Genomic DNA, 72089 nt, shown 5'->3' on the forward strand with positions numbered 1-72089 from the left:
TGAGCATAAACATGAACATTATCATTAACATTTTCACTAGGTTCATGTTCATCACCTGATTGTGTTTCAACATCAGAAATAGAGATATCATTTGGATTCTCAGGTGGTTCAGCAATAGGTTCACTAGAAGTTTGCAAAGTCCTATCATTTTTCTTTTTCTTCCTCTTAGAAGAACTAGGTACATCGATATTATTCCTCTGAGAATCTTGCTCGATTCTCTTAGGGTGGCCTTCAGGATACAAAGGTTCCTGAGTCATTCTACCAGTTCTAGTAGCCAGTCTAACAGCATAATCATTTTTCTTACTATTCATTTCATCAAGAACTTCTTTCTGAGCTTTAAGTACTTGTTCTACTTGGGTGGTAACCATAGAAGCATGTTTGCTAACAAGTTTAAGTTCACCTCTAATATCAGCCATATAATCACCCAAGCATTTAATCATAAAGGTATTCTGTTTTAATTGTCTACCAAAATAAGCATTAAAGTCATCTTGCTTAAACATAAAGTCATCAAACTCATCGAAGCACTGACTAGCAATTTTAGTAGGAGGAACTTCAGCTTTATCATATCTATAGAGAGAATTTACCTTTACTACCTGTGTCGGGATATCGGGAGGTTCTTCAGTAAATAAGTAGTTGAGATCATATACTTCTTCAACAGGCGGTAAATTAAGACCATGTATTTCTTCAATAGGAGGTAAATTCTTAACATCTTCAGCTTTAATACCTTTTTCTTTCATAGATTTCTTTGCCTCTTGCATATCTTCGAGACTGAGAAATAGAACACCTCTCTTCTTCGGAGTTGGTTTAGGAATAGGCTCAGTAATTGGCTCTGGAACTGGCTCAGGAGGTGGCTCAGGAGGTTCCCAATTATTTTCATTTGTCAACATATTATTCAATAGAATTTCAGCTTCATCCGGTGTTCTTTCCTTGAAAAGAGAACCAGCACAACTATCCAGGTAATCTCTGGAAGCATTACTTAGTCCATTATAAAAGATATCAAGTATTTCAGGTTTCTTAAGAGGATGATTAGGCAAAGCATTAAGTAACTTGAGAAGCCTCCCCCAAGCTTGTGGGAGACTCTATTCTTCAATTTGCACGAAGTTGTATATTTCCCTCAAGGCAGCTTGTTTCTTATGAGCAGGGAAATACTTAGCAAAGAAGTAATAAATCATATCCTGGGGACTTTGCACACAACCAGGATCAAGAGAATTAAACCATATCTTAGCATCACCTTTAATGAGAACGGAAATATTTTGAGTAAATAAAGGTAGCACGATCTCTCATCATTAGTAAACAGGGCAGCTATATCATTTAACTTAGTAAGATGTGCCACAACAGTTTCAGATTCATAGCCATATAAAGGATCAGATTCAACCAAAGTAATTATATCTGGATCAACAGAAAAATCATAATAATCCTTATCGGGAACACGGATAGGTGAAGTAGCAAAAGCAGGGTTGGGTCTCATTCTATCTCTAAGAGATTCTTTACTCCATTTAACTAGCAACCTCTTAAGTTCATATCTATCCTGGCAAGCAAAAATAGCTGCAGAAGATTCCTCATCAAAAAGATAACCCTCAGGAATAGCAGGCATATTGTCATCATCACTATCATCATGGTATTCAGGTTCAATAATTTCTCTTTCTCTAGACCTAGCAATTTGCTCATCAAGAAATTTACCAAGGGGCACAGTAGTATCAAGCATAGAAGTAGTTTCATCACAAGTATCATGCATAGCAGAAGTGGCATCATCAATAACATGCGACATATTAGAATTCATAGCAGTAGCAGGTTTAGGTGTCGCAAGCTTACTTATAACAGAAGGAGAATCTAGTGCAGAGCTAGATGGAAGTTCCTTACCTCCCCTCGTAGTTGAGGGCAAAATAGTAGTTCAATCGTCTTTCAAGTTCTTCATAGTGTCCAGCAGATATAAATCCCAAGTGACTCAAAGAATAGAGCAATGCTCCACGGCAACGGTGCCAGAAAAAGGTCTTGATAACCTACAAGTATAGGGGATCACAACAGTTTTCGAGGGTAGAGTATTCAACCCAAATTTATTGATTCAACACAAGGGGAGCCAAAGAATATTCTCAAGTATTAGCAGCTGAGTTGTCAATTCAACCACACCTGGAAACTTAGTATCTGCAGCAAGGTATTTAGTACAAAGTAATATGATTGTGGTGGTAACGGTAATAAAAGTAAAGACAGCAAAAGTAATGTTTTTGGTATTTTGTAGTGATTGTAACAGTAGCAACGGAAAAGTAAATAAGCGAGAACCAGTATATGGAAAACTCGTAGGCACCAGATTAGCGATGGATAATTATGCCGGATGCGGTTCGTCATGTAACAGTCATAACATAGGTGTAAGTGCATCTAGTGCCACCCCTAGTTGGTTTTGGAGTATTGACGACAAAGTTGGTTGAGGACTAATGCGTTTGTGAGAATTGCAGGATAAAGCAGGAAGTGTCCCTCATTGATTCGGTTTACCTACCGGAGATGTCCCCTAAAAATGTATGAAGACATTGAAGACAATGGTGGTGTGTGAAGATATTCACACTGAAGACTATGACATGAGAAGACATTGAGTGAAGACTATGGAGCGCGAAGACTGAGTTGTTTCGTTGTTTCCTTTTCTTCTTTGTTGAGTCATAGGAACCACCGTACTGTTAAGTGGGGTCCAAGTGAACAAAGTCAGAGTGACTGAAGTGATGCTCAACCAAATCCTATGTCTTCGAGCGAAGACAATGAGTGCAAATCTTATCCAGAGCTGGATGAGTCAGCTTTGCTTGTAGCCCAAGTAAAGTTGCCGTGTGTGTTTGAAATCTGACCGTTGGAACACGTGTCAGTTCCTTAGTGACCCAGGGTCATTTCGGACATATCAGGTCGGGTTGCCTTGTGGCTATAAATATCCCACCCCCTACACCATAAATTGGTGGCTGCTCAGAGTTAGTTTACGGCTTTTGTCGTTTTGAGAGCAACCCACCTTGAAGCCTTTGAGAGAGAAATCCTTGCGAGGACAAAGCCCAAACACCCAGAGCCAAAGAGTGTTAGGCATCACTGAAGTCTTTCTGTCTGTGTGACCTGAAGACTTATTACACTTGAGGACTGTGTATCCTCCAGCCAGTTAGGCGTCTCGTTCTGAGCATCCAAGAGTCATTGTGGATTGCCGGTGAACGAAGTCTGTGAAGGTTCGGAAGTCTACCTTGAAGACTTACCAGAGTGATTGGGCGAGGACTGTGTGTCCTTAGCTCAAGGGGAATAAGGTGAAGACGCGGTCTTCTGAGTTGAATCTCAGCCTCCCTAACCAGACGTACAGTTGTCACAGCAACTGGAACTGGTCCAACAAATCCTGTGTCTTCAAAAATTGACTGGTTCTATCCGTTCCCTGCTTTACTTTGAGTTTGTCTTCGTGAAGTCATTGCTTATTTGTCTTATCTGTTTGACTTCATTGCTTGACTACTATCGTTGATTGGCTTCATACTATCTTCCATCCTGATCCTTACTACCTTGCTGCTATTAGTCTTTGTACGTTCACATTATTGCATACTTGACTATGGCTTGCTTGTTGTAGTTTATCTTCCGCTGCATATCAATTAGGTCATTTCTATTGTTTGTCTTCGAAACTTCCAAGTTTTGAAGACTTTGATAAAAATCGCCTATTCACCCCCCCTCTAGTCGATAACTAGCACTTTCAATTGGTATCAGAGCAAGGTACTCCCTTCTTCTGTGTGGTTTGATTTAACCACCTGGAGTTTAGCTATGTCGACTGCATGGATAATCAAAGTCTCCGCTGCTTGCCCCGTGTTCGATGGAACTGAATATCCCTACTGGAAGAATAAGATGCGCATGCATCTTGAAGCCATTGATGTCGACCTCTAGTATGTCGTCAAAAATGGCGTTCCAAAAACTGATGAAGGTGTCACCCCTGTTGATGTCAAGAAGTTCATTCAACTAGACTCGACTGCAAAGAACATCATATGTGGTCATCTGACCAAAGGACAGTATGGTCGTGTGAGTGCTCTGGAAATGTCAACGCTAGTCTGGGACTGGCTGTCCAAGGTCAACGAAGGCGTCTCAACTCAGAGAGATCAAAGGATCAGTGTTCTTCGCAACCTCTTCAACCGCTTCAGGAGAAACGACAATGAAAATGTCCAGCTCACATTTGATCGCCTCACCGACATCACAAATGAGCTTCAGGCTCTCGGCGCCACTGAGATCACAAAGCATGAAATCATCAAGATGCTGCTGAGATCTCTTGACAGCTCCTTTGACACCCTTGCCCTCATGATACAAGAACGTCCTGACTTCAAGACTCTCGATCTGTCTGATATACTTGAGAGGCTCAACACACATGAGTTCCAGCTTTCTGAGAAAAGAGATATCTATGGCCCCAACTATGGCCGAACTCGTGCTTTGAAGGCAAAAGTTGTTTCCTCATCTGAAGAAGAAGAATCTGACTGCGGTTCTGATGATCCTGAAGACATTGGAAGGGAACTTGCTATGCTTGTGAAGAAGTTCCAGAAATTCACCAAGAAGAAGGGCTTCAGAAAGTCTTCACGATCGAGTTCAAGAAATGATGAAGCTTCCACTCAAGACAACAAGAGGAGAACATGTCACAAGTGTAAGAAGCCTGGGCACTACATCTCTGAGTGTCCTCAGTGGGACAACGAGAAGAAGAAGAAGAAGAGCAAGGAATATGACTCTGATGACAAGAAGAAGAAGAAATCAAAGTCTTCTTCCAAGTCCTCATCAAAGTCTTCATCTCATAAGAAGAGCTCATCTGGCAAGGCTCGTGTTGTTGTTGGCAAGGAAATGGATTCAGAGGAGGAGTCTGCTTCTGAGGAGGCGGAGGTGGAATCTGAAGCTGAGTCTGACTCTGGTGTTGCAAGTATGGCTCTAGCCACAGCCTACGTTGCCAAGTCCATCTTCAACACTGAAGACAATGACTCCCACACCAACACTGATGATGACAAGGACGATCCTGCTCCCACCTACTGCTTCATGGCACACGGTGCCAAGGTAAAATCACGCGATGCTTACTTTCAAACATCAAGTGAAGATGACTCTGATTGTGAATCTAAACCCAGCTACAAAACACTTGCTAAAATTGCTACTGAACAACAAAGGGCTATGGAACATACTCAAAAACTGTTAGACAAAAGCGATGACCTGTTGGACGCGGAAATGACACGTTCACAGTCCTTAGTTGAAGACATAAAAAATCTTCATGCTAAGTATCAAGAACTTGAAAGTCTTCATGAGACGCTCTCAACCACTTATGAAAAGCTCTCATATGATTATCTTCAAAGGAAGCAAGAGCTTGAGAAATTGAAAGTGACTCATGAAGATCTTCAAAAAGAGAATGAGTCATTTCGCGCTCAACAGATTAGTTCCGCTCAGGATGGATTTGAACCACCATGTTTAAAATGCATTGAGCGTAATAACGCTACCTCTGTTGCTGAATGTTCCAATGCTGCTACTATTGCTCTGTCTTCAACTACTGATGTGATAACTAACCCCTCTGCTGAGGATACCACTACTATTGCTGATGAAAATGCTAGGTTGAAGACATTGCTTGAAACTGGGATGTATAAAAGTCTGAAAGGACATCAGACACTTTGTGATGTCCTCAAAAAGCAGATTCTGAACCGAAACCCTAGGAAAGAGGGTGTTGGGTTCGAGAGGAAAATGAATGCTGATGGTTCCTACTGGAAGCCTGAGCAGAATCCCAAAACCACATGGGTTGCTGCAAAGGAACCTTCAGTGGATCCATCCACTTTATCTGGCTTTACCTGCTAATCCTATTATCATTGATGAATCCTTTGATGCAAACTATAAACTGTTCAAAAATCAAAATGGTGAAGTGTTTGCCAGGTATATTGGTACTAACTACAGGAATGGGCCACCTATGAAGAAGATCTGGGTTCCCAAAAGCTGTCTTGAGAATCTTCCAGTGAATGTCATCATGACACCACCTGGGAAGAAGACAAACCCCAGACCAAAGGCATCATATGGTCCAACGGCTTCATACGAATACAGGACTCACTTGAGTCACCCTAATGCCAATGTTTTGCAGGGAAATCGTACTCAAACCTATGAATATGAACGTGTGTCCTCAAACCGCCATGTTCATAGGACTAAGAACTTTTCTGCTTATTCATATGAGTATCATTCATCTCCTGCAAGGCTATTTGCTAGGGCTTCAAAGCCGAAATTCTCAGATGCTGCACTTAGACTCATTGCGTCTAAGCCACCCCTGAAGATGTGGGTGGTGAAGAAGAATTAACTCTCTTTTGCAGAACATGGTCTACAGCCAGCAATCAAAGGCGTCCGATATTATTGTTGGGGACCTAAAACACAAAGGGACGCATGATAAAATGACTTACTATGTATTCCACATATGAATCGCTTACCTGTCATACTATGTGTTCTAACTTTCATCTAAGCTGTGGTAATTCTAGTGTGTGTCAAATGCTTATGCTTCACAACATACCTTGTGAAGCCTATCCTCCTAACTGCACTGTAGGGTATGACACCTCGTGCTTCAGAATGGATTATGGACAGCGGATACACTAATCATATGACTGGTGATCGAAGTCTTCTCATGGACTCAACCTTACGTCCATCCGACAAGAGTCAAATCACATTTGCTGACACTGGTAAACGCAAGGTATTGGGTCTAGGCAGAGTTGCAATCTCAAAGGATCAACACATGGATAAAGTGATGCTTGTTGAATCCCTTGGATTCAACTTAATGTCTGTCTCAATGCTTTGTGACTTAAACATGATTGTGATATTTGGAAAATATCGTTGCCTTGTACTAATGGAATCTGACAAGTCTCTAGTCTTTGAAGGGTAAAGGAAAGGTGATCTATACATGGTAGATTTCTTAGCAGGTCCACAGCTTGTCGTATGTGTTCTTGCAAAAGCTTTAGAATGCTGGCTCTGGCATCGAAGGCTGGGGCATGCTGGCATGAGGAGCTTACACACACTCGTCAAGAAGAAGCATGTCATAGGCATCGAAGGTGTCAAGTTCAAAAAGGATCATTTGTGTGGTGCATGTGAAGCTGGAAAGATGACGAGGGCCAAACACCCCTCGAAGACAATCATGACGACATCTCAACCCTTCGAGCTGTTGCACATGGACTTATTTGGCCCTACTCACTACTCTACCCTCACAACAACAGCGTGTCTCTATGGCTTCGTCATTGTTGATGACTACTCAAGATATACATGGGTGCACATAGTTCTCTACAAGACTGAAGTACAAGATGTCTTCAGACGATTCGCCAATCGAGCAATGAACAATTATGGCATCAAGATCAAGCATATCAGAAGTGATAACGGCACTGAATTCAAGAACATCGGGCTTGATCTCTATCTGGATACAATGGGAATCACTCATGAGTTTTCTGCTCCATATACACCTCAGCAAAATGGCATTGCCGAGCGGAAGAAAAGAACCCTCATTGAGATGGCTCGAACAATGCTCGATGAGTACAAGACACCAAGAATGTTCTGGCCTGAAGCTATTGATACAGCATGTCACATCATCAACCGTGTTTACATCCACAAGCTTCTGGGCAAAACATCCTATGAGCTCCTTACTGGCAAGAAGCCAAATGTCAGCTACTTCAGAGTCTTTGGTGCTAGGTGCTGGATCAAGGATCCCCATCACAAGTCAAAATTTGAACCCAAAGCTCACGAAGGCTTCATGCTCGGTTATGGAAAGGACTCGCACTCTTACAGGGTCTTCAACCTCTTCCACTACAAGATCGTTGAAACTGTGGACGTGCGATTTGATGAAACCAATGGTTCACAACGAGAGCTCCTGCCAAGCACATTAGATGAAGCTCCTCCCAGCGAATCTATCAAGCTGATGGGAACTTGTGAAATCATGCCCTCTGAAGCACAGCCTAAAGAGGAACTTATCATTTCTGCACCAAACCAACCTGAAGACAATGCTCAGACTGAAGACAATCCTCCCAATGATGACAATGATCAGCATGAGCAAGGGCTTCGTCCAGTTCATCCTCGTGTTGCAAATGAAGTACAAATTGAGAAGATAATTGATAGCATCAATGCACCTGGTCCACTTACTCGCTCAAGAGCAACACAGTTAGCAAATTTCTGTGGGCATTTTTCATTTGTATCAATATCTGAACCCAAGAAAGTTGCTGAAGCCTTTATGGAACCTGAATGGATTCAAGCCATGCAAGAAGAACTTCAACAGTTCAAGCTGAATAATGTTTGGGAACTTGTCAAGCGCCCTGACCCTCGCAAACATAACATTATTGGCACTAAATGGATATATCGAAACAAGCAAGATGAGCATGGTCAAGTCATCAGAAACAAAGCACGTCTTGTGGCTCAAGGATATACTCAAGTTGAAGGAATTGACTTCGATGAAACATTTGCTCCTGTGGCTAGGCTTGAAGCTATTCGCATACTGCTAGCCTATGCTAATCACCACAACATCTTGCTATATCAAATGGATGTGAAGAGTGCTTTCCTCAATGGCAAGATTGAAGAAGAAGTGTATGTTGCTCAACCACCTGGCTTTGAAGATCCAAAACATCCTGATATGGTGTACAAACTAAACAAAGCACTGTATGGCCTCAAACAAGCTCCTCGCGCTTGGTATGATACAATCAAAGACTTCCTGAAGAGCAAAGGCTTCAAACCAAGATCCCTAGATCCCACACTCTTCACGAAGACATATGATGGTGAACTGTTTGTATGCCAAATATATGTGGATGACATAATCTTCGGCTGCACCAACCAGAAGTATAGTGATGAGTTTGGATACATGATGCAAGAGCAATATCAGATGTCCATGATGGGTGAGCTGAAGTTCTTCCTTGGTCTTCAAATTCGTCAGCAAAGGAATGGCATCTTCATATCTCAAGAAAAATATCTCAAAGACTATCTGAAGAAGTTTGGAATGCAAGATTGCAAAGGTTACACGACGCCAATGCCAGCCAAACATCATCTTGGTCCCGACGACAATGGTAAAGAGTTCGATCAAAAGGTATACCGCTCCATGATTGGTTCTTTACTTTACCTATGTGCATCTAGGCCAGATATTATGCTTAGTGTTTGCATGTGTGCTCGATTCCAAGCGGCACCAAAGGAATCGCATCACTTAGCTGTGAAGCGAATTCTTAGATATTTGGCTTACACCCCAACACTCGGATTATGGTATCCAAAGGGCTCAAGATTTGATCTGGTTGGATTCTCGGATGTTGATTATGCTGGTGACAAGGTGGATCGCAAGTCTACATCAAGAACATGTCACTTTCTGGGACGATCACTTGTCGGTTGGTCTTCAAAGAAGCAAAACTGTGTATCACTCTCAACTGCTGAATCTGAATACATTGCTGCTGGATCTTGTTGTGCTCAGCTTCTATGGATGAAGCAAACTCTCAAGGACTATGGCGTCAATCTGAAACAAGTACCTCTCTTCTGCGACAACGAAAGCGCCATCAAGATTGCCAACAATCCAGTTCAGCACTCGAAGACAAAGCACACTGAAATTCGTCATCACTTTCTTAGAGATCATGTCATGAAGAAAGATATTGACATCATTCACATCAACACTGAAGAGCAACTGGCAGATATCTTCACAAAGCCCCTGGATGAGAAAAGGTTTTGCAAGTTATGGTGTGAGCTAAATATCTTGGAATCCTCAAATGTCATGTGATCAAGCACACATCCTAACACTTATGCATGTTGATGACTTAGATGTGCAACACCCGAAGTAAAGTATATCGTCAATCAATGAAGACTTACATTCTAAGTGTGAATACATTAACGTGAAATTTGACTTTGGAGCGCCACGATAATTGTGCGCCTTGTCTGGGTCTAATACTTCCTATACGGTGGGTAACGCCACCACCAAATTTCTTTGTTTGAAGTGTTTCACTCATGGCGTTATTGTTGAATATCTTCGCATTTGATTTGACTTCAAAATTTCAACTAATCTTCATGATTTACTTCACTAGGTTGATTTGATTGCTTTTTCATATATATATATACATATATATATATATATACTAGTATTATGTCCTCTACAGCATTCACTTATAGCTATGTCTTCATTGTTGAATCTTTTGAACTAAGTGAATGTGATCGGACCCTTATCTCTCTATGCTTACTATCTCAAACTCTATCTGTCCAAATCATATGCATTCTATTGAAACTGTCGAATGTCTTCTCTGCATCCTTGTCAGCAGAAGACACAGAGACAAACATTGAGTCTGTTAAATGATTCATCCTTATTGACTGAAATACGGAGAAGCCGGAACGACCATCCGAAAAACTTGGCGGGCGTGGGAACGTGGGACAACTCTGAGTATGTTGCATGCTTGCCACGTGTCCCTCAGATGTGAACAGGCAGAGGCACCTGCGTAATTGCGCTGTGCCGCACACCTTCTTATAAATATGTGCCCCCTGCGGTCAAGAAAACCTTCTTCCACCTCTCCACCTCGTCAAAACCCTAGCGCCACCGCTAGCTCTCGACGACGCCGGCGACGAAGCGCTTAGCTGCCGCGACTTCTCCGACGCCGTCCTCACGCCGGCCGCGGGCATCGTCCTCTCCGCCGCCGCCGTAGGTGTCCTCCGTCGCCAAGTTAGGGCACGGTGGATTGAACTGCTCGGTCTCCTATTCATCCCATCTAGCAGTTCATCGTGTGGTAAATATAACTCTATTTTTACCATCTTTTTGATCCTCAATGATTCATCCAATTTACCAAAATTGGTTTCTATCTATACAAAGTTAGATCTATTCTGTCTGCATCTCATACTGCCTAGTATATTCACTTAAGCTTCATATCTAGTTAGATTCCTCACTTGTACTTATTCATGGATTCGTACAAATCTGGAACCAACTCTCAACATATAAGTGAAAGTCTTCGCAACATGAGGTCAATGTCTTCAAACTGATTTATCTTCAAAATCTTCAGAGAATGCATATGACCTCTTCCCCTTCCCTCGCATCCCTAATGCTATCACAGGTACATGTCTGTGGGAGAATCCCTAGGTCTCATAGTCTGCATTCGTTTGCAGAATTCTTACAGCAACACATTGGATCTCCTGAAGCCAGTTCCTGTCTGACCAGCAAGCGAAAGCCTTTGAAGCCTTTGAACATATTGAAACCATTCAGTTTGAAGTTCATGGCTACGGAGAAATCTGTAAGGAAGGGTGGCAGACAGCGTCAAGGGGGAACATCAAAGGATCTGCCTGATGATCTTGCAGAACTTTACAAGGCAGATCCTGAAGAGGATTATAATCAGCGCAAGACACGAATCCAATGGATTCGACGCTATTGGGCTGAACAATGGTTCAAGTACAAGTTCGTGACCCAGGAGTACGCTGAGAAGAATGCTATCAAGAATCCTTGGGGTGATATTCTGTATCGAGGCCTTCCCCCCAAGAACAAAGCTGAAGCCATTGCACAAGAATTCTATCCTTGTATGGTCCGTGGACCACAGCCTGAGAATGCCGATCCATCATCATTGCTCTAGTGTCGTGACGATAATCTCTTCAAGCGCAACTTCCAGTATGCAAAGGCATCGGCAAAGGAAAACAAGAAGTCATGGGGATTAGACTTCAATCCTGGTCCCTCTGCTCCCCGTGATGATGGCACACGTGAAGCGGAAGAAAATAAAATCGGCCCCTTTTCAAACCTTGATGGCCTCATCTCTTATATCTTGGTACAAGGTGCCAAAGTGGATCATTCTGATAATGATGTTGATTCTGATGAAGCCCCGGCTCCTCCTCCAAGGCCGCGGAAGCCAAAGAAAATTAAGGCTTCCACATCAGCTGCACCTCCAAAAGCTTCTCGTGTGAAGCCACTGGCCACTGCACCTCCTGAAGACAGTGTGCAGTCTGAAGATCTTTCACGCATCTCCAAGAAGACGAAGAAGAAAAAGAAAATCATCAAGAGTACTAATCAGACATTGACTCCTGCTGCTATTCTGCATGAAGAGCACATTGATCTGTCCAGCGATGACGATCTTGCAGATGATGCTCTTGAGAAACTGATCAAGAGCAAGGAAGAAGCAGAGATCTTCAATAATTTGCCTCTCTTTGATGTGGCAGTCATCCATAACTTGATGAATGGTTTGACACACCAAATCTCAGCTTTGATGATCTGCAACTTCCAATTGGCCTCAGTGTCGCCTTCAATGGCGCCATTTCTTCTGAGCTAGCTATTGCTCAGCGCATCGTCGAACTGAAGCACAAGATTGACTATGAAAAGGCTCAGTTCAAGAAGCATGTGGCCACGCTCAACATGCAAGATGTCAAGAACTTCAAGATCATGCTGCACGAGCTCAAAGAAGCCTTTCACAAGAAGCGTGAAGAAGCTCGAGGCTCTAGAGAGCGCATGAAGAATCTGGCTGACAAGTGTGTGCTTGCCTACAATGAGGCTGAGAAGCGCAAGGCTCTTGGTCGTCCTGGCATCGACCACAGGATGGCTGCAAAGAAGAAGAAGCTACCAACTGTCCAACCTGCACCTTCAAGGCAAGATGAACCTCGCATTGTCTTCCCAAGCAGCATGACTGGCTCGAAGCCAAAAGTCACGTCAACCGCTTCAGAACAGAAGAAGACGAGGGCTGCAGAGGCTGAAGCCAGAAAAAAGAAAACCTCAGAAGCCTCTGATGCTGCTCCCTCCAAGAAGAAGCGCAAGACCAAGAAAAATCGGGCTGCTCCCACAGAGCCCCTTGTTGTTGAACCCATCTTAGTGGTTCATCCTACATCTGCAACCCAAGAACTATGAATGACTGTTCATGAGCCTGCTTCCACAGAGGCTCCTGAAGCTGAAGAGGTTCCAGCAGTTGATCTCATCACTTCTGAAGACATTGGTCACCATGAGAATGTTGAAGATGATGAAGTTCTTCCTTAAATTGAATACAATGTGGTATCATCGCATGTTCTTACGAATAGCGAAATCATCAGCATTCGTCGTCCTCTGACGCCAATTGCTCAGGATGCTTCATGGGCTGATCGCCCGCAACACCAAGACTCCCCCAGTACTCCCCAACACCACCAAGTCACACTATCCGTGCAAGTTGAAGAGGATGAGGACCTGCCTACTCCATCTCCCAAGTCGTCGCCTGTCCTACAAAGGCTTCGCAAAGGACCAAGGCCTCAAGTCCCTCTTCCGAGCGTTCCAGAAGGAGAAGTGCACCACCAACCTGTTGCACGTCAAGTGTTTTCAGAAGCCACTCCAACTGTGAATGCCTCCGTGTCTGAAGCACCAGCTGCTGAAGACAATCCGGCTGCATCAGCCGATGACGAACATCAAGAAGAACGTGTCCCTACTCCCCCTATTCCTGAAGAAGTTGTTCATGAAGTGAACGTGTCTGTGCCTGACCCTCCAGCTCATCAAGTGGAGGTTGAAAACCTTGAGGCTGCCACCACCAACACCAATGAAGCCAATGACACAGTCATGGTTGAAGCTAATGTGGAGCTTGTCCCAAGCACCGTACCAGAAGTCAATGCTGAAAATGCTCCCGAAGCCACTGTTGCTGCCACTGCTCCTGTTCCGCCACCAAGGCCCTATACAATTGAGCAAGCATACAACCATGGCGAGCTAATCACAGTAAGATGGCCCGTTCTGGTCCCTCCGCCTAATGTCTCTGGTCCTCAGTTTGGCTATCACATTGAGCATAGGCCTCAGGTCCAGAAGCCAAAGCCAAGACTGCTAAGGTTTCCAGGTACTTCCACATCTGTCGGTTCCTTCAATGCAAATGGCTTCAAAAGCCACAACACATTCTTTGACAGCTCAAAGAACCCCTACACAAGGCCAAGAATATCATCAGATCGTTTCTGGAGTCATCGGCAATGAAGCTATTACTCATGTGTTTTGTATGATCAAGGGCGCATTTTCCCTCATATGCGCCTCGATACTGAAGCCATTGCTGGACTGCCATGCTTAGAAGAAGCACTTGACTGCTTTCGTGATGCTAGTCTGCTCAGCTTTGTGACAGACAAAGAACATTGGAATGAAGAACTATTGCTTCAATTCTATGCTACCCTCCACATTCGCGGCTACAACAGAGATACAAAGACATGGGTTCTCGAGTGGATGACAGGAAATGTTCATCATGAAGCCAAAGCTCTTGACATCATTGAGCTTACAGGCCTATCCACTCCCGAAGAGCTGTATGAACCTGGTTGTCAAAACCACCGCAATGCACTGGAGAGCATCTTCCATAAGCCAGAACCAAACATGAGCCAGATGTTGAGCATGATGAAGCCATTACCACATGACGCTGAAAACCCAAAGGAGTTCTTTGTTGATGACCTTGAGTATCTGCCGCGCACCATATATCACATCATCAGGCAGACTCTATGGCCTATCAAAGGACATTCATCAGCTGCAAAACTTGAAGGAGCCATGAAGACATTGGTCTTTTACATCCTCAATGGCATCAGCTTCAATGCACAAGATTTCTTCATCAGGCAACTGGCTGCATCTGGATCTGACCTTTTTAGCCTGAAATTCTATGCTCCATGGGTCATGCGCCTCATCAAGCAATACTCTGCTGTCAACTATCAGCCCTCTGCTCGCAATCATGTGATCTTTCTACCAAAGGTTGATATGTCAGTTGAGGCCATATACCCTGAGCCTGCGAAGAAGCCTCTTTGTCTTCAAAATGCTGAACATCAAAGCTTCATTCAGCCTATGGAAGGAGTCCAAGCTGTCACGCGTGTCTATCCGATGGCTGGAAACACTCGTCCACTTCATCGTGCGCCAACTGAAGCTACTGAGAGCACAATTGCTCAAGGGCCAAAGAAGCGCTCTCGGGTCCTCAATGACCGACAATTTCTTGTGGCTCTACATCGGAAATAGGATAAGCATCATTTTTAGCTCAAGCGTCAGATGCAAAGTCTCTTGGTGGATGTAAATCGCATTCGCAATCTTGCCACCAAGAATGCATTTGTCACTCACGAAACTTGTCGGCAATCATGGAAGAGTTTGACCCTGCTCAGTGCTAAAGCAGATCTTCAAGACGATGGCTTCACTGAAAGATTTAAGTTTGACTCCACTCCTCCACGGAATGTTGTCCTACGAAGAACTCCATCTCTTGAAGACTCTGACTATTCTTCCTCCCCGGCAACTGTGCATGCCAATATGATCGATGATGAAGATGATGCTACCTCGCCACCCCCTACTTCTGCACGCATCGACACTGCACCAAGTTCGTCTGCACCGCCAAACAACAACGACAACCCTACTGCTTCACCTACTCCTCATGAGGACGAGTAGATGCTCTATGTCTTCAAACCTTTTTGGTCATTACTGACAAAAGGGGGAGAAGCATATGAGTTGATAGTCTTCAAGCGGGTTCATAAGGGCGTTTGCTTTACATTTTTGCCTAGTGCTTACAACTCTTGCTTTTGGTACACTTTGTTCTTTGAGTTGTAACACTTAAACTTGATGGTCGTCTGCTACTTATTTGCTCTTTCATGTGCGATGATAACTTCCGCACTTAGATCATTCGGCAGACGTCCATTTTCCATTATGCATGTCATTCTTTAAGTTATATCATTTCATGCATGATGAATTATCTTCATAAGTTGAAGAGGATCTCCACAAGTACAACCTGCCATGTGCATTTGCATTCCAAAAGCAAATTATTTATATGCACATCTTCAGGGGGAGCCCTTGTCACTTATGAAGACAATACGCTATCCTTTACAATTTCACATACTTCTTTCCCGTTGAAAACTTCAACCAGTTTGTCATCAATCACCAAAAAGGGGGAGATTATAAGTGCATCTAGTGCCACCCTAGTTGGTTTTGGAGTATTGACGACAAAGTTGGTTGAGGGACTAATCCGTTTGTGAGAATTGCAGGATAACGCAGGAAGTGTCCCTCATTGATTCGGTTTACCTACCGGAGATGACCCCTAAAAATGTATGAAGACATTGAAGACAATGGTGGTGTGTGAAGATATTCACACTGAATACTATGACATGAGAAGACATTGAGTGAAGACTATGGAGCGCGAAGACTGAGTTGTTTCGTTGTTTCCTTTTCTTCTTTGTTGAGTCATAGGAACCACCGTACTATTAAGTGGGGTCCAAGTGAACAAAGTCAGAGTGACTGAAGTGATGCTCAACCAAATCCTATGTCTTCGAGTGAAGACAATGAGTGCAAATCTTATCCAGAGCTGGATGAGTCAGCTTTGCTTGTAGCCCAAGTAAAGTTGCCGTGTGTGTTTGAAATCTGACCGTTGGAACACGTAGCAGTTCCTTAGTGATCCAGGGTCATTTTGGACATATCAGGTAGGGCTGCCTTGTGGCTATAAATAGCCCACCCCCTACACCATAAATTGGTGGCTGCTCAGAGTTAGTTTACGGATTTTGTCGTTTTGAGAGCAACCCACCTCGAAGCCTTTGAGAGAGAAATCCTTGCGAGGACAAAGCCCAAACACCCAGAGCCAAAGAGTGTTAGGCATCACTGAAGTCTTTCTGTCTGTTTGACCTGAAGACTTATTACACTTGAGGACTGTGTATCCTCCAGCCGGTTAGGCGTCGCGTTCTGAGCATCCAAGAGTCATTGTGGATTGCCGGTGAACGAAGTCTGTGAAGGTTCAGAAGTCTACCTTGAAGACTTACTAGAGTGATTGGGCGAGGACTGTGTGTCCTTAGCTTAAGGGGAATAAGGTGAAGACGTGGTCTTCTGAGTTGAATCTCAGCCTCCCTAACCAGACGTACAATTGTCACAGCAACTGGAACTGGTCCAAAAAATCCTGTGTCTTCAACAATTGACTGGTTCTATCCCTTCCCTCCTTTACTTTGAGTTTGTCTTCGTGAAGTCATTGCTTATTTGTCTTATCTGTTTGACTTCATTGCTTGACTACTATCGTTGATTGGCTTCATACTATCTTCCATCCTTATCCTTACTACCTTGCTGCTATTAGTCTTTGTACATTCACATTATTTCATACTTGACTATGGCTTGCTTGTTGTAGTTTATCTTCCGCTGCATATCAATTAGGTCATTTCTATTGTTTGTCTTTGAAACTTCCAAGTTTTGAAGACTTTGATAAAAATCGCCTATTCACCCCCCCCCCTCTAGTCGATAACTAGCACTTTCAATAGGGTGACACAGAACTAGCTCCAGTTCATCAATGTGATGTAGGCATGTATTCCGTATATAGTCATACGTGCTTATGGAAAAGAACTTGCATGACATCTTTTGTCCTACCCTCCCGTGGCAGCGGGTCCTATTGGAAACTAAGGGATATTAAGGCCTCCTTTTAATAGAGAATCGGAACAAAGCATTAGCACATAGTGAATACATGAACTCCTCAAACTATGGTCATCACCGGGAGTGGTCCCGATTATTATCACTTCGGGGTTGCCGGATCATAACAAATAGTAGGTGACTATAGACTTGCAAGATAGGATCAAGAACACACATATATTCATAAAAACATAATAGGTTCAGATCTGAAACCATGGCAATCGGGCCCTAGTGACAAGCATTAAGCATAGCAAAGTCATAGCAACATCAATCTCAAAACATAATGGATACTAGGGATCAAACCCTAACAAAACTAACTCGATTACATGATAAATCTCATCCAACCCATCACCGTCCAGCAAGCCTACGATGGAATTACTCACGCACGGCGGTGAGCATCATGAAATTGGTGATGGAGGATGGTTGATGATGACGACGGCGACGAATCCCCCTCTCTGGAGCCCCGAACGGACTCCAGATCAGCCCTCCCGAGAGAGATTAGGGCTTGGCGGTGGCTCTATATCGTAAAACGTGATGATTTCTTCTCTCTGATTTTTTTCTCCCCGAAAGCCAATATATAGAGTTGGAGTTGGTGTCGGAGGGCCACCAGGGGGCCCACGAGGTAGGGGGCGCGCCCAGGGGGGCCACCCTCGTGGACAGGGTGTGTGCCCCCTGGTCTTCATCTTTGGCGAGGATTTTTTATTGTTTTTTCTAAGGTGTTCCGTGGAGTTTCAGGTCATTCCGAGAACTTTTATTTTCTGCACATAAAACAACACCATGGTAATTCTGCTGAAAATAGCGTCAGTCCGGGTTAGTTCCATTCAAATCATACAAGTTAGAGTCCAAAACAAGGGCAAAAGTGTTTGGAAAAGTAGATACGACGGAGACGTATCAGTGGTGAAGGCCAAAGAATCAAACATTATATCTCAGGTAATCCCATAAATGTTGAAACCAATATTATTGACACAGTAACCCCGGAGGAGTACATAAGGGACACTTTCTAGAACGTTTCAGACTCCGAAAAGGAATAGGTATGTGGCACGGTAAGTAAACCGACTCCAAAACTGCTCAAATAGCAATTTTTATCCATTCTGGAATAATTAAAAAATTAGGAAAATTAAAAGTAGTCCGAAAGAGACACGAGGCGTCCACGAGGGTGGAGGGCACGCCCTACCCCTTGGGTGCACCCCCTGCCTCGTGGCCACCTCGTGGGCCCTCCGGACTCCGTTTTCTTGCATGATACTTATTTTGGTTAGTAAAAATTCATTATATAATCTCCCGAAGGTTTTGACCACCGTACCACGACGAAATCCTCTGTTTTTGTTTTGAGTTGTTTTTGTCACATATTTAGAGCAACATGTCTTCTCAAGAGTCAGTCGGGGAGAGTTGGGTATCTCATCCGACACCAGGGCCAAGAGCAAACAACGATGGTGACCACTTTGGGACATCAATGGAGGAAGAGATGGAGGACGATTTGAAAAGGGTAGATGCCATGGAGGAGGATCAAGAATTTACCTCTCGTCTCCAAGCCAGATTCATGATGGAGGAACTTTAGAGCTCAATAATTCCAAATTCGGTCATTCCTCCCAATGCTAGATTTCTTTCTTATGAAAATATGAAAAAGGGTGTTACTTGTTCTCCCGTAGCTATGCAACATCCACGGGTGAAAGGAGCTTTAGCCGTCATGGGTAAACTCCATAAGGAAATAATAGATCTTAAGCAGAAAGTCAATAAGCTCGAGGAAGAGAATCATATCCTAAGGGGCATCATCGCTAAGAATATCACATCACCATTCCCGAAGAAAGAGACATAAATACATGGGTATGGGCACTCCCCTTGGCAACTGCCAAGCTTGGGGGAGGTGCCCCGGTATAGTATCACCATCACACTTCTATCTTTACCGTTTTCTTAGTTCGAGCCTTTTGGTTATATCTTGATCTAGTAGAATAAAGTTAGTATGATTTAGTTTTGAGTTTTTTTATCCCTATCTATGTAATCGAGTCCGTGAGCTATATATAATAAAGATTAGTTTTAAGTTGAGGGCTTTGCTATCTTGTTATGATCTTGGGGGAATAAAAGAAAGAATAAAAAGAAATAAAGAGATCATATTGATCTTATGGAGAGTAATGACTTCACATATAAAGAGTATGATGAATAAAAGCTGTTGAGAGTTGACAAACATAGTTTTGGTCATCGTTGCAATTAATAGGAAGTAATAAAGAAAGAGAGGTTTTCACATATAAATATACTATCTTGGACATCTTTTATGATTGTGAGCACTCATTAAAATATGACATGCTAAAAAGTTGATGTTGGACAAGGAAGACAACATAATGGGTTATGTTTTCTTATATCCGAATAAAGTATATTGTCATGGATCATCCAACATGTTGAGCTTGCCTTTCCCCCTCATGCTAGCCAAATTCTTTGCACCAAGTATAGGTACTACGTGTGCTTCCAAACATCCCTAAAACCCAGTTTTGCCATGAGAGTCCACCATACCTACCTATGGATTGAGTAAGATCCTTCAAGTAAGTTGTCATCGACGCAAGCAATAAAAATTGCTCTCTAAATAGGTATGATATATTAGTGTGAAGAAAATAAGATTTATACGAGCTTGTAATATGGAAGAAATAAAAGCGACGGACTACATAATAAAGGTCCCTATCACAAGTGGCAATATAAAGTAAAGTTCTTTTGCATTAAGATTTTGTGCATCCAACCATAAAAGCGCATGACAACCTCTGCTTCCCTCTGCGAAGGGCCTATCTTTTATTTTTAGGTTATACCCTTATACAAGAGTCATGGTGATCTTCACCTTTACTTTTCACACTTTATCCTTTGGAAAGCACTATGTGTTGGAAAGATCCTGATATATATATATATCCACTCAGATTTAGGTTTTTATAAAGTATTATTGTTGACATTACCCTTGAGGTAAAAGGTTGGGAGGCGAACTGTAACCCCTATCTTTCTCTGTGTCCGATTGAAACTTCATACCCATAAGTATTGCATGAGTGTTAGCAATTGTGAAAGACTAAATGATAGTTGAGTATGTGGACTTGCTGGAAAGCTCCTATATTGACTCTTTCCGATGTAATGATAAATTGCAATTGCTTCAATGACTGAGATTATAGTTTGCTAGTTTCCAATGAAGTTTCTGATTCATACTTTACATTGTGAATAGATTGTTACTTTAGCATAAGAAGTCGTATGAAAATATATATGTTGCTATTATAAGAATGATCATGATGCCCTCATGTCCGTATTTTATTTTATCGACACCTCTATCTCTAAACATGTGGACATATTTTTCGATATCGGCTTTCGCTTGAGGACAAGCGAGGTCTAAGCTTGGGGGAGTTGATACGTCCATTTTTCATCATGCTTTTATATCAATATTTATTGCATCATGGGTTGTTACTCACATTATGTCACAATACTTATGCCTTTTCTCTCTTATTTTATAAGGTTTACATGAAGAGGGAGAATGCCGGCAGCTGGAATTCTGGGCTGGAAAAGGAGCAAATATTAGAGACCTACTATGCACAACTCCAAAAGTCTTGAAACTCCACAAAAATTAGTTTTGGAATATATTAAAAATATGGGTGAAGAAAGCACCAGAGGGGGCCACCCAGCAGCCACGAGGGTGGAGGGTGCGCCCCCCTGCCTTGTGGGCCACCTGGTAGGCTCCCGATGCCCATCTTCTGCTATATGGTGTCTTTTGCCCTGAAAAAAATCATAAGGAAACTTTCGGGATGAAGCGCCGCCATCTCGAGGCAGAACCTGGGCGGAACCAATCTAAGGCTCCGGCAGAGCTGTTCTGCCAGGGAAACATCCCTCCGGGAGGGGGAAATCGTCGCCGTCATCATCACCATCGATCCTCTCATCAAGAGGGGGTCAATGTCCATCAACATCCTCACCAACACCATCTCCTCTCAAACCCTAGTTCATCTCTTGTATCCGATCTTTGTCTCAAAACCTCATATTGTTACCTGTGGGTTGCTAGTAGTGTTGATTACTCCTTGTAGTTGATGCTAGTTGGTTTATTCGGTGGAAGTTCATATGTTCAGATCCTTAATGCTATTCAATACCCCTCTGATTATGAACATGAATATGATTTGTGAGTAGTTACATTTGTTCTTGTGGACATGGGAGAAGTCTTGTTATAAGTAGTCATGTGAATTTGGTATTCGTTTGATATTTTGATGAGATGTATGTTGTCTCTCCTCTAGTGGCGTTATGTGAACGTTGACTACGTGACACTTCACCATGATTTGGGCCTACGGGAAGGCATTTGGAAGTAATAAGTAGATGATGGGTTGCTAGAGTGACAGAAGCTTAAACCCTAGTTTATGCGTTGCTTCGTAAGGGGATGATTTGGATCCATATGTTTCATGCTATGGTTAGGTTTACCTTAATTCTTCATTCGTAGTTGCGGATGCTTGCAAGAGGGGTTAATCATAAGTGGGATGCTTGTCCAAGGAAGGGCAGTACCCAAGCACCGGTCCACCCACATATCAAATTATCAAAGTAACAAACGCGAATCATACGAGCATGATGAAAACTAGCTTGACAGTAATTCCCATGTGTCCTCGGGAGCGCTTTGCTTTATATAAGAGTTTGTCCAGGCTTGTCCTTTGATACAAAAAGGATTGGGCCACCTTGCTACACCTTGTTTACACTTGTTACTTTTTGCCCGTTACGAATTACCTTATCATAAAACTTTCTGTTACCGATAATTTTAGTGCTTGCAGAGAATACCTTACTGAAAACCGCTTGTCATTTCCTTCTGCTCCTCGTTGGGTTCGACACTCTTACTTATCGAAAGGACTACAATAGATCCCCTATACTTGTGGGTCATCAGGCACCCCCCAGGTGCTTCCTTGGCCCACTAGATGTCTTCTGGCCCAAAAAAATCCTCAAGAAGTTTCGCTGTGTTTGGACTCCGTTTGATATTGATTTCCTGCGATGTAAAAAACATGCAGAAAACAACAACTAGCATTGGGCACTATGTCACTAGGTTAGTACCAAAAAATGATGTAAAATGACTATAAAATGATTGTAAAACATCCAAGAATGATAATATAACAGCATGGACCAATAAAAATTATAGATACATTGGAGACGTATCAATGACGTCCTCGCCTTCTCGACCCATCAAGAGAGGCGAAGTAATAGATGAGTTCCGGCAGCACGACATTGTGGTAACGGTGGTGGTGAAGAACAATCTCCACAGGGCTTTGCCTAAGCACTACGGAAATTATGACAGAGGATAAACTAGAGGGGACGGGGTTGCCGACACACGGCTTGGTGAATCTTGATGTCTCCCGGGTGCTAGCCCTGCCCCCTCTATTTATATGTTGATCCTTGGGGTCGAAACTTGGAGTAAAAGCCTCCTCAAAGCCGGTTTTGCCCGAAAGGCAAGAGTCCTTCTCGGACTCCAGGGCCAGACGCCAGGGTTCCCGGCATCTGGACCCAGGCGCCAGGGTCCCTGGCGTCTGGCCTCCGCAAAACTTTCCTTTGCACTTTCCAAAAGCCTCGTGGGCTTTTCTTTTTGGCCCAAATAAAGTGTTCTCGTGCCCAAACATTTCGGGAAACATCTGTAACCCCTTTCGGTGAATTCCGGAACCCTTCCGGAGATCAAACACTATTATCCCATATATCAATCTTTACCTCCGGACCATTTCGGAGCTCCTCGTCATGTACGTGATCTCATTCGGGACTCCGAACAACATTACGTCACCAACATACATAACTCATACAATACTATATCATTAACGAACGTTAAGTGTGCGGACCCTACGGGTTCGAGAATGATGTAGACATGACCGAGACTCTTCTCCGGTCAATAACAAATAGCGGGACCTGGATGCCCATATTGGTTCCTACATATTCCAGGAAGATCTTTATCGGTCGAACCTTTATGACAACATACGTAATTCCCTTTGTCTGTCAGTATGTTACTTGCCCGAGATTCGATCGTGGGTATCTTCATACCTAGTCAATCTCGTTACCGGCAAGTCTCTTTACTCGTTCCGTAATGCATCATCTCATAACTAACTCCTTAGTCATTTTCTTGGAAGAGGGTCCAGAGATACCTCTCCGATACTTGGAGTGAAAAATCCTAATCTCGATCTATGCCAACTCAACAAACACCTTCGGAGATACCTATAGAGCATCTTTATGATCACCCAGTTACGTTGTGACATTTGATAGCACACAAGGTATTCCTCCGGTATCGGGTAGTTGCATAATCTCATAGTCGAAGGAATATGTATTTGACATGAAGAAAGCAATAGAAATAAACTGAACAATCATTATGCTAAGCTAACGGATGGGTCTTGTCCATCACATCATTCTCCTAATGATGTGATCCTGTTATCAAATGACAACACATGTCTATGGTTGGGAAACCTTAACCATCTTTGATCCACGAGCTAATCTAGTAGAGGCTTACTAGGGACACGGTATTTGTTTATGTATTCACACATGTATTTAAGTTTCCGACCAATACAATTCTAGCATGAAAAAAAACTTCTATCATGAATAAGGAAATATAAAATAACAACTTTATTATTGCCTCTAGGGCATATTTCCTTCATCTACTTTAGTGAGTGTGACTCATTTATTGTTTTGCAGTCTTCGGAGCTGAACAAAAGCATTTTTGAAGCCTCAGATGCGCTAAGTTCTATCCCCAGGACTCGAGAGTGAGAACAAGTTGAGAGGAACAGTGAAGGTAACATCGAGCCTCCTACAATTACATTCTTTCTTAAGTTCATTTTCGTTTTTAACCATAAACTTGATCCATATTATGTTCTTGTTTCGTTCTTATTGCAAAAGTTCATCAACAAATGTCGCAAGCTTGTGGGCCTGCTTGGGTGCGCTACCTCCTCTTTTGATGCTTTTGCTCCTTCAGCCCTGATGCGTAGCCTCGCTTCATCGAGCCAGGCCGCCTCGTCGTCTAGGGTGGTTCCGGAGGACGAGGAGGAGGACGAGGACAAAGAAGGTGAAGATGAAGAAGAGGACGAGGAGGGAGTAGAAGAAGAACATGGGGAAGAAGAGGAAGAGAGCGATGAGGAGGAGGAGTACGACGACGATGACAGACCTCCACCAACTCAGGCAACCCAGCTTGAGAAGAGGAATGCGCCGAATAGGGATTGGGAAAGTCCATCCCCATTTCAGAAACCACGTCCTCCTCACCGCAAGAAGAAGGCGACCGGGAAGCAATCAAAGAATAACGAGGACCGTACCTCGAAGAGGGGAAGGAGGCAGTGAATCTTTTTATGTTGCCGAGGATCGTTGAACTAGTTAAACTTCTTATGTTTGCTACGTGAAACTATTTAGTACTAGAAGATAGTTGCTGCGGGAACTTGTTAGTGATTTTTCTTAGTAGTAGATAGGAAAAATATGAACAATATCATAGTACATTATTATGCCAAACTACTTCAAGAGACAATATTTAAACCTATAAGGCTTCTGGGCGACCCGCCTTCGCGAGCGTCCTCGATTTTGCGACGTTGCTTGCGTTCGATGATGCCTGGTTGGGTCAACGCTGCAGCTCTACCGTTTGATTAGCAAGGAGAAGAAAGCATGCAATAGGGGTACATTGTGAAAGCTTATGAAATTGTCCATACAATTAACTTTTCCGTTGAGCATGCAAACAAATTCCCTACCCTATTTCAGATTCATCGTTCTTTTCAGGGTCCATTCTAATTACTATGAATGGCTATATAGTAAAGAAGGTCTTCCACTTGTCAACTCCCCGGAACAACAACAAATATGAAATGACTAAAAATATTTGAACTTAGCTATTGAGCAAAGTCACACGCAAATACCATGAGGAAACCATAAATATGCCATCTTGGAAAAATCTGCATTCAAAGGAAAATAGCATGTTTTGACGACAATATTTATCAAAGTTGAAACATTGTTATGTAATTGTAAAAATTGTGATGAGACAAATATGTGTACTTTTACACATGAGAAGATGACAACTGGATCAGTCAGAAGTTATTAGTTGGTTAAGTGTATTTTTTATTAAATGTATATGCTAATGTACTACTTTTTGTCAGACACATTAATTAGACTTGATGCAATAGTTTTTGGATGCAAATTGTGTAATGGTCTTACCAGCAAAAAATTAAAATTTGTGCGATCGTGAAAATTTTATTCACATCAACTGAAACATTAATGTTAATGAAAAAAAATATCATAATAACTTGGGATTACCTATTGTGAGCCATGTGTCGGATCCCCTATTGCACTGCCATGTCTTTTGGATAACCTGCAATATCTCATCATGGTTTAAACCTGTAATCTTTTGGATAACCTGCAATGAAGATAAATATGGTTTAAACCATGCACTTTTTTTTCCGACTGTGCCAAAACAGAATATGAGTCACAATCCAAAAAGACAGTGTCAGAATGCACAACATAATTGTCAATTAGATATACCCAGAACATTGACTAAGAAAATAATAATCGACAGCTCAACTAACTGCTAGATAGTGTGGTGGTAAAGCAGCTAGACAATGTACAAGAGTATTGCGAAGAGGGGGATTTGGATGAAACCTGGTACAGTAGGCGAATTGAAACCAGACTTCTGTGATGGATTGGCCTCGAGAATCATCCCATCAAGCATGCGTGGTACCGTGAGTGGACGACCGAGGCAGCAAATTCATCCTATCAAGGGAGAAACCTGTGAATCAGAAATTATGCTCTGGGTGGAGACAGACCCCATAGAGAAGATAGAGACAACACGTTGACTTGCCGAGGGAGAAACCAGGGAGGGGTGGAGACAGATGCAATCGAAAAGATGGAGAAGAAGAAGGGGATGGCTCACCGGGGATGATAGGTTGAGATTTCAATCGAGGAGGGATGGTTGCAGCCAGCAGTTGCCGCGGAGATGATGGTAGGGGCTGCTCCATGTACCACTGCTTGAAGGCGAGCGGAGCTACTATAACGAATCCATCTGCTACTCTTGCTTGGAGAATATGTAGAGGATGGAGCAAATTCATCAATCCTTTTAGTACTTGAGTGGACATCGGGGAAGATGAAGAGGAAGGGTATCAAACAAATAATGGAGAAGACAAAGTGAAGCGTACAGGAGAAGAAGGGTCCGTGGAGATGGGAAAAATCACGGGAGATTATTAGGAGTGACATGGTAGACCGAAACCAGACTGATTGGTTGGTTTTGTAAACTAAACGCTGATGTGGCACCATGCTGATGTGGACATTATGCATGTTGAGAGAATTGCTAGTAGTGGGGATCAACTTTTTAAGAATGTAGGATTTGTTGAATCATTTGCTCTTTGTTGAACTAGTTAAACTTTTTGCTACATGTGTGGATGTGTGCGATGTTTCATGAACTATTATGTTTCTTAGTTTATACATGTGTGGATGTGTGCATCTGTGCTATTTGGTATTATTGTTATTAAGTGTATGAAATTGTTGTGGCAAAAATACCGAAAAAAAATCAAAGTTCAGTGCAAAAAATGCACTATGATCAAGCCCTACCGCCGGGGCTCGTGGCGGTAGGGTTGCACAACCCCACCAGGGCCTCCGGCGGTAGGGAGCCTCACTCCACGGCTCTGCGTACTGTGACCAGAAGTCACAGTTATTCTATGGTAGGGTTGCACACCCTACCGCCGGGTCCCGTGACGGTAGGATTGCATATCTTACCGCCGAAGGTGCTGGCGGTAGGTCGTCTGCCAGGTCAGCTTCTGGCCGTTGACGGGCCGGCGGCTGCCGTTACCCTACCGCCAAAGGTTCTGGCGGTAGGCTAGGTACTCCTACCGCCGAGCCCCTGGTGATAAGAAAAAGGGTCAAATGTCAAAAAAAAAAAAACAGGATCAAAACACGAAAAGAAAAATCTGTTAGAAAACAACATCAACAGTCCAATCCAAGTAAGAGTTGTACAACACAATCACACAAATCAATCACGAGGTACAACAACAACAACACAACACCAACCAATCTCAATGTGCCCCGGCCTCCTCTGCTTCACGACCCTGTTCTAGCTTAGCTAGTCCTTTCACTACACCTAACTTGTAAAAAGTACAGTGGTGCGAGCGCTGCTCTGGGCTACGGATCTGCAGCGCAGCAGGCCACGAATCAATCAATCAGCCGTCCATGGTCACAGCACATGCACACAACAGTTACAACATATGTCTCGAGGCTTGCGGCCTGTGGAAACGGATCACGCGTTGCCGTTGCGCTTGGCCTTCCTGTACTCCCACGGCTCCTGCGGCTTGGACGCCGCCCACAGGCCCTTGCGGGCGGCCTGCGCCTGGCTCTGCCACTGCAGGTGGATCAAACAGAGGATTAGTTTCTGTCAGCAACTTCATGATTTGATTCCATATTACTACTTCATAATTAACCTCTCCATGGTTCGTTTTTCAGTCAGGTGATCAGTGTAGTGCGTGTAGCTGTGTGTGGACTGGTGATGATTTTACCTTGGCAAGCTCCGGGCGTTTGTCGTAGGCGGTGTAGTGCCACGCGAAGCCTTTCTTCAGCATTTGCTCCTGCGGACAAAGCAAGAGGGAATTTGTTATCTTCTGAAGTTTTTGTAGAGCGGTTGACTTTCAGAAAAGGCCTACTAACTGTTTCTGAACGTGTTCCTAGCAGAATGCAGAAGCAACAGTTTGTTTAAGTTCGCTTCTACTAGTGTGACACAGCACTATTAAACTAGTACAGTACAAGAATGCAAGCTGACATGCCGTAGATGGCAAGAAATTGATGTTGGAGTTCTTTCTAAGTTGCTTCCACGCGTTGAGGTGTTCTGAAGACTGAAGCTGAAGGTATGGGTTCTTAATTGGTTTCTCACCTGCACGAAGACCCCGCCGACGTGGAGATCCCCGACGGACCGGCCGTAGCGGTCGGTGTTGTAGACGTGCACCGTCAGGCACTTGCCCTCCACCAGCTTCAGCAGCGCCTCCTTGGCCTCCTTCCCGTACGGCATCGCGCTCTCCGGCGCGTCGATCCCACTGCATCCCATCCCCCATTTCATCTCATCAAAACTTATTCAGACCAATCTTGATCGCCGGAACAATGGCGTGGCGCAACAAGACTAACCTTAACCTGATCCTGTACTTCTTGGCGAGCACCTCGGCGCCCTTGGCGTTGGGAACCATCCTGTACCCGGCGTCGGCGATGGTCTTCTGGAGCGCGTCGGCCGTGGGGTAGTTCCTGGCGGCGCGCGCCTTGGTGCGCTCCGCCGCGGCCTTCTTGATCTCGCTGGGGGCGTCATTCGTGTCCACGTACACCGTCACCGTGTCGCCGTCGGCCACCGCCTTGGCGTCCACCGGGAGCGTGTGCAGCTCGAACTTGACGCCCTGGGGCTTGTGCGCGGGGGCGCTGTGCTGGGCCGGAGGAGCGTGGTGACCGGCGGCCGGCGGTGGCGCCGATCCCGCCTCGTTCGGGTGCGGGAGGCCGTAGAAGGCGAGGAGGCCGTCGACGTCCGCCTTCTGGTGGTTCTTGAGCGTCAGCACCACGAGGCGGCCGGCTTCCTCCGGCGTCGTCGGGGCCGGCCTCGCCTTCTTCCATGCCACTTGCAGCTTCTTGTACCTTCACAACAGCGGCAACACCAACGGTTTCAATTCTGTAAGAAATAATCATAGCGCGTTGCAGAACTTTTTCACTGACACACACTACACACAACCTTCTTCTACGAATGTTCACAATCAGTTCCAGGAAACATATCAGTACCTCCTACTGCAGGGGTAGCAACTGCTAGGAAACATCTCAGTAATATCACTGAGTTCTTAATTGTCTGGTTTACCGGTAACTACGGTAGTTAATTAGTTATCGCACCCATCTGAGGTTCTGTCATGAACAAAAAGTAAAATAAATAAATCCTTAACGCTTAATTTTCTCAACCAAATATCCCAGTTACTTGCGTCCTTTCAACAAATGGTTCCACCTAATTTCTTTTATCCAATTCTTCTTTCAGATGTGGTCGCTTTCGCAATTGGACACCTCGAAGCTAGCTCGCCTTCGCATCCTCCACGTTCGACAGCGAGCTGTTTCTGGATCTTCGACGGCGAGCTCGTCGTCAGCTCCGAGTTAAACTACTGGTACTCGGAACACAAAATTGCTGGAAGGAGCTCGGCAATGAATCGGAAGTTCAGAACACGAAATCAATCAAAGGGGAAGCGGAATTATAGGTAGTACCAGTTGGCCTGCGCGGCGGCGGAGGAGACGACGTGGCGGCCGAGGCCCTCGGGGACCTGCTTGGTGCGCTGGAACTCGAGGATGTCGCGGCCGAGCGCGGCGACGGAGGCGTCCGCGCCATGCGGCTGGAAGGCGGCGTCGGACAGGTCCGAGCACACCCCGCACAGGAACTTGTAAATACTGTTCCCCATGGCCCCTAGGACGACGACGACGAGGAGGAGGAGGATGAGGCGGCGGGTGGGCTGCGGCGGGTTCCCGTGCGAAATCCGCTCCGGGATCTGTAAATTATTCAGGTGGTTGTGCGTGGATCTGCGGGATGAATGACAGTGTGCGCGTCGCCTCAGAGCCGTTTCGGAAGGGATCCCGGCCCGCCTCACGAGGAAGGGAAGGCAGGAGCGGGGAGGGGGGAAGCTGTTGAGCTCTGCCAAGTGGAGGTGGGGCGCGGGATTGGCTGCGGGCATGGGATTTCCTCCTGCGCAGGGGGTGTGCGCCGGGGTTTATACTCCTAAACTGGAGAAGGTGGTTACGTCGTCGCGACTTTATCCATGTCGGCACGGCGAGGCGTCGTCCGCCGGTCGCTGTTGCCGACTGATTTCTTCCAGGGTAGGGTTGGTGCTTTCGGTGATTGAGATTAGTTTTGCCATTTGCCGATTATAGCAGCGTCTCCGTCGCGAGGTGGCATGCCTAGGTGGAGATATGCCGTTTCCGATGCCAATTCGGGTGGGTGCTCTTGCGCCACCTCACCTCATCTAGCTGCACCCGGATGGATTGGAGAGAGCGAATTATTGGGGATGGCTTGTTCATGGTTTTCAACATCTGCTACGTGTATATGTTCTTCTCTATTGTTTGTTTATTTATTATATAGATAGAGTTGATTGAAAGGAAGCATCGCTCCTGCTGCACTGAGTGTAAGTTCCCACGCAGTGTTCTCTGCACATCCGATCTGCTTTTACTCGCTTTCTTCACTGCGCTGGGCTGCTGGGAGGGACACAGGGACGGATCATGTCACGACTTTTTCCATGTGCACCTACTAGTAGTACGTATTGGCTCCCTATCTCTCTGAGATATTTTGGGCTGTTTTCCATGTGCACCTGGTGACGGAGGAGGATGTCAACGCTAGATATTTAGAAACCTATTAAAATTTAATAAGTATTTTAGAAAATTGTTCAGTGTGTATTTTTTAAATCACTAGTATATATTAACAAATGTTCAATCTATATTTTAAAATGGCCATCATATTTATAAAAAATCACTGTATATTAAAAATGTTTGATGAATAAAAAAAGTTAAGTATGTATTTAAAAAAATTCGTATCATGCATTAAAAAATTGTTCACCGTGTATTAGAAAATTAAAAACCACAACAGGAAACTATCAGAAAAGCGTCAACTAATAGAAAAACCATGAGAAAAGGCCCCAAACTGGGCCGATCCAACTCAGGTTGCTGGTGGTCGTCACGGCGTCTATTTTGCCTTGTTTGGTACAATAGATCTGAGGAGGTTTATAGGGGATTATCCTGGAAGGGTCCAAAAACCAGGGAAATCACGAATCATCATTTGGTAAAACAATTTTGCGAGGGCCAGCCCCCACGTTCATCTACCAAACATGTTTTCTAGAGAGAGGATTGGGGATGTTAGGGGAATTGAGGGGCTTGGGTGAAGATGAGGGATCACAAAATCCCTTGCAATCCCCAACCCCTAGGGGCTTGAACCCCTCTTTCCAACAAGTCCTTCAGAGGTTTTTGCGGATGGAAAATTTCCTATGGAATGTAATGCAATGGATTCCTTAGTTGTCTCACAGATTTCTTGATGAACCTAATGATATTGAATTTTTGTGGTATATTGTTTTGTGAAAATGACTCGGGTCTACTATAAAGACCTATTCTAAAGGTTGACCGGAAGTACAAACCACACAAAACATAATAAATTACATTGAGGTCATTGGACCACCGAATGACCACTATTGCCGCCAGAACGAGCTATCGACGCGTCGCCGCTGCCGCTCCAATACTGGAGGCGGCCTCACCTTGTCAATAATAGCTGAGAAGTCTTCATACATATGCCCCTAAGGACCAGTGCTCTGGAGCCATAATCGTCATAGTTGAGCTCTTGAATCGATTCCAAGAGACCGACACCAAATATTGTTGTCACGTACACATAACAAGAAACCCTAACCTCGCCCTCTTGAGGAGCTAGCAGGAATCTATGTAAGAGCTCCGTCTAATCTGTCCTGATGGACGAACTTGAAGAAGACCGGAGCCAGGAATACTAACTAAAAAATAAGCGCCGCCATCCATTCTAATGCTTCTGTCACTATGTTACACTGGAAAAAAATAGGGTGCTATGATAAAATAGCATGATCCTTAAAATACGCTATTAACGAGATTTTATACATCAATTTATTTAGCGAGTCATTGCTCGAAATGTTATAGTGTGCTACTAGCGATGCTATAGCGGCGTTACTTTTTTCGTGACTATGTTAGGAGATGAGGAATTGATTTTTTTAGACTCCGAGAGATGAGGATTTTTTTTACATAAAAGTACTCTTTATTGCAACGTGATCACCATATTACCTTTTACAAGGGTATCAACAATCTCTATGGGTGGATCTTCCATTTATCCGGCACACATCTTACTTGTAGTTAGTTTCGCTAAATCATGGGCCGCACAATTAGTCTCTCTAGGAGCATGCTCAAAAATAGAGTATTTAACCAAAAACTACCACATTCCATGGAAACGTGCCCAGAAACTACCACTTTACGAATTTGTACCGAAAACCACCATTTTTTTTGCTAATCTGTGACTAAAAACTACCATGTTGGTAAAGTGCCCGATTCGCCTCTTCTAAACGCCTTTCTAACAAGATGGGCCCACAAGTCAGGTGAGCTTGGGCTGGAAATCCTCCGGGCCATGGTGAGTTGGCATCAGCAGGCGCGGGTCGTTGCGGGAGGCCGCGAAGGCGGAGGCAGGACCCGGGTCACCGGGGTAGGCGGCGAACTTGGAGACAAGGTGCGGGTCGACCTGGTAGGCGTCGAGGGTGGAAGAAGAGCCCGGACTGCTGTGGCAGGCGCCGAAGGTGGAAGCAGAGCCCGGGACGCCGTGCTCAGCGCCCAAGGCGGCGACAGCGACCAGGACGTCGTGGTCTGATGACCCACAAGTGTAGGGGATCTATCGTAGTCCTTTCGATAAGTAAGAGTGTCGAACCCAACGAGGAGCATAAGGAAATGATAAGCGGTTTTCAGTAAGGTTTTCTCTGCAAGCACTGAAATTGTAGGTAACAGATAGTTTTGTGATAAGATAAATTATAACGAGTAACAAGCAATGAAAGTAAATAAGGTGCAGCAAGGTGGCCCAATACTTTTTGTAGCAAAGGATAAGCCTGGACAATTTCTTATAATGAGAAAAGAGCTCCCGAGGACACATGGGAATTATCGTCAAGCTAGTTTTCATCACGCTCATATGATTCACGTTCGGTACTTTAATAATTTGATATGTGGGTGGACCGGTGCTTGGGTACTGGCCTTACTTGGACAAGCATCCCAATTATGATTAACCCCTATTGCAAGCATCCGCAACTACAAAAAAAGTATTAAGGTAAACCTAACCACATCATTAAACATATGGATCCAAATCAGCCCCTTACAAAGCAACACATAAACTAGGGTTTAAGCTTCTGTCACTCTAGCAACCCATCATCTACTTATTACTTCCCAATGCCTTCCTCTAGGCCCAAATAATGGTGAAGTGTCATGTAGTCGATGTTCACATAACACCACTAGAGGAAAGGCAACATACATCTCATCAAAATATCGAACGAATACCAAATTCACATGACTACTAATAGCAAGACTTCACCCATGTCCTCAGGAACAAACGTAACTACTCACAAAGCATATTCATGTTCATAATCAGAGAAGTAATAATATGCATTAAGGATCTGAACATATGATCTTCCACCAAGTAAACCAATTAGCATCAACTACAAGGAGTAATCAACACTACTAGCAACCCACAGGTACCAATTTGTGGTTTGGATACAAGATTGGATACAAGAGATGAACTAGGGTTTTGAGAGGAGATGATGCTGGTGAAGATGTTGATGGAGATTGACCCCCTTTCGATGAGTGGATCGTTGGTGATGACGATGGTGATAATTTCCCCCTCCCGGAGGGAAGTGTCCCTGGCAGAACAGCTCTGCCGGAGCTCTAGATTGGTTCCGTCAAGGTTCCGCCTTGTGGCGGCGGAGTTTCGTCCCGTAAGCTTGCCCCTGATTTTTTCCAGGGTACAAGCCTTCATATAGCAGAAGATGGACACCGGAGGGCCACTAGGGGGCCCAGGAGACAGGGTGCACACCCAGTAGGGGTGGGCGCGCCCCCCACCCTCCTGGCCAGTGCGTGGGCCCCCTGAGGTGTTTCTTCCGCTCAATAATTCTTATTAATTCCAAAAATAAGTTTCATGGAGTTTCAGGATTTTTGGAGCAGTGCAGAATAGGTTTCCAATGTTTGCTCATTTTCCAGCCAGAATTCCAACTGCCGCCATTTCCCCTCTTCATGGTAAACCTTGTAAAATAAGAGAGAATAGCCATAAGTATTGAGATATAATGTGTAATAACAGCCCATAATGCAATAAATATTGATATAAAAGCATGATGCAAAATGGACGTATCAACTCCCCCAAGCTTAGACCTCGCTTGTCCTCAAGCGGAAGCCGAAATCGAAAAATATGTCCACATGTTTAGAGATAGAGGTGTCGATAAAAATAAAATACGGACGTGAGGGCATCATGATCATTCCTATAACAGCAACATATATAGATTTTATCATATGAATTCTTATGCTCAAGTAACGATCAATTCGCAATGTCAAGCATGGTTCAGAAACTTCATTGGGAGCTAACAAACTATAATCTTAGTCAATGAAGCAATTGCAATTTATCATAACATCAGGAAGAGTCAAGAATAGAGCTTTTCAGCAAGTCCACATACTCAACTATCATGTAGTCTTGTACAATTGCTAACACTCACGCAATACTTGTGGTTATGGAGTTTCAGCCGGACACTGAGAAAGATAGGGGCTTATTCTGTTGCCTCCCAACGTATTCACCTTTAGGTGATGTCAACAATAATAGTCCATGCTAACTTACACCCAATTGGATATATGTATCATGATCTTTCAAACACGAGGAGCTTGCCAAAGGATAAAATGAAAAAGGGAAAGGTGGAAATCACCTTGACTCAAGCATAAAGTAAAAACATAAAGTAAAAGATAGGCCCTTCGCAGAGGGAAGCAGAGGTTGTCATGTGCGTTTAGGGTTGGATGCATGAAATCTTAATGCAAAAGAACGTCACTTTATATTGCCACTTGTATGTGAACCTTTATTATGCAGTCTGTCGCTTTTATTGCTTCCACAACAAGATTGTATAAAGCTTATTTTCTCTGCACTAATGAGTCATACATATTTAGATAGCAATTTTTATTGCCTGCAACATAACAACTTGAAGGATCTTACTCAATCCATAGGTAGGTATGGTGGACTCTCATGGCAAAACTGGGTTTAAGGATATTTGGAAGCACAAGTAGTATCTCTACTTGGTGCAAGGAATTTGGCTAGCATGAGGGGGAAAGGCAAGCTCAACATGTTTGGAAGGTCAATGACAATATACTTTAACTGAGATGTGAGAAAACATAAACCATTACAATGTCTTTCTTGTCCAACATCAACTCTTTTAGCATGTCATACTTAATGAGTGCTTCACAATCATAAAAGATGTCCAGGATAATATATTTGTTTGTGAAACCTCTCTTTCCTTATTACTTCCTATTAATTGCAACAATGACCAAAACTACGTTTATGAACTCTCAACAACTTTTATGCCTCATACTTTCTATGTGTGAAGTCATTACTATCCATAAGATCAATATGAACTCTTTTATTCTTTCTACTTTCCCAAGATCATAGCAACATAGCAAAGCCCTTGACTCAACACTAATATTTATTATAGATAGCTCACGGACTCGATTACATAAAGAGATCACAAAGCAAAACTCAAAACTACTTGATATCAAAACTTCAATCTACTAGATCAAGATACTACTAAAAGGATTGAACTAAATAAAACGGTAAACATAGGAGTGTGGTGGTGATACGATATCGGGGCACCTCCCCCAAGCTTGGCAGTTGCCAAGGGGAGTGCCCATACCGATGTAATTATGTCCTCGGAGGTGGTGAAGTAGGAGTTGTTGATGATGTAGGCTTGTCGTCCATCTTCCAAGGCATAGGCTCACCATCATAGAAGGAGGATCGAGTCTCTGGGATCCTTAAATATGTAGCCAAACTCATCCTCTTGAATCTATATTCATACTCACAATTCTGGTTTTGCAGGTCATAGATCTGGGCTTGGAGGTGCTCGATTTTCTCTTGAAGCTTGAAGATGGTTTCCCCAATGACTTTGGCATCTAGCTTGTGGTTGTTGGTGAACTCCGTGATCATCATCTGGTTGGCGTTGAGTCCACGCTCCACCATCCCTTGGCACTTGAAGACTTGCTGCTCCACGGCTTCGAGTTTTGTCTCCATGCTTCCGGTACACCTTGGTCCCTCCACATCGCAGATGTGCAGCACCCCCTCACGCATCTCAATGGTTTGAGGGTGTTGCAGCACCTCCGCGAGATAGGGGTTGATAACCCTCTTGAAAATCTTGTCCTTGGGAGCACTTGGAGACGTCATGATGCTCTAGATCTGTAACAGAAAACAGCTCGAAACGAAAACAGAGGATATTTGCGTGATACGGTGGTCAAAACCTTCGGGAGTTTATATAATGAATTTTTACTGACCAAAATACGTAACGTGCAAGAAAACGGAGTCCGGGAAGCACACGAGGTGGCCACGATACAAGGGGGTGCGCCCAGTAAGGGTGGGCGCGCCCTCCACCCTCGTGGAGGCCTCGTGTCCTTCCCGGACTACTTCTTTCTTCCTAAAATTCTTAAATATTCCAAAACTGATAAAAATTGCCATTAGAATTGTTTTGGAGTCGGTTTACTTACCGTACCACATACCTATTCCTTTTCGGAGTCTGGAACATTCTGGAAAGTGTCCCTTATGTATTCCTCCGGGGTTACGGTTTAATAATATTAGTTTCAACATTGATAGGATTACCTAAGATATAATGTTTAATTCTTTGACCGTTCACCACCCTCGGACTTGTGCCTTCGAAGTTGTTGATTTTTATGGCACCAGAACGATAGACCTCCTCGATAACGCAAGGACCTTCCCATTTAGAGAGAAGTTTTCCTACAAAAAATCTTAAACGAGAGTTGAATAATAACACATAATCACCTACGTTGACTCACGCTTTTGTATTCTTTTGTCATGCCAGCGTTTGACTTTTTCTTTGAATAGCTTGGCATTCTCATAGGCTTGCGTTCTCCATTCATCCAGTGAGCTAATATCGAACAACCTCTTCTCACCGGCAAGTTTGAAGTCATAGTTGAGCTCTTTGATAGCCCAATATGCTTTATGTTCAAGTTCTAGAGGTAAATGACAAGCTTTTCCATAAACCATCTTATATGGAGACATGCCCATAGGATTTTTGTATGCAGTTCTATAGGCCCATAATGCATCATCAAGTTTTTTGGACCAATTCTTTCTAGGTCTATTGATAGTCTTTTGCAAAATTAATTTGAGCTCTCTATTGCTCAACTCTACTTGACCACTAGACTGCGGATGATAAGGAGATGCGATTATATGATTAACATCATACTTAGCAAGCATCTTACGGAAAGCACCATGAATAAAATGTGAACCACCATCAGTCATAAGATATCTAAGGACTCCAAACCTCAGAAAAATAACTTCTTTAAGCATTTTAATAGAAGTGTTATGATCAGCACTACTAGTTGGAATAGCTTCTACCCACTTAGTAACGTAATCAACAACAACTAAAATATGCGTGTAACCATTAGAGGCAGGAGAAGGTCCCATATAATCAAAGCCCCAAACATCAAATGGTTCAATAACAAGAGAATAATTCATAGGCATTTCTTGACATCTACTAATACTACCAATTCTTTGACATTCATCACAAGACAAGACAAACTTACGAGCATCTTTGAAAAGAGTAGGCCAATAAAAACCGGATTGCAATACCTTATGTGCAGTTCTATTTCCAGCGTGGTGTACTCCATAGGATTCAGAGTGATACTTGCGTAGGATATGTTCCTGTTCATGCTCAGGTACATAACGTCTAATAATACCATCTACTCCTTCTTTATAAAGGTGTGGGTCATCCTAGAAGTAATGTCATAAATCATAAAAGAACTTTTTCTTTTGCTGGTATGTGAAACTAGGCGGTATAAATTTAGCAACAATGTAATTAGCATAATCAGCATACCAAGGAGCAGTACGAGAAGCATTAACGACCGCTAGTTGTTCATCAGGAAAGCTATCATCAATAGGCAGTGGGTCATCAAGAACATTCTCTAACCTAGACAAGTTGTCTGTAACGGGGTTCTCAGCTCCCTTTCTATCAATAATATGCAAATCAAATTCTTGGAGCAAGAGAACCCATCTAATGAGTCTAGGCTTAGCATATTTCTTTTCCATAAGATATTTAATAGCAGCATGATCAGTGTGAATAGTAACTTTGGAATCAACAATATAAGGTCTAAACTTATCACATGCAAACACAACTGCTAAGAATTCTTTTTCAGTAGTAGCATAATTTCTATGGGCAGTATCAAGAGTCTTACTAGCATACTGGATAACATTCAATTTCTTATCAACTCTTTGCCCTAGAAAAGCACCTACAGCATAATCACTAGCATCACACATAATTTCAGAAGGTAAATTCCAATCAGGTGGCTGAACAATAGGTGCAGTGATCAAAGCTTTCTTAAGTATTTCAAATGCTTCCACACAATCATCATCAAAGACAAAAGGAATGTCTTTTTGCAATAAATTAGTTAGAGGCCTAGAGATTTTTGAAAAGTCCTTAATGAACCTCCTATAAAAACCGGCATGACCAAGGAAACTTCTTATACCTTTTATGTCCTTGGGACATGGCATCTTTTCAATAGCATCAACTTTGGCTTTATCAACTTCAGTACCTCTCTCGGAGATTTTGTGCCCCAAGACAATGCCTTCATTAACCATAAAGTGGCACTTTTCCCAATTCAAGACGAGACTAGTGTCTTCGCATCTCTGCAAAACTCGATCAAGGTTGCTTAAGCAATCATCAAAAGAGGATCCGTAAACGGAGAAGTCATCCATGAATACCTCACAAATCTTTTCACAAAAGTCGGAGAATATAGCCATCATGCATCTTTGAAAGGTAGCATGTGCATTACATAAACCAAAAGGCATACGTCTATAAGCAGAAGTACCAAAAGGGCAAGTAAAAGTAGTTTTTGATTGATCCCCCGCTGACACGGGTATTTGAGAGAAACCAGAATAACCATCTAGAAAGCAGAAATGTGTGTGTTTGGATAGTCTTTCTAGCATTTGATCAATAAAAGGTAAAGGGTAATGATCTTTCTTAGTAGCTTTATTTAATTTACGGAAATCAATTACCATCCTATAACCTGTAATAATTCTTTGCGGGATCAATTCATCTTTATCATTAGGAACGACAATAATACCTCCCTTTTTAGAAACACAATGGACAGGGCTTACCCAATCACTATCAGCAACGGGATAAATTATACTTGCCTCAAGGAGCTCTAGTATCTCCTTTCTTACCACTTCTTTCATCTTGGGATTCAGTCGTCGTTGAGGATCTCTAACTGGTTTGGCACCTGCCTCCAATTTAATTTTGTGTTGGCATAACGTGGGACTAATGCCCTTAAGATCATCCAGAGTATATCCAATAGCAGCGCAGTGCTTCTTCAGAGTTTTCAATAATCTTTCTTCTTCTTGCTCTGAAAGGTTAGCACTAATAATAACAGGATATATTTTCTTTTCATCTAGATAAGCATACTTAAGATTATCAGGTAATGGTTTGAGTTCAAACACAGGATCACCCTTGGGTGGAGGGGGATCCCCTAGAATTTCAACGGGAAGGTTATGTTTCAGAATAGGTTCCTGTTGAAGGAACACTTTATCTATTTCCCTTCTTTCTTTCATAAACATATCATTTTCATGGTCAAGCAAATATTGTTCTAACGGATCAGTAGGAGGCACGGCAATAGAAGCAAGACCAATAATCTCATCCTTACTAGGTGATTCTCTATCACGAGGTTGTCTACGAAACTTAGCAAAATTAAACTCATGAGACATACCCTCTAAGCCAATTCAGACAGTATCCTTTTCACAATCAATTCTAGCATTAACAGTGTTCAAGAAGGGTCTACCAAAAATAATGGGACAAAAATCATCTTGTGGGGAACCAAGAACAAGAAAATCAGCATGATATTTGACCTTCCCACACAAGACTTCGACATCTCTAACAATCCCAACTGGTTTAATAGTGTCCCTATTAGCAAGCTTAATGGTAACATCAATATCTTCTATTTCAGCGGGTGCAATATCATGCATAATTTCTTTATATAAATCATAGGGTATTGCACTAGCACTAGCACCCATATCACATAAGCCATGATAACAATGATCTCCTATTTTAACAGAAATAATAGGCATGCCTACCACATGTCTATGTATCTTAGTATCTGGTCTAACAATATTAGCAGTCTCACCACAGAAATAAATAACATGCCCATCTAAATCATCATCCAAGAGATATTTAACCATAGCAATACTAGGTTTCACTTTGATTTGCTCAGGAGGTGTATAAGTCCTAGTATTACTCTTATGAACAACAGTCGAAGTTTTAGCATGATCCTTTATCCTAACAGGAAAAGGAGGTTTCTCAACATAAGTAGTAGGAACAATAGGATCACTATAAGTGACAGTCTTTTCTTCAACTGTAATAGGTGCAACTACTTTTACTTCAATGGGAGGATTATATTTAAACCACTTCTCCTTAGGGAGATCAATGTGAGTAGCAAAAGATTCACAGAAAGAAGCTACTATCTCAGAGTCAAGTCCATATTTAGTGCTAAATCCACAAAAAGCATCGGTGTCCATAAAAGATTTAACACAATCAAACTTAGGTGTCATACCTGACTCCTTACCATCGTCGGAACCCCAATCTTCAGAGTTGCATTTGATTCTTTCCAATAAGTCCCATTTGAATTCAATAGTCTTCAGCATATAAGAACCAACACAGGAAGTATCGAGCATGTTACGATCATTGAGAGAAAGCCAAGCATAAAAATTTTGAATAATCATTTCTCTGGAGAGCTCATGATTGGGACATGAATATAACATTGACTTAAGCCTCAGAAAGCTTGAGCGATGCTTTCTCCTTCGTGAGGCCAGAAATTATATATGTAATTACGATCACGATGAACAAGATGCATAGGATAGAACTTCTGGTGAAATTCCAACTTCAATCGTTTATAATTCCAAGATCCCGTATCATCACATAGCCTATACCATGTCAACACATATCCCTTCAAAGATAAAGGGAAGACCTTCCTTTTGACAACATCATCGGGAATACCTGCAAGCTTAAATAATCCACAAACATCATCCACAAAGATAAGGTGTAAATCGGGATGCAATGGTCCATCTCCTGTAAATGGATTAGCTAGCAGTTTCTCTATCATACCCGAAGGAATCTCAAAGTAAATATTTTCAATAGGTTTAGTAGGTTGAGGAGAAACTCTTTGCTCTTCTGGTCGGGGTGAAGATACCCCAAACAAGCCCCTCAAAGGATTAGTTTCCATAGTGACAAGTAACAGAAAATTTCAGCACACTATATAAATGTTTCCTTACCAAGTTCCACTCACCAAAAGCGCTACACTTCCCGGCAACGGCACCAGAAAAGAGTCTTGATGACCCACAAGTGTAGGGGATCTATCGTAGTACTTTCGATAAGTAAGAGTGTCGAACCCAACGAGGAGCAGAAGGAAATGATAAGCAGTTTTTAGTAAGGTTTTCTCTACAAGCACTGGAATTGTAGGTAACATATAGTTTTGTAATAAGATAAATTGTAACGAGTAACAAGAAATGACAGTAAATAAGGTGCATCAAGGTGGACCAATCCTTTTTGTAGCAAAGGATAAGCCTGGACAATTTCTTATGATGAGAAAAGAGATCCCGAGGACACATGGGAATTATTGTCAAGCTAGTTTTCATCACGCTTATATGATTCGCGTTCGGTACTTTGATAATTTGATATGTGGGTGGACCGGTGCTTGGGTACTTCCCTTACTTGGACAAGCATCCCACTTATGATTAACCCCTATTGCAAGCATCCGCAACTACAAAAGAAGTATTAAGGTAAAGCTAACCACAACATTAAACATATGGATCCAAATCAGCCCCTTACGAAGCAACGCATAAACTAGGGTTTAAGCTTCTGTCACTCTAGCAACCCATCATCTACTTATTACTTCCCAATGCCTTCCTCTAGGCCCAAATAATGGTGAAGTGTCATGTAGTCGACGTTCACATAACACCACTAGAGGAAATGCAACATACATCTCATCAAAATATCGAACGAATAACAAATTCACATGACTACTAATAGCAGGACTTCACCCATGTCCTCAAGAACAAACGTAACTACTCACAAATCATATTCATGTTCATAATCAGAGGAGTAATAATATGCATTAAGGATCTGAACATATGATCTTCCACCAAGTAAACCAATTAGCATCAACTACAAGGAGTAATCAACACTACTAGCAACCCACAGGTACCAATTTGTGGTTTGGATACAAGATTGGATACAAGAGATGAACTAGGGTTTTGAGAGGAGATGGTGTTGGTGAAGATGTTGATGGAGATTGGCCCCCTCCCGATGAGATGATCGTTGGTGATGACGATGGTGATGATTTCCCCCTCCCAGAGGGAAGTGTCCCCGGCAGAACAGCTTTGCCAGAGCTCTAGATTGGTTCCGCCATGGTTCCGCCTCGTGGCGGCGGAGTTTTTTCCCGTAAACTTGCCCTGATTTTTTCCAGGGTAAAAGCCTTCATATAGTAGACGATGGACACCGGAGGGCCACCAGGGGGCCCAGGAGACAGGGGGCGCTCCCAGTAGGGGTGGGCGCGCCCCCTACCCTCCTGGCCAGGGTGTGGGCCCCCTGAGGTGTTTCTTTCGCTCAATAATTCTTATTAATTCCAAAAATAAGTTTCGTGGAGTTTCAGAATTTTTGGAGCACTGCAGAATAGGTTTCCAATGTTTGCTCCTTTTCTGGGCCGAAGGCGAAGGCAGCGGGCGGGCCGGCGACCACGTGCGGCGGTGGGTGTCCGACTCCGTTGTGGCCGGGCTGCGGGAGGGCGCCTCTTGGAGATATGCCCTAGAGGCAATCATGTATGATGATATTTCCTATGTTTTTATGAATAAAGATAGTCCTTGGACATTCTCAATGATGTGTATTAGCAAGTACGTGACTTGTTTGTGGGACTATGCATTGTATGATGACTATCCTAAAAGGTCCCTAGTCGAAAGGGATGTGTGACACGCAACTGACTAGACTAGCATATGACACGGTCGATGGCTTGGTCTCACTAGCCATGGAGCATTGGATGCTAACCGGATAATATGGACTCAGAAGGATTTGGTCGGATTCGACGTAGTCGAATCCGAGTCGAAATAAGGTCTGAGTCGGACAGACCCAACTATGAGATGCAGCGACATGTCATCTGTGAGTCTCTAGTACAACATACGTTCTATGTCCTAAGAACTGAGCTGACGCATTTACTCGGGATGGTGATAGACCTGCTTTGGGCCGACCAAACGCTACTCCATGACTGGGTAGTTACAAAGGTAGGTTTCGGGCTTGTCCAGATCCACGCTGCGAGACATGGTCGAGCAAGATGGGATTTGCCCCTCCGATTAGGAGAGATATACTCTGGGCCCCTCGTGTGATCCGACCAGGATAAGCATGGCCATGCGACAAGGATTATGAGATAATTCGGATAGTGGTCGGCATCACTGGAACGAGAAAGAGGTCGGGCTAGCACAAGGATGACAGTCTCGCCTTGAGCCTGACAACATATATCATGCAGCAAAGGGAATAGAAGTGTGACACGTTGTACAGGTTCGCCTAACCAGCTTCATAGTCTGCTTGGTGGTCGGCACGCGTTGCTAGAGGCCGCTACCAACCATGCAGGTCGGAGGTGATCCGAACTGTGACCAAGCCGACTTGAACCTAAGGGGTCGCGCGCTTAAGGGAAGGAACCTACGAGGTCGGATCTGAGGACACTGGTTGGACGTGATCCGAGCTGTATTCGGATTGCGGCCGAGTAGACTTGTGGGCTTTAGGGTCCGTGCGAGGCCCGAGTGTTGAGCCCGCGACGGACGCCTATATAAAGTGGGGGTGCGGCACACTCATGCGGTTGATCATTTCGGCGCTGTCACTAGGGTTTGCATGTGTTGCGAATAGCCACCTCCACTCGCTGTCGACTGTGTGATCGGACCTAGCAGTCCGCCGCACGGTGTTCCTCCTGCACGGACGGATACCGTTAGAGGTGGTGCACTTGCACCGCTCCGGCGAACTTGTATGTGGGATCAGACGACCAGCTGTTTGGGGGAGATCGGACGAGGAGGAGACGATACACGCGGATGCGCTGCCCCAACTCTTCTTCCGTTGCACGGCACTGCGGGTCTAGTGGTAATGATCTGTGATCCATCTCCCGTAGCATGTTCTTGGTTGTTCTGCGCGTAGGAAATTTTATTTTGCAGTCGACGCACCCTACCGTAGAACCCATCAGCGCCGTGGTGGCCGAGCTGCAGCATGGGGATGCCAAGGTGCTCCGCCTGCTCCTCAGGCAGCGGCAGGGGGAAGGCGAGGTGCTCGGGGTGCGCACCGGGCAGCGTGAGGCAAAGAACCTACCGGTAATCGGCCTCCGCGCCTCCGAGTAGATCGGACACGCCGTCGGCGAGCGTATGGACGCTATTCTCGTAGGCGGCATCCGGCTGGAGGTGGTGGTCTTCCATCCTCTCTTCTTTGTAATTCTCTTTGTGGAATGTGGCGGGTGAAGTTGGCTTACGGCGCACGCAACAGGTGCACATGAGGTATTTGTAGAAATGCCAAAGAGAGGGAGAGAGAGGAGGAAGAAGAAGGTTGACGCGTGGGCTCCATTTGTAATAACGGTTAACCTGACTTGTGGGCCCATCCTGTCAGAAAGGCGTTTAGAAGAGGCGAATCGGTCATTTTCTCGACATGGTAGTTTTTAGTCACAGATTAGCAAAAAAGTGATAGTTTTTGGCACAAATTCGTAAAGTGCTAGTTTCTGGGCACGTTTCCATGAAATGTGATAATTTTTTTAATACTCTCAAAAATAATATGCGAAAATTGATGACTCTACTCGCCGCGTTCGGTCTTCGGTGTGCAACCCATGAGATCGAGCACGGGTTCTGCACCGTTTCTGGTCGTTCGCCCTGGAACCGCTGTGCCCCGCACTAAAATTAATAATACAGAGGACTCGGTCCAGTCCACACTAATGCGTTAATTGAACCCATGTTAACCCGTTCATTAGACAACCAAACAAAAATCTACCCCATGAACCAACATGTGGTTTGATGGTTAGGACGACAGTGGTATCCCAGCCCACCAGGGTTTAAGTCTTGGTGCAGGCATTTTTCTGGATTTTCTGCGACGAGCGTTCAGTGGGAGGAGATGTTCGCGTCGACTTCTAGGCGTGTGTGGTGACTTCGTCAATCTCAAGATGACATGCTAGTTAAGTCTCTTGGAAGTGCTCGTAGGGGTAGGGTCTGTGTGTGTGTGTGTGTGTGTGTGTTCATAGGGATGAGTGTATGCATGTATATATATGAGCGTTTGTGTCTTTACTGTGTTAAAAAGAACAAGAATTCACCCCAATATAACCACACAAACCCGCCCAATTCCCAGGTTGATATTTGAGAGATTTCTTTTGAGGTATGATATGAAAATTTTACACAAGTGATAATTGGTGAGACAGTTAACACCTGCCTGATAATAGATGCACACATACACATACATATGATTGATACCTTTGGCTGGCACGCGTACCCGTTCATCTCCTTGAGTCCATACCTCGTAAATGCGATCGACCTCGACCCTAGCCAGCTGGAGGGTTCCTGCTTCATTTTAGGTGTTCTTTAGGTTGCTTAGGGTTTGTGTCCTGATGAGGATGACGTGACGGCGGCTCCCTGAAGATGAAATATAGTCCTCCCCGCCTTGCTCCCGTCTCGACGATGCGTCTAGTGTCGTCAGAGGGCATGTGAAGATGTATCTCCGGCGGATCTCATGAGATTCGGGAAAAATTGGTCTTCGATGGATCTTCGTGGATCCAACGTTCCTGGTCGTTTGTGTGTCTACAGGTTAGATCCTTCTGATCTACCCTTCTCTCATCGGAGGTGGTTGTTGTTCTGATACACTGGTTTGTATGGCAACGGCGACGCTTTCAACTCGCTCCAAAGCTTGTCATCATCGCTAGATGTGACGCTCCCGATTCAATCGTACACTAATCATGCACGCAAACGTGTACGATCAAGATCAGGGACTCACGGGAAGATATCACAACACAACTCTAAAAGTAAAACAAGTCATACAAGCATCATAATACAAGCCAGGGGCCTCGAGGGCTCGAATACAAGTGCTTGATCATAGACGAGTCAGCGGAAGCAACAATATCTGAGTATAGACATAAGTTAAACATGTTTGCCTTAAGAAGGCTAGCACAAACTGGGATACAGATCGAAAGAGGCGCATGCCTCCTGCCTGGGATCCTCATAAACTACTCATGATCGTCGTCAGCGGCCTGCACGTAGTAGTAGGCACCCCCGGTGTAGTAGGAGTCATCGTCGACGGTGGCGTCTGGCTCCGGGGCTCCAACATCTGGTTGCGACAACCAGGTAAAAAGGAAAGGGGGAAATGAGGGGGAAAAGCAACCGTGAGTACTCATCCAAAGTACTCGCAAGCAAGGATCTACACTACATATGCATGGGTATATGTGTAAAGGGGCAATATCGGTGGACTGAACTACAAAATGCCAGAATAAGAGGGGGATAGCTAGTCCTATCGAAGACTACGCTTCTGGCAACCTCCATCTTGCAGCATGTAGAAGAGAGTAGATTGAAGTCCTCCAAGTAGCATCGCATAGCATAATCCTACCCGGCGATCCTCCCCTCATCACCCTATGGAAAAGCAATCACCGGGTTGTCTATGGAACTTGTCTGGGTGTGTTTTATTAAGTATCCGGTTCTAGTTGTCATAAGGTCAAGGTACAACTCCGGGTCGTCCTTTTACCGAGGGACACGGTTATTCGAATAGATAAACTTCCCTGCAGAGGTGCACCACATAACCCAACACGCTCGATCCCATTCGGCCAGACACACTTTCCTGGGTCATGCCCGGCCTCGGAAGATCAACACGTCGCAGCCCCACCTATGCACAACAGAGAGGTCAGCACGCCGGTCTAACTCCTATGGCGCAGGGGTCTGGGCCCATCGCCCTTTGCACACCTGCATATTGTGAACGCGGCCGGAAGCAGACCTAGCCTCCCTAAAACAAGAGCAGGTGTTCCAGTCCAATCCGACGCGCGCCGCTCAGTCGCTGACGTCACGAAGGCTTCAGCTGATACCATGACGTTGAGTGCCCATAACTGTTCCCGCGTAGTTGGTTCGTACGTATAGGTCAGTGGCCACACTCAGATCAAATACCAAGATCTCGTTAAGCGTGTTATTTTAAAGTAACCGCGGACGCCGACCAACGCCAGGCCCACCTCTCTCCTAGGTGGTATCAACCTGCCCTGTCGCTCCACCACATAGTAACAGTCGGGGGCCGTCGGGAACCTAGGCCCACCTCTACCGGGATGGAGCCACCTGTCCTTTCAGCCCCCACATCGGAATCACTTGCGGGTACTCAACAAGCCAACCCGACTTTAGTCACCATCTGTATAGTATGTATATATGTATAGTATATACCCGTGATCACCTCCCGAGTGATCACAGCCCAATAGTATAGCAAGGCACACAGACAAGAATGTAGGGTCACAGATGATAAACTAGCATCCTATACTAAGTATTTAGGATTGCTGGTAAGGTATCAACAGATGTAGCAACAATGACAGACTATGCATCAGAATAGGATTAACGAAAAGCAGTAACATGCTACAGTAGTCTAATGCAAGCAGTATAGAGGAGAATAGGCGATATCTGGTGATCAAGGAGGGGGGCTTGCCTGGTTTCTCTGGCAAGGAGGGGTCGTCAAGACAGTAGTCGATCGTAGCACCAGCAGCGGCGTTAGTCTCGTAGTCTACCGAAGAGAAGAGGGGGAAGAAACAATGAATACAATGCAAACAGATGAATAACGATGCATGACATGACAAGTAACAGTGTTAGGTGTGCCCTAACACGGTAGAAGGTGATACCGACGAAAGGGGGAAACATACGGGAAAGTATCCCCGGTGTTTCCCTTTTTCGGACGGATGGACCGGAGGTGAAATGTTGCAGGTTCACTATGCTAGGGACGCATGGCGGACGAACGAGCTGCGTATTCGTATTCGTCTCATCGTTCTGAGCAACTTTCATGTACAAACTTTTTCCATCTGAGCTGCGGTTTATTTTATATTAATTTTTTTAAAAATTAAATCATTTTCTAAATTATTATTATTAAATTAATTCGAAATTAGTATTATTGAATCAGCATGACGTCAGCAGTCAACAGAGGTGCTGACTGGGTCAAACTGACATGTGAGGTCTGCATGTCATTGACACACTAACTACCTAACAGTCTAACTAAATTAGTTAATTAATTAGATTATCTAACCCAGGTTAATTAGATTAATTAATTGTCCTAATTAATTAATTAATTAATTATATATTTATATATTTTTTCTAATTCTTTTTTTCTAAAAACCGTTCTGGGGCGGGGCCCCCTAGTCAGTGGCCCGGGGGGCCTACCGGGTGCTGGGTATGGGCATCGGGCGTAGCCCGAATGGGCGCTGCGGGTGTGACCGGCAGGGGAGCACCCGACTTGGCACCGACGGCCATGGCATGGCGCCGGAACAGGGGAAGGCCGGTGGCCTGAGGCGGCCCGGGTGGACGCGGGCCGGCGGCAATGGTAGCAGGGGAGGCTGCAGTGGAGGGAGGCAGCTGCCGCAACAGGCGGCTGCGGGCGACATGGGACGGAGCAGGGCAAGACGGGGCGACGATGAGACGGCTGCGGGAGCAGAGTTGCGCGTTGGGAATGGCGTGGCTGGGTGTGGCCGCAATCGATGGCGCCGAGCTCGCGGACGACGCGTGCAAAGAGAGGAGGAGAGGCCGGGCCTCACCGCGGTTCGTGGGGTCAAGGGCAGCGAGGCTCGGGGAGGAGTCGGGGAAGCGAGATCCGGCGACATGGCAGGAGACCGGCGACGTGGCGTCCCAGGCGACGGTGGATCCGAGGGAGGCGCGGTGTCGGGCATGCGGCGAGGGCGCCGTTGCCCTGGATGGCTGGTCGAGGAGGAGGTGAGGACGGGACGGCGTCAGTGTGGCGGCGGGGCGCCGGCGTGAGGCGGGGCAGCACTGGGCTACGTCAGCGTCGAGCCCCCGATCTCGATCCAGATCGGGGGGAGGAGTGGGCGATGTGGGGGGGAAGTGGGGTAGTGCAGTTAGGGTTTCGGTCAGGTGGGGTTAAGGGAGTGAGGGGGGGCCGATCTAGGCCGGTTGGTTCGACGGCCAGTTGGGCCGAATTGGCCACGGGGTTTCTTTTGTTTTCTTTTGCTCTATTTTATTATTTTCTTTTTACTTTTCTTTTCTGTTTTAATTTTAATTCCACATTATTTTTACTTAGTAAAATATGACTATAGCTCCTAAAATAACGTTTCAAAATAACCCTCAGCCACAAAAGGTTTTAACCCAAAACAAAATAGTTTAGCATTTTATAAAATACCGAGGGCATTAAATTATGTTTTTGCTACCGTTTAAATCTTTTTTGTGCATTTGTTCATTATATAAAAATGTGGATTCTTCATCATAATCATCTATGCATTAACTGGCACAACCCGAACATTTTATTTCTAATATTTGAAAACTTTTGATGTTTGCCTTTATTTTGAATTTGAAGTTGAATCGGTTTCGATCTAACGCGAGATTAGCAATAGTAATCGAGGTGACGTGGCATCATTAGCAGAGGTTCACTGTAGCTTAATTATCCGGGCGTCACAATTCTCCTCCACTACAAGAAATCTCGTCCCGAGATTTAAGAGGTAGAGTAAGGGGGAAAGGTCTGGTTACGAAATTCTAACGGATCTTCTCGGTCTTGGCTGCCCTTTCAAAGAGGTTGATCCCTTTTGATGTCTTCATTATTGTGCTTCAAATCACCATGATCAAGTCGTCATACTTTCTTCGGGATCTCCATCGTCCTACGAACGCGATCAAGGGGAAAAACTCTGGAAGAACACATCTCCACAAAGTTGGGCATCTGACGGTGAACTCAATGGGAAATACACAAGGTACCCCACGAGTTGTATTTCAGTAAATTCACTGAGTGCAATATATGATGGTACCAAAGTTTCAAACAGGTAGGCAATCATTCGATGACTAGACAGAAGCTGGAATGGGGGTTTGAACAACGAGAATAACATGGTGTTTGATTCCAGGATGAATAATGGTATAGTATTTAGAGCATCTCCAACAGCCGCTGAACGCGCCGCGCGCAAAAAATGGCTTTAGCGCGCGCCCATCGCCTGGTTTGGCGCGGCGCGCAGCGCCAGCTCCAGTTGCCGCGCTAAAATGCAGCGCGCGCGCGCCGCTCCAGCAGGCGTGTAAAAATTGCAGCGCGCGCGCTCATTCTACAAACTAGGATATAGGCATTGGAAGCATAGAAACTAGATAGATTGCATAGGATTTTAAACGATACAAAGATATTTTACATCGGAAACATAGATTGCATAATTTAAAAACGAAAAACGATAAAAAACTAAACAGATAGCATAAAAAACTACTCTAAGTCGCTATCATCATCATCACCATTATCATCCTCGGCGGTGTCGTCCGAGGTTGATAGCCATATGTCCAACCAACGATCATCGTTCTCCATGAAGAACGACCTCCCACCTGCTGCAACGAGATCGGTCTGCGTGTTCGCCAACGCCTTCCGCCGACGCCTATCCAACCGCGCCTCGCGGTGCCTTCACGTGTCCTCCTCGCGACGCCTTGCCCAGTAGCCTTGCTCGTAGGCGACGTCCTCTGGGTGGCGCCGGCGCCACTCCGCCATGACCCGCTTGTCCTCCTGGGCGACGAGGAGGCGGCGCTGCCGCTCGGCGTGCTCTGCACGGTCTTGTGCCGTGTTCAGACGAGGCGGCGGGGCAATGTAGAGCACCTGCTGGAGCGTGTACACGTCTTGGAAGTTCATTTGGCCGCGCGGCCGGCCCAGGCGCCACGCCGCCGCGTCGTACGCGCGGGCGGCCTCGTGCGCCGTCCCGTACGTGCCGAGGCCGAGCCAGAGATCGCCGGAGTGTATCTCCGCGTAGTAGCCGCTGTTGGGGCGCAGGCGGACGCCGCGGTAGCCGGACGCTCCTCGGCGGTGCGACGGCATGGCGCGGCGGCATGGCAGACTATGCATCAGAATAGGATTAACGGAAAGCAGTAACATGCTACAATAGTCTAATGCAAGCAGTATAGAGGAGAATAGGCGATATCTGGTGATCAAGGGGGGGGGGCTTGCCTGGTTGCTCTGGCAAGGAGGGGTCATCAAGACAGTAGTCGATCGGTGCACCAGCAGCAGCGTTAGTCTCGTAGTCTACCGAAGAGAAGAGGGGGAAGAAACAATGAATACAATGCAAACCGATGAATAACGATGCATGACATGACAAGTAACAGTGTTAGGTGTGCCCTAACGCGGTAGTAGGTGATACAGGCGAAAGGGGGAAACATACGGGAAAGTATCCCCGGTGTTTCTCTTTTTCGGACAGATGGACCGGAGGTGAAATGTTGCAGGTTCACTATGCTAGGGACGCGTGGCGGACGAACGGGCTCCGTATTCATATTCGTCTCGTCGTTCTGAGCAACTTTCATGTACAAACTTTTTCCATTTGAGCTACAGTTTATTTTATATTAATTTTGAAAAAATTTAAATCATTTTCTAAATTATTATTATTAAATTAATTCGAAATTAGTATTATTGCATCAGCATGACGTCACCAGTCAACAGAGGTGCTGACTCGGTCAAACTGACATGTGGGGTCTGCATGTCATTGACATACTAACTACCTAACAGTCTAACTAAATTAGTTAATTAATTAGATTATCTAACCCAGGTTAATTAGATTAATTAATTGTCCTGATTAATTAATTAATTAATTATATTTATATATATATATATATCTAATTCTTTTTTTCTAAAAACCGTTCTGGGGCGGGGGCCCCTAGTCAGTGTGTGACACTCCAAATTTTTATTTGGTTTTCAGCAAAAACTTTGTGGTTTTTGAAAAGAGGCCATTTAAAATTTTCCAGAAAACCTTCCTCTTAAAAACTTCCTTTTCTTTGGCAAGGATTTTATTTTTCTTCAAACTATGGTGTTTGATCTTTTGAAACTTCTTCTCTGTTGGTTCCCTCTCAAATTTATTTTGGGAGTTTAATCTTTTTTTCTTTTAAAAAAAGAAACTCTATGAAAATTTGGGATTTTCATATCTTGGAAACCACCCATGACTTTGTATTTTTCCCATGTGGTAAAACCCCTCCAAAACCTCCCCTCCTCCTTGTAATCAACCTAAGTTCTCTATCCCAACTAATCCAAGCAAGTTTTCGATTTTATTCTAATTTTCTTTCCCCTCAAATCTTTTCTGCAAATTATTTGGAGCCTAAGAGATTTTCAAAGCAAGTACCCTTTTGCATTTGAGTTTTGACCTCAAACCAACTCTCCTGGATGGTCCTTTGTACCCACAACCCAGAACCATCTTGATCCACTCCTCCTCTTTTCAAATTTTTCAAATTTCAGTCTCTGCAAGTTTGGACCAGATTTGCCAAATTTGGTGAAATTTATATCTACACTTCTTCTAAAATTCCACCAAAATTCAGGCAGCCTACTGGAGCAATGAGTAGCCACTCCACCAAGTTTCAGCTCAAGGAAAAATCCCTAGATGCCTAGATCATTCTGTTGAACACCTTGCATGCACTGTTCTATTCATCTTCAGTTAAGTTCAGAAATTCAGTGTCGTTTTTCCTTCGTCAGACTCGGTCACGCGGCCACAGTGCACCCTGGCGCGTTGCACGCAGCCTCTTCCCCTTGACCAGCACCCCGAACGCACGCTTGGCCGATTCCTGACGTCGGTAGCGACGAGCCTCGCCGGCGTTGGAAGCTTCTGCGGTGGCTGCACCTTCCGTGGCGGCCAGCGAGGGCCCGAGCCCGCTCGCCACGCCACCCGGCGCCGCCCAACGCCCCCTGGCTCTCCGCGTGTCCCTGCCATGCCAACGCATGCCCGTGGCACCGTCGCCGTGGCCCGGCAAGCACGGAACGTGCTCCCTGCCGCCGACGGGCCGCGCCACCCCCCGTTCCGTCGAGCTCGCCCTAAACACCCAAATCCCGGCTAGTTTAGCACCCAAACGGACCCAGTGAACCCCCACGACGGCGCTCGACCCCTAAACCTCCCCGACCAAAGCACTGCGCCGCCGTAACCTTCACCGGAGATCCCCGTTCACGGCCACCGCCTCGGATCGCCTATAAAAAGGACCCTGAGCTCGCTCACGACCCCCACACCCTCACTGCACCTCTCCAAGACCCTGCCAAGCCACCAGGAGGACCTCGAGGAGGTCTCCTCCCCCGACTCCAGCCGCCCCGTTCCGCCTCGGCCTCCACCTCGATTCGCTCCGGTGAGGCCGTCGCCGGCACCCAAACCCCGTCAGTTACCCCCTCTAGCTACCAGAAGTCTAACCCCCTCCTCAATTTGGCCTTCGCAGCTCCATCCGACGAGACCCTCGACCACCCGAACCGCCGTCCGCCGGAGCAAGGCTCGCCGTCGACGTGGTGCTCGCCGACCGCCACCACCACCACCAACCGACGCTGAAGGGCGCCCTAAACACGGAGGTACCCTCCGATCTTCCTGCCTCGCCGTGGATCGCCGCCGGCGACCACCGCGGCTCTCGGGCGCCGACGAGCTTCGTCCCCCGTTTGAAAGTTTAAACCTGACGAGTGGGACCCGCCCGGCAGCCTCTCAGATCCTTTTAAACGAATCGTTTTCTGAAATCGCCTTCGGGCAAAATACGCTTTCCCCTCTGGGCTGGCGTATTCAAGACTGGAGCGTTTTCTGTTTTTATAAGCTAGCCCCTGGAAATCTTCTGTTTCATTACAGATGAGTCCCTGGACAAAAACCTTTATAACTTTTAAACAGAAAAGTATTTTTGATTGATCCTTTTTCTGTCCTCTTTAAAATTTTGTCTAGTTTTTTATCAGATTTATTTGAAAAATATTTGGAATACTTTTTGTGCACCTCTTGGTATTTACGATAGCGCATATATTTTCTTTATACCGTAGATACCGAAGGAGGTGACGGAGCCGCGAACTTCATCGAGCTAGGCTCCGACTACTCCGAACCAGGCAAGCATGTTTGAACTTTTGATATGATGATTGTTTTGGCATGTTTGCATTAAGTAGTTTATGGCATGTTGATGAACATACCAACGAATGTCCTGTTACCTGAGACGATGAGGCAAGTGAGTTTCGAAAATCCATGAGTGGATGGATGTGAGTATGTGTCAGGACCCCGACTCAATGCCACATTGATCTAGCATGTAACACCTCATATCACTTTGCGGCCTCACGCACGGTATTCCCACGGGTGTCGCCTTACCTTTGCCCGGGACCGTTTGCGCCTTTTGGCACACGTATATGACAGTGTCGCTAGCATCCATATGATAAGGAGCCCGGGCTGACATGGCTAGTCGTAAACCCAAAGTGGCACAGACTTACAGGGACAGGCATCCATGACCCAGCATCGAACGTGTCGGTCATCAGCGAGTGAATCCAGGCTGTAGCACTAGGCTAGCAGGACTCCGGTGAACCGGGCTGTAGCGGGCTAACAGGACTCCGGTATTCACCGCGTGACATTTCCCCGAAGGGACAGACACAGGAACGAAGAAGGACACATGCCGGCCAGCCTAAGTGTTCCGGAGCAGTAGCAAGCTACCATGGCTCGGTGGAAACACTAGGAGACATTTCCCCGTAAGAGAGGCTACTAGAGATAAACAACTAGATGGTCAGATCCCACACATACCAAGCATTTCAATAACATACACACAATATGCTCGATATGTGCAAATACAACATGGCATCACAACATGACTCTATGACTCAAGTAATCTATTCAATAGGCTCCGAGGAGCGAGATATTACAAACATGGGTCTCATGACCCAACATTCAGAGCATACAAATCAAGCACAAGCGGAAGCTATCATGTCTGAGTACAGACATCTATAAATGAAAAAGGTTGAGAAGCCTGACTATCTACCAAATCCTGCCGAGGCACAAGATCGTAGCTGAGGTAACAAGCTAAACGTCGAAGACCACGCGGAAATACTAGTGAGACTGAAGTCTCTCTGCAAAAACATAAAATAGGCAAACGTGAGTACAAATGTACCCAGCAAGACTTACATCAGAACTATCTACATATGCATCATTATCAACAAAGGGATGGTGGGGTTTAACTGCAGCAAGCCAGCTTTGACTCGGTGGCTATCCTGAACTACGACTGCAAGTAACTCTTTTGAGGTGGCGCACACGAGTCCACATATTCACCATATCAATACACCACTATGGATCCACTCCCGTCTCCCTACGAGAACGCCATCCATAGCACTCACGCTTATCTTGCGTATTTTAGAGTATCCACTTTCACTTGTCTATGAACTGATATAAGCAACCCAGAAGTCCTTTTCCGCGGACACGGCTATTCGAATAGATGATTTTAACCCTGCAGGGGTGTACTTCTTCATACATGTTTCCACCACTTAGCGTCTGCACACGACATGTGCTCGGCAGACTTCAAGCGAAAGCCGACGTGGGTGTAGACCACGACCTACCTAAACACTCAAGTCTCTAGTCCAGGTTTATCGCCTATTCGGGTTCCATCCATGAGGAGATCCGGCCGGAGTTTCGCTCACAGCCCCAAACGATGTGAACAGGGTTCCCGAGATACCAAACGGGCATCCGGTACACCGTGCCACGTACCTACCGCATCACAGCCCACCCCTACGGTCAGCGCTGTCCACGGCCTCCAGTAAGCTACAAACACCAGAAACTACTTGCAACTCCTGGACAGAGAACTAGGGTGAATAAGAAGTCGAGCGGGGTCATATTTCAGGGCCCAATGCATGGTAGTAGCTGAATCATGGATCACAAACACAGAACTCAGTTCCTGAGGACGGCTGCAATGAGACAACCCACCATGTACTCCTACATGGCCTCTCACCGCTACCTTTACCAAATCGTATTCACACACTTAGCTCTCACACAGTAGGACAGGTTCACACGCCTCTGATTCATCCCCGATGAATCAGACCCGACTCAACTCTAAGCAGTAGCAGGCATGACAAACAAGCATGAATGAGTAGGCACATCAGGGCTCAAACAATTCCTACTCATGCTAGTGGGTTTCATCTAATTACTGTGGAATGACAGGTCATGCAGAGGATAAAGGGGTTCAGCTACCGCAGCAAGTAACAAATATGTCGTTGTTGTCCTAATGCAGTAAAAGAGAGCAGGAGCGAGAGAGTAGGATTGTATCGGAATGGACAAGGGGGTTTTGCTTGCCTGGCACTTCTGAAGATAACATTGAGTCTTCATCAGTGTCAACGATCACAACGTCGGAACATCCTCTACTGGGAGGGAACAGATACCGGCAACAAAGAAGAAATACAATCAATGCAATGCACAATATGATGCATGCTCATGACATGGCAATATGAATGTGTTTTGGGCTAATGCAACTAGCAACAGATTAAATGAAGTTGGTTTGAATACAAGATTCAAATTCAAACTCCATATGTGATTATTTAAATGCCCTTTATTTGATTTGTGCTAAACAGCAGCTATAAGTTGTTCTAACATGCATGAAAATGGTACAGATGGATTCCTTGAATTTTTCTGATAATTTTTCATATATAAATTATTTAATTTGGAGTTACGGTTAATTTTCTATGAATTTTAGAAGTTTATATTCATTTTCTGGAATTTCAGAATTAAATAAAATCCAGAAAACATTACTGTGTCAGCATGACGTTGGCATGACGTCAGCAAGTCAACAGGGGCCGGCTCGGGTCAAACCTGACGTGTGGGGTCCACACGTCAGTGACACAGGGGCTAATCCCGCGTTGACTCGGGCTTTGACCCGCTACGGGGCCCGCTGTCAGTGTCACAGGGTTAGTTAGCAGGGTCATTAGCCCCTAACGACGACGCCACGTCAGCACGCCGGAGACCAGCCGACGGCGACCACAGAACACGGCGGGGCACGCCGGACTTGCGCTAGAGGCGTCAGTTTGGCGCGCTGAGGGCACCAGGGGATGGCCCTTGCTCCCGCGCATCCAGAGGACCGAGTGGGAGGTCGTGGGGTCGCCGGAACTCATGCCGGCGACAAGCTTTGGCGGCGATGGTGTTCGGTGGTGCTCGGGCGCGTCGCTACGGTGCATCAGTGAGCAAATGGAGAGGCTGGGCAGCACCTGCTAGACATGGGGAGCACTAAGAGCAGCTCAGTGAGGCCAGGGGAGCACGGAGGCTATGCGCGCAGCAGCAATGGCGGACGGTGGCTTCGGTGCTCGTGGGGAACGGCGCTACGGCACGGAGGGGAGCATGCTGAGTTAGGGGAGAGGGTCAGTGACTCACGGCGATGACGAGGGGACGCTCGGCGAGGTCGGGGATGGTCCGGAGCCGGCGAATTTGACGAAGATGGCCGGCGGTCCCGAGGTTGAAGAAGGCATCGAGGGCGGTGTTGTGGCATGTCCGGGGCCTCGTGGCTCGTTGAGGAGGTAGAGGGAGGACCGACGGAGCTTCCTGGGGCGTCGGTGAGCCGTGGGGTGGCCGGTAGCCACGGTGGCTCTCGTCGGTGGCGGCGGCTCCGTTCGGTCGCGGGAGGGGAAACAGAGGAGCGAGGGGGAGGGAGGTCCAGAGAGCGAGGGAGAAGTGAGAGGGGGTCGGGGCTGCGTGGCGTCGCGGGAGGGACCAGGGAAGGAGGAGGCAGCCAGGCAGGGAGGAGGTGGCCTCCTCGGCCGCGCGCGTGCGAGCACGCAGCTGCTCCCACTGGCAAGAGGAAGACGACAGGGGGGGAGTAGCGGTGGCGGGCTGGGCCGGCTGGGCCGGTTCTGGTGGGCTGCACGGGTGAGGCCAGGTAAGTCCTTCTCTCTCTCTCTTTTATTTTTTTCTTCTGTTTTGTTTTATTTAATTTCGTTTTGCCACTGTTTTGAATTTTAAACAAATTCAAACAATGCCAAAAACTCCTCTGAATAATTTTATTTGGCTAGATGGACTTTTTCAAAAGCTCATAAAATATTTCAGGGGTATTTGAAATTATATTCTAATTATATGAATATAATTCAAATTCAAATAGCTAATGATTTAAATTCAAAGTCCCAAAAATAAATCCTTAAAAATGTTCAATATTTTGGTTGGGACCAGAACCCTTACCAAAAATTATCAAACATTTAAGAAGAGCCTTTTGGAGCAATGAATGAGATTTCTATGGTTTTTGCCCCTCTTTTATTTAGGGTTTTGAGGCTTCCAATATTCCTCAATTCAAGTTTCAAAAATATAGACATGATGCACACATGAAGCTAGGCTAGAGCAATGCCAGAAGCTAGGGATGTGACAACTCACCCCCACTAAACAAGAATCTCGTCTCGAGATTCAAGCGTAGGGTAGGATGAAGGGGAAACGCAAACTAGTACAATCTTCACGATCCAGGGTGTACTTCAAATGAACGTTGCTTGAACACCATCTTTGTCTTGTCGTCTTGCTCTGAGAACTCCTGCCAACATGACATGGAGGGAAGAAGGAGACTCTAGAAGGGTCGATCTTCTCGAAGATCGAACAACTCACGGAATGAGACATAGGACCATCTCTCGGGTTGAGACACGAGATACACATCAAGAGGGGTGGAAAGAAACGGATGACGAAGGTTCACTAGGTAGACAACAATTTCACGCTTAAGAGTGTGGTAATCGGTTGTCAACGTAGCGAGGAGTTGAGTTGCCATGATACCATAACGATACACCTTAGGGAAGGTGACTCGTAGAGATATCCCCTTAAGTGGCAAAAAGAATTACTTTTGATTCAGAGATCATTGAAACTCTTTAAACCAGCCTAAGGTAATTCTCGAGCGATCGTTTGAAGGGGGTCGGTAGAATGGCATACTCGGACTTGGATGATGTGGATTACCTTGTTGAAGACAACGCAATGGATGAATTTACTTATCACCGGAAATGGAAGGGACCCATGGTAGAATGGCACATTGGCGGTGCAAGCTGGGAACAAAATGCAAATTCTGGGAATGATTCTAGTAACTGGGAAAGAAACCAACACTAGAGAGTTAATTCACTGTTTGAATAGGTCATAGCATTGTCGAGGGAACTGAGGGCAAACCCAGTTAGTGCCGATGATAACACGTAGCGCTTGTGCGTGCTCTCAAGAACTTGAGCAATTCCATATCCATCAAGGTTTTACCAACATCCGTGTCAAGGGTCCGGTAACACAACTTACTACCATGATGGTTAAAGATGGATGATGCAGATGCGAAGGAGGATAACACTTTCTCAGATTTCACCTTAGCGAGGCCAAGCAAATAAAATCTGGATGATCGACCGAGAGACATTTAGCACTCCGCTTCTAATGTTCTCCTTGATGTGCTAGTATAACCCATTCATAGATATGGTTTGATATCTAAAACATCAAGTAAAAGGTCGGACTTCGGGAACACAAAAATCCATAGGGGCAACTAGGAAGTAAATCCTACGAAATCCCTAGGGGGGGGGGGTGGCCAACTTCCTCAAACAAGATACTATAATAATAGGTCTACCGGATGGGTGTGTTGGCCACGACATCCACCTTACCGGTTATCGAGAGACCAATATTATAGTTCTTAGGGAAATGTTTCAACCATCATATCTGCCTGAGATTCAGCTCTGGTTGGTGTTAGGATATTCCAGGCTCATCGAGTCTTAGGAAGAAAAATGAAAGTTTTCAACACAAATCGACGAGATGACGTTGCGGGATTCTCGAGAGATGAACTACGATAGCAAGCTCCAAAACATGAGCTGGTTCTGCTACAAACATGTGAACACGTTGTCCCAGACAAGCATGACCACGTGGTAGTCTTATAATAAAACACTACCGAGTTCAGGAGGGGGAACCATCAACGAGGGTATCGAAGTTCTTTCATAAGTCCGGATTAGCTCTTATGAAGGAACTCCTTCTCCTTGAACAAATCAATCAGTGGCTTGGTGTGCTAGGGATACATATAGATTGAAGGTTGCAAGTCTTCAAACCACAGCATTCTTCGCACGTGTGCATGACTGATTTGGAATGATTCCAAAGAAAGCAACATTGACTTTCTCGAATCCACGGCGGCAACTTGCATCAGATGCACATGAATTAAAGGAAGTCACTACCTTCATCCAAACATATGCTTCATGAGCTAGCATGAACAAATGCTTTCAAAAGTTTCCAACACTAGCTTAATGTTCAGCAAAATTATGGAGAAGACAAGGATGTTGTCAATGGGCACAACAACAATTCATCTAGGTTTCCTTTTAAAAGGAATTCCATAGTTAAGTGAACACGGTGATAGCATTGGTCAGACCCAAAAGATATAATGGTGTATGCTCGAGGGATCAACCACGAATAAGACAACATTACGAGCATCGTTGGTACTGATTTGATTTGACGATAGCCCACACTCAAATCAAAGGATTGATAAGACAATAGGTCCAGCAACTGATCACAAGGACCAATCGATGAAGATATCATCTTTCTTCAACACACACTACACAAGAATATCCCTTTGGAACGAACTAAGTCAGACAAGCTTTTATCTTCCAACTCTCCAAGTTGTTGTCTAGCTTAACCAACTAGCTCAGGGATATCTAACACCGATTCTTGGAGAGAAGGTGGTTCACAAGAAACCAACTTGATCACGAACTCAACATAGCGGTCAGGTGACAACCCGGTAACACCTCCAAGAAGATATTTGGAAAGTCACGAACCACCGGTATGTTACTAAGCTCGAGAACAATCTTGCTTTTGAGGGCAAGATGATATGATCAAATGAGTGAGGACTTGACAAGATCCTAACTCATCAATCGAAGGGTGCACCGAAATAAGGACTAGGTAGCACGATCAGTCTTAGAAGGATGATTCGAAAACCAACATACTAAGAATGAAATTATTATCCTTTAACTACCAAGCAACAGAGTTGCTAGCAGTATTGATTTCACACATCACAATTCATTTGTCGGTATTCCGGTTGCATCAACACGAGGGCCGAGGAATGAACAGTGATGGCAAGAAGTATCACTGTACCAAGAGTTCATGGGATGGTGTGCAATTCCTATAACAATCTCGATATAAAATATGTAATACTCCAAGGTAGAACAGAACGAAAGCTAGATTAGCAATTTGATCTGCGGAGCACAACTTCTCTGACCCAATCCTGGATATGGAAGAGGTACTGGAGTTTGTTTCTCCTAGTCATTCTGCGATAGAATGGCTTGACGGACCACAAGAGTCATAGGCATCGATGAACGAACGCACGCATACTCTTGACTATCAATTGATAGACGAGGGTCAGAATGCAACTAAAGAGAACAACTCAAAGGAACATATAACTTTCTGAGTTGTGGATGCATAGATTAGTATGTCGAACCAAGTTCAACATATTTCTTCCGGATAACCCATGCAGAAAGGTAGAACTGGCAGAGTCATGATTTATGAATGGATAACTCCTCAAGAGTACTCTAATTGTGATTTTTTTTGATCCAATAAACATCTACCATAAGTAGTTCATGGTATTTGGAAGAAGAAGATACCACGGACTTCAAGGACTATCGCAAAGGTTACTAATATCCTAAAGGCACTAGCAATTACTATCAACATGAAGTAGGTAGAGTGAATCTCGGGTTCAGAACCCAGGAGTAGAATACCTACTACTAAGTAGCATCACGGGATGCTTCCGAGAATAAAGGCCAGAATCTTCACACTAGGACACAAATCATGGCTAGACCACTAGATGATCCCCTAAGACACCCAGGGTCATAATAATATCTCCAACATATACGCCGAGGTAACAAAGTACCTCAACTCACCGATTAGTGTGGTTAATCTGGCCCAAAGGAACATCGGAACGGAAGGAAGGGATTTTGCAAATGCTTCAGACTATCTAGAAACCTGGGATGACTCGGACAGCATAACGGCTGTAAATGCTCAGAAAAGACTTGAGGCATTCACAAAATGGTGGCATAACCACTCAGAAGCACAATATCAAGGTTTCGAGATCAACAATTTAACATACGGAAGTAATAGGAACTGAAACGAGGCTTAAGTCCAACAATTCTATAGGTCTACGGATTGGTAACACGTGATCCTAATAGAAAGAAGAGATAGCCTAGTTCTTAATCCCCGTAGGAAAGATAAGATGACTCAGATCAGAAGGGCATGAGGTATAAGGAGTAAAAAGAGCCTTACGTTCCATCCCACAATCAATTCCCTTATATAACTAAAGAATTTCTAGACTCAACTTCGACCAGTTTGGCTTGGTAATCCTACAGGCAGTCAAGCTCTGATACCAACGCTGTCAGGACCCCGACTCAATGCCACATCGATCTAGCATGTAACACCTCATATCACTTTGCGGCCTCACGCACGGTATTCCCACGGGTGTCGCCTTACCTTTGCCCGGGACCGTTTGCGCCTTTTGGCACACGTATATGACAGTGTCGCTAGCATCCATATGATAAGGAGCCCGGGCTGACATGGCTAGTCGTAAACCCAAAGTGGCACAGACTTACAGGGACAGGCATCCATGACCCAACATCGAACGTGTCGGTCATCAGCGAGTGAATCCAGGCTGTAGCACTAGGCTAGCAGGACTCCGGTGAACCGGGCTGTAGCGGGCTAACAGGACTCCGGTATTCACCGCGTGACATTTCCCCGAAGGGACAGACACAGGAACGAAGAAGGACACATGCCGGCCAGCCTAAGTGTTCCGGAGCAGTAGCAAGCTACCATGGCTCGGTGGAAACACTAGGAGACATTTCCCCGTAAGAGAGGCTACTAGAGATAAACAACTAGATGGTCAGATCCCACACATACCAAGCATTTCAATAACATACACACAATATGCTCGATATGTGCAAATACAACATGGCATCACAACATGACTCTATGACTCAAGTAATCTATTCAATAGGCTCCGAGGAGCGAGATATTACAAACATGGGTCTCATGACCCAACATTCAGAGCATACAAATCAAGCACAAGCGGAAGCTATCATGTCTGAGTACAGACATCTATAAATGAAAAAGGCTGAGAAGCCTGACTATCTACCAAATCCTGCCGAGGCACAAGATCGTAGCTGAGGTAACAAGCTAAACGTCGAAGACCACGCGGAAATACTAGTGAGACTGAAGTCTCTCTGCAAAACATAAAATAGGCAAACGTGAGTACAAATGTACCCAGCAAGACTTACATCAGATCTATCTACATATGCATCATTATCAACAAAGGGGTGGTGGGGTTTAACTGCAGCAAGGCAGCTCTGACTCGGTGGCTATCCTAAACTACGACTGCAATGTAACTCTTTGAGGTGGCGCACACGAGTCCACATATTCACCAACCAATACCCCACTATGGATCCGCTCCCGTCTCCCTACGAGAACGCCATCCATAGCACTCACGCTTATCTTGCGTATTTTAGAGTATCCACTTTCACTTGTCTATGAACTGATATAAGCAACCCAGAGGTCCTTTTCCGTGGACACGGCTATTCGAATAGATTAGGTTAACCCTGCAGGGGTGTACTTCTTCACACACGCTCTCACCACTTACCGCCGTTTACACGACATGTACTCGGCAACCTTCAAGCGGAAGCCCAACGTGGGTGTCGGCCACGGCCTACCTAAACACTCAAGTCTCTAGTCCAGGTTTATCGCCTATTCGGGTTCCATCCATGAGGAGATCCGGCCGGAGTTTCGCTCACAGCCCCAAACGATGTGAACAGGGTTCCCGAGACACCAAACGGGCGCCCGGTACACCGTGCCACGTGCCTACCGCATCACTGCCCACCCCTACGGTCAGCGCTGCGCACGGCCTCCAGCATACTACAAACACCAGAAACTACTTGCAACTCCTGGACAGAGGACAAGGGTGATTAAGAAGCCGAGAGGGTCCATTGGTTTCGGGCCCAATGCGTGGTAGTAGCTGAATCATGGATCACAAATACAGAACTCAGTTCCTGAGGACGGCTGCAATGAGACAACCCACCATGTACTCCTACATGGCCTCTCACCGCTACCTTTACCAAATCGTGTTCACACACTTAGCTCACACATAGTAGGACATGTTCACACACCTCTGATTCATCCCCGATGAATCAGACCTGACTCAACTCTAAGCAGTAGCAGGCATGACAAACAAGCATGAATGAGTAGGCACATCAAGGCTCAAACAACTCCTACTCATGCTAGTGGGTTTCATCTAATTACTGTGGAATGACAGGTCATGCAGAGGATAAAGGGGTTCAGCTACCGCAGCAAGTAACAAATATGTCGTTGTTGTCCTAATGCAGTAAAAGAGAGCAGGAGCGAGAGAGTAGGATTGTATCGGAATGGACAAGGGGGTTTTGCTTGCCTGGCACTTCTGAAGATAACATTGAGTCTTCATCAGTGTCAACGATCACAACGTCGGAACATCCTCTACTGGGAGGGAACAGATACCGGCAACAAAGAAGAAATACAATCAATGCAATGCACAATATGATGCATGCTCATGACATGGCAATATGAATGTGTTTTGGGCTAATGCAACTAGCAACAGATTAAATGAAGTTGGTTTGAATACAAGATTCAAATTCAAACTCCATATGTGATTATTTAAATGCCCTTTATTTGATTTGTGCTAAACAGCAGCTATAAGTTGTTCTAACATGCATGAAAATGGTACAGATGGATTCCTTGAATTTTTCTGATAATTTTTCATATATAAATTATTTAATTTGGAGTTACGGTTAATTTTCTATGAATTTTAGAAGTTTATATTCATTTTCTGGAATTTCAGAATTAAATTAAATCCAGAAAACATTACTGCGTCAGCATGACGTTGGCATGACGTCAGCAAGTCAACAGGGGCCAGCTCGGGTCAAACCTGACGTGTGGGGTCCACACGTCAGTGACACAGGGGCTAATCCCGCGTTGACTCGGGCTTTGACCCGCTACGGGGCCCGCTGTCAGTGTCACAGGGTTAGTTAGCAGGGTCATTAGCCCCTAACGACGATGCCACGTCAGCACGCCGGAGACCAGCCGACGGCGACCACAGAACACGGCGGGGCACGCCGGACTTGCACTAGAGGCGTCAGTTTGGCGCGCTGAGGGCACCAGGGGATGGCCCTTGCTCCCGCGCATCCAGAGGACCGAGTGGGAGGTCGTGGGGTCGCCGGAACTCATGCCGGCGACAAGCTTTGGCGGCGATGGTGTTCGGTGGTGCTCGGGCGCGTCGCTACGGTGCATCAGTGAGCAAATGGAGAGGCTGGGCAGCACCTGCTAGACATGGGGAGCACTAAGAGCAGCTCAGTGAGGCCAGGGGAGCACGGAGGCTATGCGTGCAGCAGCAATGGCGGACGGTGGCTTCGGTGCTCGTGGGGAACGGCGCTACGGCGCGGAGGGGAGCATGCTGAGTTAGGGGAGAGGGTCAGTGACTCACGGCGATGACGAGGGGACGCTCGGCGAGGTCGGGGACGGTCCGGAGCCGACGAATTTGACGAAGATGGCCGGCGGTCCCGAGGTTGAAGAAGGCATCGAGGGCGGTGTGGTGGCACGTCCGGGGCCTCGTGGCTCGTTGAGGAGGTAGAGGGAGGACCGACGGAGCTTCCTGGGGCGTCGGTGAGCCGTGGGGTGGCCGGTAGCCACGGTGGCTCTCGTCGGTGGCGGCGGCTCCGTTCGGTCGCGGGAGGGGAAACAGAGGAGCGAGGGGGAGGGAGGTCCAGAGAGCGAGGGAGAAGTGAGAGGGGGTCGGGGCTGCGTGGCGTCGCGGGAGGGACCAGGGAAGGAGGAGGCAGCCAGGCAGGGAGGAGGTGGCCTCCTCGGCCGCGCGCGTGCGAGCACGCAGCTGCTCCCACTGGCAAGAGGAAGACGACAGGGGGGGGGGAGTAGCGGTGGCGGGCTGGGCCGGCTGGGCCGGTTCTGGTGGGCTGCACGGGTGAGGCCAGGTAAGTCCTTCTCTCTCTCTCTTTTATTTTTTTCTTCTGTTTTGTTTTATTTAATTTCGTTTTGCCACTGTTTTGAATTTTAAACAAATTCAAACAATGCCAAAAACTCCTCTGAATAATTTTATTTGGCTAGATGGACTTTTTCAAAAGCTCATAAAATATTTCAGGGGTATTTGAAATTATATTCTAATTATATGAATATAATTCAAATTCAAATAGCTAATGATTTAAATTCAAAGTCCCAAAAATAAATCCTTAAAAATGTTCAATATTTTGGTTGGGACCAGAACCCTTACCAAAAATTATCAAACATTTAAGAAGAGCCTTTTGGAGCAATGAATGAGATTTCTAGGGTTTTTGCCCCTCTTTTATTTAGGGTTTTGAGGCTTCCAATATTCCTCAATTCAAGTTTCAAAAATATAGACATGATGCACACATGAAGCTAGGCTAGAGCAATGCCAGAAGCTAGGGATGTGACAGTATGCATGGCCATGTGTTGGCATGAGGATGCGTAAGATGGCAGTGTTGTAGCATGCCAGGCTTATGCCAGACTATGTGACTTCAATGTCAACTCGTATCATTCCAGTTCCTTCCATTCTTCCTTCCTTGTACTACCACATGTTTTCCGCAAGGAATATGGCTTAGTAAGTTGTAAACCACTTTCCTGGTACACACCAAAAAGGAGAGGCCGTGATGATGGTTCCATGGCCCTGGATTAAAGCCAGTCATCCGGTCAGGGGGCATGGGTGTTTCCGGTTGGGACCAAGAGGGGGGCACCCCTTAGAGCGCGCATATATAAATTTGATCCCATGCTATTCGAGATTGTGATCTCCCCGTCTCAAAAGTTTTTCTTGGACGATGTCTAGGGTGATTCCTAGCATCGAGAGGTAGGATGGGTGTGTACTGGTTAGCTGTGTTTTCTTCCGAAATACCGTAAACGGAACTAGTCCTTCGTGACTACGGAAATCCGTTGGCTGTGGGAAAAAATTTGTACAAACTCTGCAGAGTCATATATTCCTTCGAATCATCTATTCCATGTCCAAGTTCGATATTAACTTATCTTGACCAAATGTCAGTTTTGATGACAGAGACTCCGGTGAACCACATGAGTGCTAAGTCCGGTAAATTGATTATTCCTGTGGATGGACTAACCCGTTTATTCTCATGAATTGAATATTTATTATGAGCATTATTTCCTTGTGAATAAAAGCCCTTTATGTGGTGTCGCTAAGACGCCCGACTGTGGCATCTCTTTTAAAGACCTTTCTGTGATGTCGCCCCGACGTCCGACTGTGGCATTCCTTTTAAAGCCCTTTATGTGGTGTCGCTAAGACGCCCGACTATGGTATTTCTTTTAAAGCCCTTTCTGTGATGTCGCCCCGACGTCCGACTGTGGCATTTCTTTTAAAGCCCTTTATGTGGTGTCGCTAAGACGCCCGACTGTGGTATTTCTTTTAAAGCCCTTTCTGTGATGTCGCCCCGACGTCCGACTGTGGCATTTCTTTTAAAGCCCTTTATGTGGTGTCGCTAAGACGCCCGACTGTGGTATTTCTTTTAAAGCCCTTTCTGTGATGTCGCCCCGACGTCCGACTGTGGCATTTCTTTTAAAGCCCTTTATGTGGTGTCGCTAAGACGCCCGACTGTGGCATCATTTCCTTATATTTATTTGTTCACCTTTCGAGGCGTCGCTTCAGACACCCGATCGGTCTTCATTTATGTTTTGTGGGATTTCAGGCGGACTACCGCCGTTTCCCTTTTACTTACCTCGTTATGCTAATTTTTGAATGTACATTGGTGAATTAATCACGACGCATTCGTGCATGTATTTGTTATATCTTACGTCTGAACTGTCTTGCGAGTACTTTCAAAGTACTCACTGGCTTGTTGATTTGGCCAGATGCTGACGAAGGCGATCTCATGGATGAAGAATTTGATAGCGAGTCCGACGCCTAGAGGAGTCCCAGTCAGTCTCGTACGACCCTGGATTTGGTCACTGTATTATATCCGCTTCCGCTACCATATAAATTCATCGAGCCTCACCTCGACGCTCGATGAGATGACAGTTTTAGAGACTTGTATCTCTCTCCCCGCTGTGTTTCTCCACCACCGCCCTATCCTCGAGTCAGTAGTATGCCTCCACACCACTGTGTCATGTCTGCCATTATGTATATTTATTGGCGTGCTTGTAATAATTTGGTTGAGCAACCGTAGTTCGACCCTGTAATATATTTTATGCTACTGGCTTATTGTATCAAGAATTTGTCTACCAGTGAGGAGAATTTCTCTCATACTGGACTCAAATGATTGGTTTCTCAATAAATATTTTTATTGGAAAACCGGTCGTGACAAGCTTGGTACCAGAGCCAAGCTGACTGTAGGAAGCCACTAGGTGCGATCGCTAATTGGTTATTAGCTTGATTGAGCCTTTTCATATTTTCTTGATTGTAGTCATTTTCTGTCAGTCGGCATAAATTTATGATCTGACCATGCAGAATTTTTGCCTACCTTTGTAGATGGCCGACAACAGCTGCGAGTCTCAGACCTTCGCCAACGTGCCCGATGGGTTCGTCAAGCTTCTTTCCTTCATCGTTCAGGTCGCGATGGGGCCATCTGTGCGCCCAGTCTTCACACTCTGCCAGCATCGAGTCAACGACAGTCTGACCATGCACCAGGCCGCGGTGCAGTTCAAGGGAGGGCGTGGTGAGTTATGCCGCTTCCGGTTCTTGGGAAGAGCCATGCCTACGGAGAGGCATGCTATGCAGATGGCAGCCCGCGAGGCGATAGCTCGTCTCAGGGATGTCCTCCCCGTGATGAAGACTCGTCGTTACCGTTATCTTCCATGCCATGTGCCTTACACCTGTCACTACGCATTCTCCTGCCCCAGAGGAGAACAAGACGAGGCTTTTGAGAAGCTCATTGAGTATCTCCGGGCCCTGGAGGCAGCCTTCGACAACCTGGTGGACGACTTCGTGGCTGCCCGCATGAACTCAGTTCATGGCTGTGCTGCCAACAGGAGGGAGCTCCTACCCACCGCACCGCCACTAACTTTGGTCTCGTCCTCAGCATCTTATACGCCTACTCGTCGCCTACCTTCTACCGAAGAATTCAACCAAGTCATTGCGCCCACTCCAGCGCGCACTGCACCACCCTTCGCGCCCACTCCTGTTCGTGTTGTTCCGCCCCTGGCACCCGCTCCGTCCACTCTGCGCAACACTACACGTATGGAGCCTATTAGCGAGGAGGAAGTCGAGTCCCCAACCTCGCTACGCCTCGCCCTCGGCAGGGCAAAGGAGGTCGTCAACATCTCCGCCTGAGTACGCTTAGCCGCCATGTAATGTACCGCTTTGTATGATATGTTTATATGTACATAGGTTGTGAGAAGTAGCCTGTTTGCGCATCATGTAGGATCTGGAGAAGTGCACTAGCCTAAATAACATGTCAGGATTATGTACGCATATCCTGAGTGATGTATTGTATAATTACCGCCCGCGTGTAAGATATGTAATGAGCAGTCCTTCTCCGTGCGCAAGTCGATTTGTTTTTCTTAAGTAAGCTTGGTTATTTAATTTTATTTGCCAACTTTATGCACTTATGGAATTTTTTTTGCGACTCTTTCCGCTTTTCTTATGGGTTTTACAAATATATCCCCAGAGTGAAAAATGTCTCGTCCTTGGACTCGCTCCATGCCAACTCCACCAAAGGAAAATTATGATACACAACCTAGCAACGAGTTCACTCAGGGACAGTCAAGCCAACAGGGCAGTGAATCGGCACTGTCACAAATGTGCCGCCTTTATGAGCAGAGTCAGCAACAACATCGGGAAATGATGAACCAAGTCATCAACATGGGAAATCACCATGGACAGTATCAGCAGCATTCCAAGTTATCTGAGCTACAGAAGACCCGTCCCCGAACATTTTCTCATACTGACAAGCCTCTTGAAGCCAAGGATTGGCTTCGAGATATGGAGAGAAAATTAATTATTGCAAAATGTTTAGATCTCGAGAAAGTACTATATGCTCCGCACTATCTCACAGGAGCAGCTGCATCATGGTGGGAGAATTTTCTGCACATGCACCCCAACGAAAATGATATAACCTGGGATGATTTCAAGGAAGGTTTCCGTGGTGCACACATTCCCAAGAGTATTATGAAAATTAAGAAGAGAGAGTTCGATGACCTCAAACAAAGGAACATGACAGTGTCAGAATACAACGGTCAATTTAATCTATTGTCCCGCTATGCCAATGAAGAACGTATGACTGAAAGCAAGAAGATGGAGAAATTTCTTGACGGTCTGGCGCCCGCGCTTAAATGCCAACTGGTAGTTCACACTTTTCCAGATTTTAAGACACTAGTGGACAAAGCTATTACTCTGGAAAATGAGAGACGTAGCTTGGAGGATTTACGTAAGCGAAAAAGAGACCAGACTACTCTTGCACGCAACCACCGAAGCAGGACAGATTTTCAGAAAGGTGGGACACACAAACCTACAACAAACATCTCTCGCCCAACCAAGAATTTCCATGCAAGGGACAAAGAGTTCACATATCGCCCATGTGTTACTTGCTACGCTTGTGGAGAAGAAGGGCACTACGCCACACAGTGCCCCAAGCCAAGGAACTCGACCCCGAAGCCAAACAATGGTGGAAATAATTCAGCGCCCAAGCGCAACAATTTCAACCCCAACAACAACCACAGGAAGGGTCATCTAAACCACGTGACCAAAGAAGAAGCACAAAATGCTCCGGATATCCTACTCGGTACGTTTCCTGTCAACACAATACCTGCAACGGTTTTGTTTGATTCTGGAGCTTCTCACTCATTCTTTTCGAAAAGTTTTGCTTTGCAAAATAATTTTTCGATGTTTCCCTTGGAAAAATCCATGATCATCAAGTCCCCTGGGATTCAGCAAGTTACTCAGAGTTACTGTCAGAATGTGGTCATTGAGTTCGAAGGATTGAAATTTTTCGCCAATCTTATTGTGTTGGAAAATAAAGGACTGGATGTCATCCTAGGGATGGACTGGTTAACCACCAACAAAGGTTTTATTAACTGTTTCAACCGGACCGTAATTCTCACGCACCACCACGGGAAGACAATAAAAGTATCAGCCAAGGAAATAAAAATACCCCGGCACCCGAGATTGAATAAGGTGGACGTTTCTGAGTTAAGCAAGGTTCCAGTAGCATGTGAATTTCCAGACGTATTTCCCAAAGAACTACCAGGCATGCCACCAGACCGAGAAATAGAATTCAGCATTGAGCTAGCACCAGGAACCACCCCCATATACAAGAAACCATACAGAATGGCACCATCCGAGTTGATCGAGTTGAAGAAACAAATAAAGGAATTACTGGACAAGGGATACATTCGAGCCAGCTCCTCACCTTGGGGATCACCAATTTTATTTGCCAAAAAGAAGGATGGAACACTAAGATTGTGCATAGACTACCGAGCACTTAACATGGTCACAGTCAAGAACAAATACCCGATGCCACAAATAAATGATTTATTTGATCAGCTCGCTCAGGCCAAGGTATTCTCAAATATTGACTTAAGGTCAGGATACCATCAATTAAAAGTGCGAACAGAAGATATCCCCAAAACAGCCTTCACCTCCAGATATGGACTATATGAGTTCACAGTTATGCCTTTTGGATTAACAAACGCCCCCGCATATTTTGTTCACCTCATGAACAAAGTATTTATGAAGTTTATGGACAAGTTCGTTGTGGTATTTATCGATGATATTCTGATATACTCCAAAACACCAGAAGAGCACGCGGAACATCTCAGGATTGTGCTAGGAGAACTCAGGAAACATCAATTGTATGCCAAGTTCAGCAAGTGCGAATTTTGGCTAAGACAAGTAGGCTTTCTAGGTCACGTGCTGACCCAAGACGGTATCGCAGTAGACCCGGAGAAAGTTAGGGCCATACTTGACTGGAAGGCACCAGCCAGCGTAACGGACATACGAAGTTTCTTGGGAATGGCAGGATATTACCGCAGATTTATTGAAGGATTCTCCACTCTAGCCAAGCCAATGACGCAGTTGCTCAAGAAGGACAAGAAGTTTGAATGGACAGAAGCCTGCGAAAAAAGTTTCCAAGAGTTAAAACAGAAATTAACCACAGCACCGGTATTAATTGTGCCAGACATACACAAAAACTTTGAGGTGTATTGTGACGCATCCCGAAAAGGTCTCGGGTGCGTGTTGATG

At 45.3% G+C, this 72089-nt stretch overlaps 1 protein-coding gene across 1 annotated transcript; it reads right to left on the reverse strand.

Annotated features, from left to right (window-relative positions):
• Window positions 1-27141: 27141 nt before the first annotated feature.
• Window positions 27142-30066, reverse strand: LOC123068824 (probable staphylococcal-like nuclease CAN1). Its single transcript, XM_044491502.1, has 5 exons — window positions 29438-30066; window positions 28340-28831; window positions 28092-28251; window positions 27721-27789; window positions 27142-27566 (listed from the first exon to the last, which is right to left on the reverse strand). Exons 1-5 carry the CDS (start codon window positions 29896-29898, stop codon window positions 27465-27467), a joined length of 1284 nt encoding a protein of 427 aa, XP_044347437.1. The 5' UTR covers window positions 29899-30066; the 3' UTR covers window positions 27142-27464.
• Window positions 30067-72089: the final 42023 nt, after the last annotated feature.

The sequence above is a fragment of the Triticum aestivum genome, chromosome 3B (genome assembly GCF_018294505.1).
Source record: "Triticum aestivum cultivar Chinese Spring chromosome 3B, IWGSC CS RefSeq v2.1, whole genome shotgun sequence".
Lineage (NCBI taxonomy): Eukaryota > Viridiplantae > Streptophyta > Magnoliopsida > Poales > Poaceae > Triticum > Triticum aestivum.

Coding starts and splice junctions, on each gene's coding strand:
- LOC123068824 (XM_044491502.1), bottom strand. CDS start 29,898: ATGCCCGCAGCCAATCCCGCGCCCCACCTCCACTTGGCAGAGCTCAAC. Junction 28,252..28,339: donor AAGTACAGGATCAGGTTAAG/GTTAGTCTTGTT, acceptor GATGGGATGCAG/TGGGATCGACGCGCCGGAGA. Junction 27,790..28,091: donor TCGGCGGGGTCTTCGTGCAG/GTGAGAAACCAA, acceptor CTTTGTCCGCAG/GAGCAAATGCTGAAGAAAGG.